At 52.7% G+C, this 60,948-nt stretch overlaps 1 protein-coding gene and 8 non-coding genes across 9 annotated transcripts; 5 read left to right on the top strand and 4 right to left on the bottom strand.

The window, feature by feature from the left end:
• Positions 1-1,775: 1,775 nt before the first annotated feature.
• Positions 1,776-7,539, bottom strand: LOC142005139 (C-signal-like). The gene is made up of 6 exons (XM_074982827.1): positions 7,393-7,539; positions 6,511-6,562; positions 5,629-5,816; positions 3,762-3,920; positions 2,741-2,860; positions 1,776-1,889 (listed from the first exon to the last, which is right to left on the bottom strand). The coding sequence occupies exons 1-6, from the start codon at positions 7,537-7,539 to the stop codon at positions 1,776-1,778; spliced, it is 780 nt and encodes a 259-aa protein (XP_074838928.1).
• Positions 7,540-19,159: 11,620 nt separating this feature from the next.
• Positions 19,160-19,233, top strand: TRNAT-AGU (transfer RNA threonine (anticodon AGU)). The gene has a single exon. It is a non-coding gene; the product is annotated as a tRNA-Thr (tRNA).
• Positions 19,234-21,089: 1,856 nt separating this feature from the next.
• On the top strand, positions 21,090-21,161 carry TRNAQ-CUG (transfer RNA glutamine (anticodon CUG)). Its single transcript has one exon. It is a non-coding gene; the product is annotated as a tRNA-Gln (tRNA).
• Positions 21,162-29,250: 8,089 nt separating this feature from the next.
• On the top strand, positions 29,251-29,323 carry TRNAK-CUU (transfer RNA lysine (anticodon CUU)). Its single transcript has one exon. It is a non-coding gene; the product is annotated as a tRNA-Lys (tRNA).
• Positions 29,324-36,852: 7,529 nt separating this feature from the next.
• On the top strand, positions 36,853-36,924 carry TRNAG-UCC (transfer RNA glycine (anticodon UCC)). The gene has a single exon. It is a non-coding gene; the product is annotated as a tRNA-Gly (tRNA).
• Positions 36,925-42,625: 5,701 nt separating this feature from the next.
• Positions 42,626-42,707, bottom strand: TRNAS-UGA (transfer RNA serine (anticodon UGA)). The gene has a single exon. It is a non-coding gene; the product is annotated as a tRNA-Ser (tRNA).
• A 2,549-nt stretch (positions 42,708-45,256) lies between these two features.
• On the top strand, positions 45,257-45,329 carry TRNAV-AAC (transfer RNA valine (anticodon AAC)). Its single transcript has one exon. It is a non-coding gene; the product is annotated as a tRNA-Val (tRNA).
• A 3,136-nt stretch (positions 45,330-48,465) lies between these two features.
• On the bottom strand, positions 48,466-48,538 carry TRNAK-CUU (transfer RNA lysine (anticodon CUU)). The gene has a single exon. It is a non-coding gene; the product is annotated as a tRNA-Lys (tRNA).
• Positions 48,539-57,119: 8,581 nt separating this feature from the next.
• On the bottom strand, positions 57,120-57,192 carry TRNAA-AGC (transfer RNA alanine (anticodon AGC)). Its single transcript has one exon. It is a non-coding gene; the product is annotated as a tRNA-Ala (tRNA).
• Between the last annotated feature and the right edge of the window lie 3,756 nt (positions 57,193-60,948).

Raw genomic sequence — 60,948 nt, 5'->3', positions numbered from 1 at the left:
TGCCAGGAGGGCAGAGGACTGGATTTAATGACCTCCTGAGGTCCCTTACACTTCCGTGACATGTGTATCCTCATACGTATATATATATATATATATATATATATATATATAAACTCTGTAGTGTCCACACACCCAAAATAATCCCACACTGTGACTGGTTGTAATCAGGAATTTGTCTTTACACATTGCCAGTTCACCACCGCTGTTATTCCCCAGGGCAGAGGTTTTCCAGGTTTGTCTGCACTACAGAGTTATTTCAGAACAGCTTATTTCAGAATTATTCCTCCCAAATAAGCCATTTGATAATAACGCCTTCACGCACCAAGGAAGGCCCAGAATAAACAAAACCTATTGGAAAACAGCACGTCCCCACACAAGACAGCCTAGTTCAGATTAGAGCCCTTGAAGCACACTGGCGCTATGGCGATACAGCAGCATTATTTCGGAATAAACTATTCTTTGAAAGAGCCCCAGTTATCTGTCCATACAGCCCCATTCTCTCTTTTGGAATAGGCACTATTCCTAGTAGAATGAGGTTTAAAGACCTCGAAAAAAGCCATCCACTATTTCTAAATTCGTTCAGTAACCTGCCCGGGTATCTCAGGCTGTGTCTGCACTGGCTCCCATCTTGGAAGGGAGCATGGGAAATAGGGTGTTGGGAGATTACTAATGAAGTGCTGTAATGCAAATGCAGCACTTCATTAAGCTAATTCTCTCTCCTCCCCGCACCCCCCCGCGCAACTTTGAAGCTACAAACTTGGAAGTGCCAGCTTGTCTGTCACAGTGAGTAACCCGCCGGTACTTCAAAGTGCCTGGGCTACTTCAAAGCAAAGGCAGGTTAGCCGTGGCTGCTCACAAGCTGCTAACAAGGTGCTGAGCCTGATTAAAGGTGGCCCAGCCCTGCCCCAGATCCAGGGCTGCTACACAGACTGTGTGTGCCCTGCCCTGCTGAAGGGGTTGAGCCTGACTAATCAACTGTGACCCTGCCCTGACCTAGGTCTGTGGCTTACACCTTGACTGCCTAAGTGGGATGTGGCCAATCCTGCCTCAGGGCCAGGGCCCATATTCTGCCCACCTGCAGCCCAGATAAGGAGGACTGGGCCCTATGGGGACTGCTGCCTGCCCAGAACAAGGCAGGGCTGAGAGTTGGGGAGGTCTTGTGGCCTGCTCCACCCCAGTTGGGGCACACCCTGGCCCACACCGGGACACACTGTGTTAGCAATTTGCCCTGGTTTGGCTTTCTCAGCTGTGCCCAGACAATCCTCCTGTATGACAGACTGATGAAGAGAGACACCCAGTGTATCCAGAGGCTCCTGGCCTCCCCCTCCCAGTGCCCCCTGCGCTGCCTCGGGGGCAGGGGCTCTTGGCCCAGGTTAGGTAGCATTGGCCAAGATAACTCAGGGTGGCTAATTCAATATACTGCACAAGTGCGGGAGAAGGGGTGTCATTGCCTGTCAGCTCTCCCTGGGCCTCTTCCCTGCAGCAGTGAGGTCCTGGGTGTTTTCCTCACTCTCAGCCACCCTCTCCCAGCTGGACACCCAAAGCTCCTGCCTCACAGACCAGCTCTGGGCTTTGGCTGTGGAGGGAGGTACCAGTGGTCACATGGCATCTCCACCCAGGTGCAGCTGGTGGCTTCCAGGACAGGAGAGACCAGGCCAGGCTCAATCAGGGCCCCTGCGTTAGCTCAGTGGGTTTATTGAGGCCAGAGGCACAGCTGACAGCACGGTCACTGGAAAAGCCTGGCCCAGGGCTCTTGGCGCAGGGCTGGGAGCATCTCACCAAGGAAGAACTTTCCCTTCCCAGTTCACAAAGCCTCCATTGTCCTTCTCGCAGAGCGTGGAGAGCACGTGCAGCATCCCTCTGACACTCGCCTCCACCGTCACTGGGGCCTGTGGGTGGGGGGAAGCAGAGTGAGGTGGGGGAGCTGACTTTGGGAGCATCCCAGGACCCCAGGGGCCCAGAGACAGGACGAAGTTGAGCCCTTGGCCCAGCTGGAGTTCCCTTGAATTGTCCCTCCCCTGAGTGGCATGAATTTTCTTGTGTGTCCCAAGGCAGAGGGGTGTGCAAAACACAGCTGTGTTGTGATGCATGACCTTCACCCTGGTGCACGTAACACAATTCATGCTGTGGGAGTGTGGTCAAGGGGTGTGAATGGGGGAGGGGCTCTGGGCTGGGACAGAGGGTTGGGGTGCAGCAGTGTGAGGGCTCTGCCTGGGAGTTTGGGCTTTAGGGAAAAGCTGGAAGTTAGGGATTTGGGCTGCAGGTGTGGAAGGTGCTCAGGACTGGAGGGTGGGTGTGAGGATGGGAGTCCAGGCTCTGGGCTGGGGAGCTGGAGTGGGTTTTAGCTCTTGGCTGGAGAGTGGGCAGTAGAAGTGGTCCAGGGTCCAGGCTAGGAGTTGGGCTTTGGGGTACATGAAGATACTGGGTGGAGAGCACAGACATGAGTGCATGCAAGTACCTGTGAGCTGGTGCCCATAAAAACCCCACAGCAAAAGCAGCAGCAGCTCTGCTCACCTTCACTCGGGGATGCCAGCAGCTTGAGGAACCAAGCAAGCGGCAGCAGGAGGTTGGAAGCCCAGAGCACAGCATGGAATCCCTGAGGGCATCTGAGTGGGACACGATCCCTCCACGCAGGGCGGAGGTGGAGAGAAGGACGGGTTCCAGCACAGCCATTACCCCTACAATGAACATCTGCTCCTAACACTTGGCTACCACTGGCCTCTCCCAGCGAGGCACCTACCTGGATGGAGCCGGAACTCCCCATGTCTGTCTGCACCCAGCCAGGATGGACAGCGACACTCAGGATCCCATCTCCACCATGCCCTAAGGCCTGGCACTTGGGGAGCATGTTGAGAGCAGCCTGCAGGTGAGATGCCATGAGCAGAGACAGCAGAATGTGGGGGAGGAAGTGAGCCCTCTAAGAAATGACCCACCCTCCCACAGGTGTTCAAGGGTCTGAGAGCAGCGTTCCTTTTAATTTCATCTTTCCATGTGCAGAATAAATTGTATGTACACCAAGGCATGTGCGTGTGGGCACCACCAGTAAAAACATACCCTGCCAGCTGCGGGTGCGCTGCTAATCAGCTGGGCTGCATTTGAATTTCTCCTGGATGGCCCCCCAAGCACTCAGCTTCTAGAAAACACCTGTGAAAAGAAAACAATAGTGTGAGCTGCAATCTCTCAAGAAGGGCAGCAAGACACAGAGATGCAGAGGTAGCTGCACTTTGACGAGCCACTGATGCTGAGAGGCTTCCAGTGGGCTGTGAGAGGTGAACACACCTGAGAGCCGTGCTGAGGCAATTCTTGGTTATGCAGGATCAGGGTGGGTAGGGGAACGTGGAAATGTGACATCGATTCTCCTTTGGATTCCGTTTTACTAGGCCCCCTTGAGTTGAACTGGGGATGGTCTCGAAATGGGGTAAGTCCAACCCTGGGAGGGGTAGAATTAACAGCTCTGCAGTGGCCCTTCCCTGTGCCAAGACTGGCTAGACCGGGGCTGAGCCATCCCTGGCCCATCTCTACATGGGGAGTTCTCTGCCAGGATACAGGCACAACAGAAACTTTCTCACCAGATGGGAACTCTGATGGGAAGCTGACTGGAATTGCAGGCAGCTGAAGAAGAGCTGGACCCAGCAAACACAGTGCTGGAGGCTGGAGTGGTGGGAGTACGATGGGGAACATGGGGAATGCACCGAGTGAGATGAATTTCTGGAAGGAGCAAACCCAAGCAGCAGTCAGGCCCTGCTGGGTGTGCCCTGTACCTTGCTGCAGCGATAGGAGATGATTTGGACCTTATGCCAGTCGCAGACATTCTGGATGGAGCCAGCCTCGCTGGAGATGTTGACGATGGCCGCCTTGCTGCAGCTCAGCCCTGTCTGGGGGCTTCCCTGGGCAGCCTGCTTCAGCAAGGGCAGGAAGGCCTGGGCAGTGGGGACAGCAGAGTAGCAATGCAGTCATGAGGCAGGTCACCAGAATGGGGTGCGTCTCCGCTCTTCCCCCGACACCCAGCCCCGAGGCAGACCAGAAGCAGGAGCCCCAGGCAGGCAGGTGTGTGGAGCTGCAGACCCTCCTCATGCCCATGCAGGAGCCAACAATGATCCCTAGCTCATGTCCCTGCCTTCATGTCCCTACGGTTCCCCACGCCTGCCCACATGGCTCAGCTGCAGCTCTTCAGCTATGAGGCTTTACCCAGGCCAGGCTGAAAGCCAGAGAAAGGGCAGGGTAAGAGTCATGTGGATACCTGTGGAGACCACCCTGTGTCCTGGCCAGGAGCCCCGAGGCTCAGGGACTCAGGCTGTGTGCTGCTCCCACACCTGCCTCCCCTGGGCAGGGCAAAGCGTCTGAGTTGCCCATCCAGCTCCAGCATCTGGCTCAGCCAGGAGCCGGGGTGTGGGGGGAGAGGCACAGAACCTCCCCACATCTCTTGCCCCTGTTCTGAGGCACCTCCTCACCACCTGCCCTTGGCGTGAAGCTGACTTACCTGTGCCAGCTGCAGAGCAGATGCCTGAGCCCCCCGGCCCCTGGCCACACAAGCCCTGTCTCCCCGGCCTACGCCAGCCTTGCTCTCTGCACGCAGGCCAGTGACGGACCTACCCAGCCTGGAGCCCTCCGAGCCTGTCCTGCCCCCCAGCCCCTTGTGCACCACCATTCTCAGGTTCACCAGGGCTCGGCAGCCACAGTGAGCCTACTTGGGGGGCATCACTGCTGAGCACCCGGCGCTGAGGAGGGTTTGGAGTGAACCCAGGGGAAAGCTCATTCTTCAGGCTGTCGATTTAGCGCCAGCTCCTCGTGCAAGTGACTCACAAATTCCCTCAGGGTGGGGATGCAGCGGGAGTGGGGGTGCAGGGTGGGTCGGGCATCAGGGGAAGGGGCTGAGCGGGGGCAGGGCGTGGGTCGAGCAGGCACCAGCGGCCTCTCGCGCACCCAGGCAGCTGCCGGTGTTCGGACCCAGCCCTCCGCTCGTGGGTATCACAAGCTGCCCAGGGGGTTCGGGGGCTTTAGGCAGATGCTCGCCAGCACTCGGTGCCTTTGTTCAAGGAGGGAACCAGCCCTGATAGCCCCTTCCTGCTGCTCACCCCACCGGGGACTATTTGTCAAGGAGAAAGGACACGTTTCTGTCCTCACGGTTCCCAGGCCCCCCAGTTCCTGGCTGTGGCCCTGTGTCCATGAGACTCAGCCCGGGCAGCCATAGACCATCTCACAGATGCACTCTGCAGCCACACTCAGACCCAGGGGAGACAGACGCCCCTCTGCTGGCAGGGCCCCAGCTGGGGGGCATGGAGAGAGGCCACTTAACACTACACACAATGGCAGGGTTGGGGAGACAGAGGTTTCTCATGAAAGGTAGCTGGGGCCTCGTGCATTGCACTGTCCTTGCACTGACGCTCTGGGTGTGAAAAGTGAGGGATTGAAGCTCTGTGCGCTGCAGAGCCAGGGCCATGCAGGGATCTGGGGTGAGTCTTCATTTCTGAGAGGTTCAAGTCCTATAATCCACCTGAAGCCTGTGGTACTACCAGCCAAGGCCCCACATTGATCCAGTGACCCAGTCCCAGGGAAGGGAGGACGCCTGGCCCAAGCACTGTCAAACCCTGGTGCATTTGTCCATGTGCTCTGTGTCAGGGCCCTTACCTGGCTCACCAGCAAGGGCCCCGTCACGTTGGTCGCGTACACCAGGGCCATGTCCTCTGGTGTCTCTGACTCCAGCGTGTTCAACTTCACTATCCCAGCGTTGTTTATCAGCAGATTGAGCCCCGAGCCTTTCAGGTGTGTCTCAACTCTGGCTGCCGCCGCCTTGATGCTGGCTGGGTCTGTGACATCTGCAGCGACAGAGCAGGGGGTCAAGAGCATGATTCCCCCTCTCCGATGTCACCCCCACCAGAGCACGGCCCCCTGGGCCAGAGGGCTTCTTCCATTGGGCTCAGAGGTGGGAGAGGGGTTGGGGAAAGGAGGTGGGGGTTGGGGACTGCTGCTGGGTCCAGGCACGGGGAGCTGTGCTGGAGCAACAAGAGGAAAGGCCAGTTCAGAGAGACAATTATGATCAGTTCCTTGGACAATCTGAGTAGCCTAGAAAATGTGAGTGTGCTGGAGTCGGTGATTAGTTCGTTCGTGTGGCGTTGCTCTTACATAGACAAAGGAAGTGGATGATTTAGAATTGCTTGTGATGCATTGGAGGTGAGAGAATTCCCCAGCTGGACAGGTGGGGATCCATCCCAGAGGTGGCAATGCTGGACAGAGCTGCCCATGTGTGATTCTCACAGGAGAGTCCTGCCACGTGGTGGCTCTGGGGCTTTCCAGCCTCTGGAGCTCCAACCCACGCTCCAGACTATCCATTCGTACATTCCTCCTTTGGAGCTCGGTCAGGTGTCATTGGGCTCTCAGCGATTATTGTCTCTGGTCCTGTTCTCCCCACGGGGATCAGGAGGGCTTGGGAAGGGGGATGTGTAATGAAAGAGGGAGAACGTGTAGCAGGGAGAGGGGAGGGGAGCTCTGGGCCTGGGGCTGGACACCCACCGAGTGCAACTGTCACCAGGTTTGGATGTTTGGCCTCCAGGTTCTGCAACTCCTGAGAAAGAATAAAGCTAATGGTTATGGACATTGGGCCCACGCCCAGGGCCAGGCTGGGCAGAGTCCAGATCCCCACTGCCCCTTGGCACCAAGTTCAGGCCTTACTGCTTTCCTCTGCAAAGCCTCCTCATAGTGTCCTGCCCTGGGGTTCTGAGGCTGCAGGAGGCTCCTAATTTCCCCTGAGCATTTCCAATGCCATCATCTAACTCAGTGCGATGGAGTCATGGACACAAATCACTTCCCCATCAGCAGCCCAGCTGTGTTCCCTCGGTGCCCTCTGCAAATGTGTGTCCCACAGCGAGGCCAGACACAGTGACTGTGCGAAGCGGCTGAGCCTTTGGGAATGGGGATGCTGGGGAGGAGCAGGGCATGGGGGAGCAGCAGGCGTGTCTAGGAGTTGGACAGGAGGGAGACCAATGGAGAGTGGGAGGAAGGTGGTGGGGGGCAGTTCCCCCACGGGTGGTAAGGGGAGTCCCCTCCCAGCAGATGAAGGCTGGCAGTGTCACAAGCTCTCATGAGCTGCTTGTGAGTGGGGATTTTGTCAGCTGCAGAAGGAGCTGGTGCTGTGACCTAGAAGCTCCTCTGAGCCTGAAGTTTCCCAGGCCGGGTGTGGGAGCAGAGGTGAGAAGAGAGAGGGCCTGAGGCAGTGGCAGACAAGGGAGGGGTTGGACTAACTATTTGGGCAGCTCTGCACCTTCCAGCCGGAGCAGCATCTGCAGTCACTGCCTGCTCTGCTGTGTGGGTCTCTGCACCAAGTGCTCAGAGACTGGAAGTCCTTTGGGTAGTTTCTCCTTCCCCTTCCAGCCATGCCCCTCACCCCATTCTCACCTGCATTCGCTCTCCCATCGGGTCCCGGCAGGTGGCAAAGACCCACTCCGGTGGGTTGGAGTTCCCCAGAAGCTGCTTGACGAGTTCCAGACCGATTCCTCGATTGGCCCCGGTCACCAGAACACTGCGGAGATTCAAGCCAGCCATGGTCCCTCGCCTGCCTGTGCTGGGTGAGAGCTGCACTAGTTAGAGCCCTGACTTCCCTGCGCACCCACAGCTGGGGTTGTCGAACGATACCTCCAGGGAAATAACTCTGCTGCTATCATGTGACTAGACAGGAAGAGCTGGAATGGTTTTCGTCTATTTGTTCCCCCTCCTCCCTGGGTCGGGGGGTCGGTTGGTTTGGTTACTACTTACTGACGTTTTGGTTCACCCCTGTTGTGTGTATATCACCAGCCCATGTAGATGAGAGAAACTCTGAGCCCAGGTAGGTGACACAGCCATTGGAACCTGGTCAGAGGCCACCAGGCAGTGCAAAGCCAGGCTGCCAGGCACCAGCAGCCCCAGGCAGCGGCATTGTGATGCAGGCAGGGATTCCCACACAGCCCTCCCACAAGGCTGGACTTGCACAGCTCCCCGTGCGAGCTGGAACTTCCCCATCCACAGCAGCCAAGCCACTTCGTCAAGAGGCCCCAAGGGCTCCCCTAGATCTTGAAACCGTCACCGTGACGTTATTATCAGGACTGTCAAAACCGCTCAGCCAGCCAGCTGATTGGAACTGGTTTTACAAGTGTCATCTTAGGAAAGGAGTCAGGGGAGCTGCAGGGACATATGGACTCAACAATGAGGTGGCTGGGGCAGAACATCTCCTTATCCAGACGGGAATTAGCTCAAATAAACTCTTCATGTGTTTTGTTGCTCTCAGTGTTTGTTCTGGATCAAGGTTCTTTTTTGTGGCCAATCTGAGCAGCAGAGGGACATGCGAGGCTGGTGTTCCAGGTAAGAAACCCCTCCTTCTCTGCACTCTGGCCTCTGTGGGAGCCCCAGCAAATGATAAATGACTCATAAATGAGTCTTTTGGGGCAGGAGTCACTCCATGGACTGCTCATTCTTTCATTCTCAAGGCAATTTCCTGACCCCTGGCTGTTGGGATGGGGTTAACCTGGCTCATTCATGTCTTGCTTTGGGTGTTCTAGGCCAATGCATGGTGCTCTGCAGCTGGGAACTGTCAGGGGCTTTTCTCTGCTGTGTTGGTCCTTTCTTCAGCCACCACTTGTGTGTTTGATGGGAACAGAAACCTGAGCCTTGCAGGATGGGAACTGATCTCAGCTGAGGGACAAATTTCCTCAGTGCTGGGACATTTGCAGAGGAAAATTTTAAGAGTTGAAGTCCATTTCAGACATCCAGGGCAAACCCCGAATGTACTGGAGATGGAGATGAAAATATATTTTCCTCAAGAAAACCACCTGAAATGGAGCACCTATTCAGATGAAGTCAAATGCTCCACCCCTGAGCTCTGCCCCTCTTTACCACTTTAAGATGGTGAGAGTTTTGTTTCTCTGTAAAGGCAACTCAACCTTTCTCAGACGGAAAGTGCACATGAGAATCTGGCTCGTCAAGGAGTGCAGGGCGCCAAACTATCAAGAGTCACAGGTGCCCAGAAAAGATTCAAATGGCAGGTCTCAGGGTGTGATGGACAGCTATCTATCCCTCTATTTATCTACATTTAGAACTCTGAATATTCCTATCTCAGTTCACATCAATGTGAGACCTCCTGGTATCACAGAGGTTTGCTGGAAATCTCTTTGTCCAGGGTTTTGGTTTCCTTATCCACAGGTGCACCTGAGTGAGCGCTTTTTCCTCCTGCTTTATAAGTGAGGCCCACCAGAATGCCTCCTCCAGTATGCACCTTTTGGGGAACTTTCCAGTAATTGGCCTGCATCCCCCATTGGTTCAAAGCCCTCCCCTTTCATGAAGGCAAAGGGGCCTTGCTGTTGTGTTCACCTGAGTTGCTCTAAGGGAGACCACTGCCATGGCTGAAACCCTCCTCCCATCTCCTCCCATTGAGCTCGCCACTGTTTTACTCGGGGGACGGGGCCCCTCTGAAGCTCCACCATCTTCCCCCACCAGCAGCGTGACAAACCTGCACTGGGCTTTGTTGGCTGGAAAAGTATAAAGCTATAAGGAATAGAGCTTTCAGGCCAACAGAACTGGGGAGGAAATGGAGAGCAAAGAAAATCACTGGAACTGCTGTGGAGGGCAGGTTCCACTTGGGGTGGTGCTCCTGCTGCCTCTTCATGTGGGAGGTGTGTGGTGCAGTGCGAGCTTCTGGGAGGCTGGCTTTGTGCTTTGTGCTTTGGGAGGCTGGGTCCAGGCAAGCCCCAGCCTCACCTGATCCAGACCCACTAGGAAGCAGAGCCAGCTTCTCCGCAGCTCTGTCACTGCTCCCGCTTATGGGACTCAGTGTGGCAGTGGGGCAGGAGATGTGGCGTCAAGAGGTTTCTCCCCTTCTAGTGAGAAGCAGAGAAACCCCCAGAGCTCCAAAGGGGCAATTAAATCTGCTGCCTCCCGCACAAGGACAAGCACCATTTGGAAGAGGGAAACTGCTCCACACACAAACCTGTATTGCCCCACCTCTTCTTTGGCAAGTCCAGAAAGGTAATGGCTCAGTGGGAGCAGCCAGGGCTCATGCCTGACCAGCAACTGCTTCCCAGAGTCCAGTTGGAGCCAAACCATTGCTCAGAGCAGCCAAGGAGAAGGTTGCAGTCTGTGGGCAAAGGCTGCAAAGAGCGAGTAGGACCATATCAGCACTTGAACTATCAATGGCCTCATCCGAAGTCCAACACTGAATCCAATTGGCCACACAGAAAAGCTGTGCTGAACCCTCCTTTCCGGGAGGCAGATGTTGTGCTTCTTATGCCATTTTGCAATGAGCAGAGACTCTCTGGGCTCCCATCAGTAAGTGGTGGGGATAGAGTCTTGGCATTAGAGGAACCTCCCAGAAATCAGCCTGCATCCCCCACTGGTACAAAGCCCTCCCATGGACCAAACCGAAAGGGGCCTTGCTGTTGTGTTCACCTCAGCTGCTCTGAGGGAGGCCACTGCTGTGGCCCAAACCTTCCTGCCCTCACACCCCACTTTGCCAGACCCTGAAAGTCACATCTGACCTGGTATCAGAGTGGACAGGCTGTGTTAATAAAGTGGGGGAGGTCCTTCTAATCTGTGCTACCTTCCCACACCAGCAGCCCCCAACTCTGGCATTGCACCAAGTGGGATGAAAAATTTAGTCAACTATGAACCTCCTTGTCACCCCAATATTTTCCACTGGGCCTGGCCTGCCCTTTCCTCAGCCACTCACTGGCCTGGCCCACACCCCTCCCCATCCAGCAGCTTGAACTCCCATCTCCACAGACAGCTGTGACCAGAAGACACCATCTTAGACAGTTCAGCCAACTACATCCCAGCTTTTACCCTGTTCACCCCACAACCCCCACTGTCCACTTTGCACCTGCCTCTCCCTGCTGTCAGGCTCTCCCCTAGAGGTTCCTCTGCCCCACTTCAGGCTCCCCCCAGCCCTAAACTGTCAGTGGGGCTACTCGGGCCATGGGACAGGCCCTTGCCACTATTTCCTGCCTGAGGAGAGCAGGAGGTGGCCCCGGGGGAGAAGGTGGGGCAGGGACGGGTGGAGGCAGACACCAGCAGACACTGGGGGATGAAGCAGACGGGTGCAGGCAGAGACAGAGCACAGCAGGACAGCATTGCAGAAGCAGAGCAGAGCAGGGCATGGGAGAGACGCCTACTTGTCTGGAGCTTTGCTCACAGCAGGTGGCAGCAGCCAGCTTGTGTCTGGAGAAGTAACCACATCACAACTGTGGCATTTCTCCCCCGAAACAGCCAGCCTTTGTGAAACAGGATAAGGGACCCAGCCTCTTGCATTTGCCACGCGCACAGAGTGTGCCAGGCTGAATTGCCCTGGGTGGGGGTAAAAGGCTTTGCTGTGAGCAGGATTTGAACCTGCACAGGCAAACCCTACTGGATTTCAAATGCAGCACCTTAACCACTCACTCATCACAGCTCTACGTTCTTCAGTGTTTTGTTATCATGGATACTGGACAATAATCAGACAATGTCATTGGCAATACAGAATTCAAACAGCAACCTGGCTCCCAGCATTGAGGGGATTTGGGGATCTCTGTGCTCAGCCATGTGCAATGGCACAAGAGAGCACCTTGACCATCTCCCCTCCCCTGGGAGGGAACGGGAACAGCTCTGACCTGGAGGCTGGATTTGTGAGGAAGTCAGGACCATGGACAAAGCACATGGCTGGGATGCAGCGCTCAGGATCCCTTCCCCAATAACACATATCTACTCCCCATCTGAGACTGTGTTCTGCTTAAGCTGCCCGGCTCCCTCCAGCATGGGCTGAGCTCAGGGACATGTAGTTAACCTGCCCTACAGATGTGAGGTCATCAGCTCCCTCCCACCAGTTGGCTCCCGCACTCAGTGTATCCCAGGCAGTGAGCCCTTGTGGCCTGGAGTGACCCAAAGCAGGTCTGGGCTGGGTGGGATTCTGTGTCTCTGGCTGTGTTCCCTGTCACATGCTGGAGTCACTTTCCATCAGAGCTTTAGTTTGCTCCCTACAAGCCTTTTGGTCTGTTTCTCTTTGGGCCTCTCTGTCCGTTGCAGCCAGTGAAGAGAGCACAGTCTATCTGGCCAAGGCTGTTGGCTGATGTTTTTGGTTCATTAATTACAAAACTGCTCCCTCTCTTGTGGAAAGGTATTGCAGGTTCTCACTTTCAGGAACTCATAGGAGCAGGGAATGCTCAGTCACAGACTAATCATAGAAGCAGATATCCCTGCCAGGATAGAAATGAGTTGCTGTGTTTCTTGCTGAGTTCAATGGGGGGACTTCTGTGATATCCAGTGCCCCACAGAATCTCAGCTGGATTCTTCTTCCTCTCTCCTGAAATGCCATCCCCTGGGTGGCACTTGTCATAACACGTGGGTGGGTTGAACTGGCTACAGGAGCGGGCAGAGGGGTAAGTGCTGCATTTCAATAGCTCAGCTGGTAGAAAGGAGGACAATAGGGAGTCTTCAGCAAGTTCTCCTCAGTTGTCTACTTCATGTCCGGTGCAAGTGGGCTCTTCTTTTTCCTCCCCTTGCTGAGGAAGACAAAGAAAAGGAAGGATCAGGATGCTGCCACCTAGACACCATGCACAGGCTGACAACGTTCTTCTCAGGAGCATTCAACAGTGTCAGAGAAAGCAGGGATGGTGTGTAATAGGACAGAAGCCATGGGCACATGTAGAGAAACCAGCCCAGGGGACCTTTGCTCAGAACCCAGGCCACTAACAACCCCAAGCTGGGATTTCCTTCTTTCTAAGGGAAATCCCAACAGCCACTCTTCCACCCCCACTGGCCAGCCAGAACTCCCACCAGCAAACCCACAGACTTGTCAGCTGCTATTCCACCTCAGACCAACAACCCCAAATTCAGGTGATTTGTTGGAAGAAAGGCAAACGTGAAACCACACACACCCAAGTGTTGTCTGGCAACACACAGGGCCCTTGAAGAAATGGCTTTAGTAGTGTTAGAAGCACCCTCTAACCAACTGTGCTCGGTAGCTTATGGGACATAAGCAAACAAGGGATCCTTCTGGACAATAAAAAGGCAGTTGCTGGACTGTTGTGATCTCTGGAATAGGATTGCTGCACCTCCCCTACCACCCTGCACCCCAGTCTGGCCTCCCCTCAGACTGTCACTCTCTCCTCATTGTCCTGTGCCCAGCCAGGAGTCCCCTCACACCCTGCTGTCCTGTGCCCACTCTCTTGGGCTCCTGCCTGCTGGCCCCTCAGATCCTACCACTTTTTTCTAGATGACCTACGCCACTCAGAGCAGAAGGGTTTAAGTCAAATGAAGTCACAGCCGAGAAGGAGGTGCTGGCGGGCACAGCCTGGGTGGTGCACTTGACTGTATGCTGGTAATCTTACCTGTGGTTATTATGTGGCCCCCAGGCATTCCAATATTGGGAGATCAAATGCCACCAGTACAGGCACCGACTCCTCTAGCTCTGCCCTGCTGCTGCTGAAATAATGGAACAATATTTAACAGGTTTAAAGGTGAGAAGGGCCTGACTCCAGAACAAGGCCCCCAGAAGTGTCAAAATTCAGATGGGGTAACGTGGCTGGGTGCCCCCGAGGAGCACGTCCAGTGGTTCTTAATAGCAGCAGGTCTTTGGGGATCACCTGGACTGACGGTTGGCTTCCTGGACTTATTTCTATGGACTAAGGGGATTTCAAAGATGGCGGGGTGCTTTTGAAAAGGACCCCCCTCTGGAGGTGCCACGTGGGAGCAGGAACTGGCAATTGCAAAGTGCTGCAGCCGACAGCTTGTTAATGGGGTGCTGAATATACATTTCAGTGCCTCAGAAGTAATCTTCCAAATGGCCATTAGCACGGCAATTTCAAAGATTTCTCCAAGTGTAGGCGTAGCCCTTCTGAAAGAGTGGGCTGGGTCAGTCTTTCATCTGTACTCCTAAAGAAGAAAGTGTTTCCTTCCCATTCCCCTGGAGATACCATCACGGTTTCAGCTTAGGGACTTGTCCCACTGCGTGTTTTCCCCAGATGGAATAGTTTATAAGCGCAGAAAAGCCCAAAGGTTTGAGTCACACTGGTAGAATTTTGGTCTGGCTGTGGTCTGAAGAAGTGGGTCTGTGCCACGAAAGCTAACCTAATAAACTATTTTGCTAGTCTTTAAAGTGCTACTTGACTGCTTTTTGTTTTGGTAGAATTTAAAACTACAAGGAAGCCCCAGAGCATCTCCTCTAAACCCCTGCACATCCCAGGCCGCCGCACCTCACCGCATGTCTGTTCTCGTGTTCTTTCTCCGCCCTGGCTGGGAAGGTAAAGGGGATTTCTCTGGGGTGTAGAGGGTAAGGAGAGTAGCCTGTCTCAGGAGTGTGGAGCTGCATTACCCTGGTTAGGGGTGTGGCTAAAGGACACACCTCGCTGTGAGCAGGATTTGAATGTGCACAAGGAAACCCTATGGGATTTTTAGTGCAATGCCTAAACCATTCAGCTATCACAGCTGGGGAAAGAGTACATCTACACAGGCCAGAGATCACAGGGTCTCGGCCTGATATCATGTGAAATAAAGAATTCCAACAGCTCCATTTCTTCCAGCGCACAGGAGGGTTTGGGGGTGTACAAGAGTCCCTTGAAATGTGTGAGTAACATTAATGTGAGTTAAGCACAACTCCAAATCCCCCTCCCCTGGTACGGGATCACCACCCCCAGCCTGGTGCAGTCCCAGTTCAAACCTTTTCATGGCCCTGGCTCACCACCCACTGTGCAGCTCTGACTCACCCCAGCCATGTGCAGCTCCAGCTCAGTCCCCTGGAGGGCTGCACAGCCCTGGCTCATCTATACCATCAGCAGCTCTAACCCAGCCCGGCTTCACCAAGCTGCTACCCTGTCACGGCCCCAGCTGCCCCCACAACCCCAGGACTTACCTTTCAAAAGGAGCTCCAGGAGCTCAGATGCTCCTGCTGCTTCCCGGCTGCAGAACGGGCCTTCTTGTGGGAGAAAAGCCGACTCCTGACTTATGCAAAATTCAAGTTATGTGATCGTGGTGGGAACACAATTCTGGCAGAGCTTGAGAGACGGCTGTACTTGCTTAGCCATGTGATTAAACCACAAACCAGCTTCCTGCTATGGGGGTCCATGATTGTGACCCCCATACACCCTTCCAAGGACCGATCCATTACGGGCCTTGCTGTCTTGATTCTGTCCATAAGGCTACGCTGCCCTGCAGAGAGCATTTGGAGTATTGACTGTGGCCGCTAGTTTACACTGCCCTGAGAAACACAAAGGGGTTCTGAATACACCACCCCGACAAGACCATGAAGATGAAAACACTATTTACTCCTTACAACATGAGAACTAGCATCACTGAATGAAATTAGTAGGCAACAGATCTACCAGAACCAAAAGGAAGCATTTTTTACACAACTCACACTCAACCAATGAAACTCCTCACCAGAGGATGTTCTCAAGGTCAAGATTAGTCCAGGACTGAGAAGCGAAGTGGATAAATTCATGCGCACACTCTCAGTCATTGCTTTTCTCACCGCTTCACCTCATGCCCACAAGTTTGGCCCTTGCACTTCCACTCTGCTTTGTCCTTTGTTTCCCTGGTGCTAAATGCAAAAGCAGCTCAGGCCAGGCTGACAAGTCAGGTGAAAGCAGGAGGGAGGAGGAGTCGCAGGCTTCAGCCCAGCACAGCTCCCCTCCTGGGGACACCTGCAGCAGGGGGCAGCTAATGCGGACAACTCCATGTGGAGGCTTAAAAAACACAGAATTGCAAAGGTGAGGAGAGCCCAGGCTTGCAGACAGCCACAAACAACCTCCCAACCACCATGCCCCTGACCCCACCAGCATCTGGGTGGCTGGTGATGCTTAGGGACCAGCCTGAAGTAATGCAATGACTACTCAGCAACAGACTTGAATCTAGGAACCCTGGAGCTCTGGAGAGGAGACAGGAGAACTGAGGAGTCGGCAGCTCTGTAACAAATCCCTGTCAGCATCATGGAAACCAAAAAAACACACATTGTGGGTCATATCTAACATCCACATGACCCAATGTCCTATCTGCTGAGATTGGCAAACACCAGTGCCCCAAAAGCCCCACAGCCAGGTACCACTGGGAGTTGAACCAAGGGTGTCATTTTTACAAGGCACCTGTTTTAAGAAGCTAAGCCATGGCACCTGCCTCTGGTTAAGGTTTGCTATCTGTCCAGGCCTGACTCCTGTCAGCTCCACCTGGGCCTGCTTAGCTCAGCTGGAATTTAGGTCCTGTGAGGCAGAGAAGCCTATGGAGTTTAATTCCCAAGGGGGCTGACTCTTTGGACAGGTCTGGGCTAGAAAATTAGGTGGTGTCACTCCATGACACAAGGGTATAAAAACCATTGTACTGGGGAGGCTGTGGTCAGGACTGGCAGTGCCCTAGAAATGAGGAAACAGTGACATCTGAAACATTAAGTAATCATAGCACATGCCCCAGGTTAACCTGTGTTTTAAACAGCGATATGTAAGGACAAGGAGGCTGGTGTCCAGCAGCTTTCTAACCCAAATGGGCTTCTCTTTTTACAGGGGGCTGTCGGGTAGGAAGAAGAAGTGGACACTAGAGAAGGTTAGCTTCTCATCTGACCCTGCCTTGGAAAAGAAACACAAGTGCTTGTGGAGAAGGGGGCATTGATCCCGCTTTTTCCTGCTTATAAAGCAAGCGCTCTACCATTTGAGCAAATCCCTCTGCGGAAGGAATATTTTCTTATCCACCAATCTCATTTCAGAGGCCACAACATCCCCATGACTGCTCATGGCTCTTGCTAAGGGACCTTAAGGCTTTGTCTGCACAGCGGCTTTACTCCTGAATAAGCGATTGCAGACGAGGTATTCCACAGTAGCTGATTCCAATATAGCTCAGTAACACACAACGTGGATTTGGAAATACTGCTCTGCTATTTTGACTTTCATGATCTATAAACAATGGAGCCTGTTCCGAAGCCCCTGCTTCAAAATAGCGATTTGAACTAGCTGGAATCATGATGCAAAGAGATGCCCAGTGAAGGCTCTGCTCTCTCTCTCTCTTTCTCTCTTTCTCCTTTGAACTCCTGGCCTTAGGCAGGAAAAGTGTCTTCTTGTCCTCAGCTCTAGAGAGGAGTAATTCAAATTTCTATCACCCTCAGAGTGTGTCTACTCTAGCTGGCTACTTCAAAGTAACTGGCAAAACATCAAAATAGTGTGTTGTGATTCTACGCACCGTCTGTTATTTCGACGTTGAAATGGAAGTTAGGTGGCGAGACGTCGAAATTGCTATTCTCATCCAAAGATGGGAATCGCGCCCTACTTCAATGTTGAACGTCAAAGTCGGGCATCTGTAGACGATCCACATCCTGCTACTTCGAAATAGCAGGGTCCTCCATGGCAGCAATCAGCTGAGGGGTTGAGATGTGCTGTCCAGCCCCTGTGCAGCTCTATGATTACTGCGCGCAGCAGCCCTTAAAGCACCACGGACCCGGATTTCCTGTGGCAGGAAGCTGAGAGCATGCAGGCAGCAGCACACGCACATGCTAGCCCTGCAAGCCCTCCACCGACCTCGACCCAACCACCCAGCACCATGGCATTGAGCCAGCCCCCTGAGTGCCCCCAGGCTGCCCCCCCGAGGGGACCCAGGGACCCCTAGCAGCCAAACGGGGGACAAAAAGAGGTGGGACACCTCCTGGTTGGAGGTCGAGCTCTGAGACCTGTTGGGGCTCTGGGGTGAGGAGGACGTGCTCCATGTGATGGGGAGCATGGAGCGGAAAGCAGAAGCATTCACCTGACTGGCCGAGGGCCTGGCCACCTGGAGTCATCCTGCCTGCATGCCGGATCATGTCCATAGCAAGGTGAAGCAGTTGTGGAAGGGTTATGCTTGGACCCGGGACTTGGCCAGCCAGTCTGGGGCTGCCCCCACCGCTTACCCCTGTTCCAGGGAGCTCAGGGCCATCCTGGGCCCCAAGACACCTGCTCCCCCCAGGGTACATTGGAAACAGCAGCAGAGGAATCCCAGCAGGTCTTGGAGCTGGAGTCCATCCTGGAGGCCAGCCCAGCACCCCAGGGCCCACCCGAGGAGCCAGCCCTAAGGACGGCAGAGGAGGGGTCCAGCAACAAGGCAGGGGGAATCCTCTTAGACCTCCATTCCTGGAGCACCAGCCGGGTGTCCACCCTCCTGTCTCCTGTGCACAAGCCCTTGTGCACCCCCACTCCTGCACCATCAGACTGAGGTGACACCCAAGCACCAGGCGGGTGGGGAAGGGGCAGATATCGCCTCTCCTCGGGGTGAAGGACACTGAAAGACTTGGCCTGAGGGCACTTTCGAGCTGGGCTCCCAATGCCAGTTTTATCTACACAGCTCCACACTGCCTGCAGGTGAGGGACTGTCGTGTGGAGGGTCCAAAGGGCAGCTGGTCCCTGTAAGAGGAGTCTGGGACCGGGCTGTAGGTGGGATCTCCTGGAAAAGCCAAGAGCCCAAGGGAGACCATTGATTGGCTGCCAAACCCCTGGCCCTGCTCAAAGGTTTCACACAGGGAAAGCTGGGAAGTCAGCCCCACCCCCAGGGCACAATGATTTGCACTGGGCTGGTAATAAACCAAAGGGGTTGTGTGGAGGGTCACAAGTGGGACTGAAGGGCAGGAGACAGAAAGGCAAAATCTTATTCTTCTAGTTACACCGCACCAAACGCTCACCCTGAATAGCTCCAGCTGGGGCAGCGCAGCCCATCCCCCACTCCGTGAGAGACAGGAGAAAACTCTGCCCCACAGCTGGGCCCTCCTCGCCCCACCCCTGGGGTGTGAACAGGGAGAAAGGAGGGTGTGGGGAGCACAGAGTGAAAGTGAGGGGGGGAGTCAGGCTGAGGGAGCAAAGGAGGGGCAGGACTCCAGGCTCTGCTGGTGGGACCCTGGCACTGGGGCAGGTGGGGAGAGAGGAGGGCAGATTGGTGGAGTCCGACCCACACACGGCAGAGGGGACAGTAAGTGAAAGGGGCCTTTTTGTTCCCTCATCCTCACTGTCCTCTCGGTGCAACTCCAGCTTCCGTCGGGCACAATGTCTGTGCTGGGCATTGGGAAGGGGTTGCTGTGGGCATCCATCACAGTGTTTCAGCTGCATGAAAGTTCATCACTTGATAAATTAGGTTGGCAACCTTCAAAGTGCTGCAGGGCTGCTTTTTGGTTGAAGACACAGACTAACACAGATACCTCTCTGTCAGGAACCACATTACAAACAAGGGGGGCACTGTGGCTTAGCTGGCTAAAGCACCTGTCTAGTAAACAGGAGATCCTGGGTTCAACTCCCAGTGGTGCCTTATGGAAAGCCTTTGACAACATTTTCCCACATGTGTCTGGGGAACTGAAGAGCCCTCCCCTGGCAATCCCAGCCATTGCTGGGGAAGGTGAAGGCTGATGGTAGAGGAGCCATGGAAAGAAACCAGGTACAGAGCAGCGCTCAGGAAAACACAACTGTAACTGGTGTGGGGAAGGTGGTGCCTCTGCCTGCAAGAACAGAATCTGATTCTTCCAGCTCTGGGGCTGTCTGTGCACAGAGGGTGACGGTGCAACCTCTCCAGGTGGGGCAGGGCAGGAGAGGGAGAGTTACTCTCTTCTCACATCCCTTTGTTTGACACTGACAAAACCCAAACGAGTTAGGAGAAAAGTCCCAGAGAGGCTCTTCTGGCTCCCCTGGCCATGGACCTCCCAGGTACATGGGGATTAGGAAAGCAGCAGCCAGTGGTGCCTGGCCAAATATTTCTGGCTGCCTCTCACCTGCTTTGCAGCCCCACTGGGCTGTGCTGGAGAGTTCAGAGAGCTGCAGGAGGCAGCTGCCATCCTTCTGGAGGAAGAAGTAACAGACACTGACAGGTTCAAGAAGTTGCAGTTAATGTTAACTCTTAATGCTAACATTATCTTGTTTGGCAGATTTTCCCAGAGGCTTGCTCCTGGTTCATTAGATAAGGGGTTGGGGGGGTGCAGGCTTTACCACCCCTAAACTTTCATGAACAAAGTTGATGATCAGATGATCAGTTGATCACTGCAGTATTTAAGTCCAAACTCTTAATGGACTAATGGGTTACATTTCACTGGAACTCTCCTGGGGACTATCCAACAGGTCACAGCACCCTCCTTCTGAAAACAGATTTACATTGTCACTAGGTCTGACATTTTAGCACAGTAGAAGCTCCTTTATTCAGCAACCCCAAGCAAGCTGCAGGATCATCAAAAGTGCCAGATACAGAAGTTACTGCCACTGATTGCAAACCCAGCCGCATCTGATTGATTGGTGGGTGTCCTTCAGCAGGTTCTTTTTGTAATCATTGATGATGCTCCAAGCAGATGAGAGAGAGCTGCCCCACACATGCTGGTAATCTGTCTCTCTAAGTGGCTGTAGCTCTGTTAGTGGGAGAAGCCACAGAAGCAGGGGATGAGCTGTAGCATGTGCATGGACAGACAAAGTTTAATCAAACCCCATTTGTAAAACCACTGTGAGCTGGGGAAGGGACAGAAGCTGGGGGAAACAGTGTTTGCCCTGCAGGGGGCTGAAGATGAAGATGAAGGAATCCAAGGGGCACTCTTTGTGTGGTGGTACAGTTCAGTGGTAGACTGTGTAAATACAGTTTAAGAGATTTTTGTTCAAATCTAAAGACCTCCCTTTCCCATCACATTCTGCATTTCTATTCTATGTGTGTTTGTCATATGGAGATGAACCCTCAACATGTGCTACTGCCAATGCACATAACCCTAGCAAGCCCTTCCCTCAGCTGACATTAGAGAGTGATGTGAACAAAGAGGTGCTCACTGGGAGTCTATAAAATGTATCACATTCAGTCAGATGTATCTGCGCACTTTTAAATGTGTGTGAATTCAGAGCCAGGCTTATTGTATCCTCCCTCACCCAGATATTCCTCGACAATCACCACCAGCCTTTCTAGTCTCTGCTTCTCCGTTAGTTCTCTCCAGGCTGGTTACTTTAAAAGAATAATGAACCTGTCTAGTCTCTCTGGAATTAGCAGAAAGAAGGGCAGGGATTGATGTCTGGGGGAGGACAGCAGCAGAGATGGGGCAGGAAGCAGTGTCCTGAGTGGTGAAACAGCTGGAGGGTGGCAAGCACTGCAGGGTGCCAGCCTAAAAAGAGTTACAAGAGCTGAGGAATAAAAAAAAAATGGCAGGTCCTATGGTGTAATGGGCAGCACTTTGGACTCTGAATCCTGTGATCTGAGTTCAAATCTCAGTGGGGCCTTCTGGTTGTTGGCTGGAAATCTCTTCCTGATCTGTAAATCAAGGGGGATTCTTTATGCATGTGAGTGAGGACGACTTCCTCTTGGTTGATGAATGAGGTCCCCTGGAGCTACATCTCTTCTTGGGCTGGTTCACTAATATACTTGCAAAAAGTTGGGTCTCTGGAACACAGCAGCCCTTTTAGGAATTCAGGACCTGTGGCCAGTGCTGCAAATAGATGGATTGCTGTCAAGGGCAGAGAGAGGGGAGTGCCACATTCATTTCCCCAGGGCAAATGTCTGCCCCTTTCCCAGCTCTGCACAGCCCAGCCCAGCCCAGCCCAGCAGCTGGGAGAAACCAGAGCCCCTGAGTCAGCCTTGGGGAAAGGGCCTTTCCTCCCAGGCAGATTCCTATGCCCCTGTCTGCAGCTGAGTCACAGCTGTCCTTTCCCCTCTGCCTGGCTGAGACATCACACTCCCCAGGTGTGTTTGGGGCCCTGCTTAGCAGGGGGGAGTGTGGCACTTTTGAGCTGACATCAGAGATAGGTTGGGCCCTGCCATGGAAAATTAAAGCATCCCCCTCCAGCCTCATGCAGTTACCTTGTGCTTGGAGTCTGCCCAGCAGAGGAGCTGGAACCCAGCAGGGTCAGGGATGGGGTGTGCACAAAGCAGGAGCCACAGAAGAGACGTCAGTAGGAAAGGAAGCAGAGAGGCCGAACAATAATGGGATTTGAATGCAGTGTGCAGAGTACAACACATTCGCAATCCTTTTCCTTTTCCCCTCAGCCACCTCACCTGAGTGGTGCCTGGGCTTTTGAAACATCCCAAGGTGAGCACTGCCAGGAACCTTTCTGCCACTCCTTGGCTGGCTGGGGACACCCGAGGGGCAGGTGTGGCTGTTTAAAGAGGCCCCCTGTGCTATTGTGCACTTGTTTTCTCCTCCCCTGGGCTCACCTTGTCCCGTAGAAACACACTCAGTGGGCACCTGTGCTGAGCTAATGTCCCTGCAGCTGCCTGGCCTGGGCCTCTGCCTCGGGTGCTGTAGGGCAGCCGACTACAGGGAGAGAGAATTGGCCTCATCTGGGCTCTGGCCTGTGCAGCTCCACTGTCCCTCTACAACCATTTACACTAATATCATTGACACCCCAGACTCCAATCCTGTCCCTGAGCGCGCACACACCACATGGCAGTGAGTGTGCCGGGGAAGCTGGGCTTGCATTGGCTGCATGCATTGGCCCAGAGCCCCCTAAATCAAGCCATGAGTGAGGCAGGCTAACACCAGCACCACTGCCATGGGTCAGAAGGAGGTCCGGAGAGTAAAGGGATGAGACATTCACAGAGTGACACTGGAGTGGCTGAGGGTTCAGAGCCAGTCCAGCCAAGTGAAGGGGGAGGCGTAGGAAGCAGTCCAGGGAGGAGCAGTGAGAGCTGGGAGGGGAAAGCCCAGTTCTGCTGCGTGTAGGGTCCCTCCTGGGCTGGAAGCAGAGGGAGAATGGGCCTAGGTTCCCCCAGCTGCCACTGAGGTCATGGTAACAGCAACGAAGGGTCCTGTGGCACCTTATGGACTAACAGAAAAGTTTTGAGCATGAGCTTTCGTGAGCGCAGACTCACTTCATCAGATGCTGGTCTTGGAAATCTGCAGGGCCAGGTATAAATAAGCCAGAGCAAGGCTGGGGATAACAAGGTTCGCTCAGTCAGGAAGGATGAGGCTTACTACCAGCAGTTGATCTGGAGGTGTGAACACCAAGGGAGGGGAAGCTGCTTCTGTATTTAGCCAGCCATTCCCAGTCTTTGTTTAAGCCAGACCTGAGGGTGTCGAATTTGCAGATGAATTGTAGCTCAGAAATTTCTGATGGCATCAAGGGAAAGGCTGTGAGCTTTGCACAGAAGGAACACTTCTGGGTAACTTGTGATTCCCCCTGGCACCTAATGCATTGACTATGCCCATCGGAGGCCGGCATAGCTTCGCGGCAGGATTCACACTTTTTGACTCCTGAACAGGACATCGCGGTGAATCTTTCAAGTTGTTAATAGGGTACTTAGCACTGTCTCTGTGTCTGTTCCCCTCTCACGGACCCCACCCTGCCGCGGCAGGAGGCCTACTGGCCTTCATGTCCCCTCGTTGTCTCCGCTCCTCCCTCTCTTTTACTAATCTTTCTACTTATATTATTTTTATTGTTATTTTTTTTTTGCAAGAAAAGAAACCAACAATCTAACTAAAAACTCGAAGTACGCTGACTCTGGCCACAGCCTGGGCGGATTCCGTCTGCAGCCGATGGCGGTTAAGAAGGAACTGGCAGGGACCGGATCGCGCACGTGGCCGGGGGTGCGCAAGGGAGCGGCGCGCGCCGGCGCATGCGCGGTCCAGCAGAAACTGCTGGAAAGTTTCCTATCTGCGGCTCTGGGGCGAGCCCGACACCTATCGTGGAGCACCCACAGGGACACTCGAGGAAGAATCATAGAACCCTAGGTCTTGGAGGGACTTCAGGAGGTCATCCAGTCCAGCTCCCAGCCTAAAGCAGGACCAACCCCAACTAAATCATCCCAGCCAGGGCCTGTTCAAGCGAGGACTGGAAAACTTCTAGGGATGAAGATTGCACCACCTCTCTAGGTAAAGCATTGCAGTATTTTACCAGCCTCCTGGTGAAATAAAAGCAGCACGACCCAAACACTGGACTGTTACTGTTGTGACTTGGATTTGAAACCAGGTTGCTGCAGCCGCAATGCAGAGTATGAACCTCTGTATGATCACAGCAAGCTAGAGAGGCCAGTCTTGTGCTTTTTTACTTTCTCAGGTTTCACCTGACAGTCCGGGACGCAGCACATGGCCCCAGGCATGGGCAGGGTTCTTGGGTTCCTGATGCACAAGGCAAGGTGAATGCAGCTTTCCCAGCCTGGGACTCAAACCCCAATGTGAACCCCTCCTCCCACAGACACTGACTGTCCATGATCTCCTCTGCAGCTGCTCTCAGAAATGACTCATCTGCCAAAGCACCACATGCTACAGACCTCTGCAGTTCACAGAGCCACCCCTGTTGCATGTACATCACCAGCCCATGTAGATGAGTGAAACTCTGAGCTCAGGGAGGTGACACAGCCAGTGGAACCTGCTCAGAGGCCACCAGGCAGTGCAAAGCCAGGCTGCCAGGCCCCAGCACCCCCCGGCAGTGGCATTGTGATGCAGGCAGGGATTCCCATAGAGCCCTCCCACAAGGCTGGACTTGCACAACTCCCCGTTCATGCTGGAACCTCCCCATCCGTAGCAGCCAGGCCACTTAGTCAAGGGGCCCCAAGGGCTCACCTAGATCTTGGAACTGTCACCGTGACGTTATTATCACCACTGTCGACACAGCTTGGCCAGCCAGCTGATTGGAACTGGTTTTACAAGTGTCATCTTAGGAAAGGAGTCAGGGGAGCTGCAGGGACATATGGACTCAACAATGAGGTGGCTGGGGCAGAACATCTCCTTATCCAGAGGGGAATAGGCTCAAATAAACTCTTCATGTGTTTTGTTGCTCTCAGTGTTTGTTCTGGATCTAGGTTCTTTTTTGTGGCCAATCTGAGCAGCAGAGGGACATGCCAGGCTGGTGTTCCAGGTAAGAAACCCCTCGTTCTCTGCACTCTGGCCTCTCTGGGAGCCCCAGCAAATGATAAATGACTCATAAATGAGTCTTTTGGGGCAGGAGTCACTGCATGGACTGCTCATTCTTTCATTCTCAAGGAAAGTTCCTGACCCCTGGCAGTCGGGCTGGGGTTAACCTGGCTCGCTCATGTCTTGCTTTGGGTGCTCTGGGCCAATGCATGCTGCTCTGCAGCTGGGAACTGTCAGGGACTTTTCTCTGCCGTGTTGATCCTTTCTTCAGCCACCACTTGTGTGTTTGATGGGAACAGAAACCTGAGCCTTGCAGGCTGGGAACTGATCTCAGCTGAGGGACAGATTTCCTCAGTGCTGGCACATTTGCAGTGGAAAATTTTATGAGCTGAAGTCCATTTCAGACATCCAGGGCAAACCCCGAAGGTACTGGATATGGAGATGAAAATATATTTTCCTCAAGAAAACCACCTGAAATGGAGCACCTATTCAGATGAAGTCAAATGCTCCACCCCTGAGCTCTGCCCCTCTTTACCAGTTTAAGATGGTGAGAGTTTTGTTTCTCTGTAGAGGCAACTCAACCTTTCTCAGAAGGAATGTGCACATGAGAATCTGGCTAGTCAAGGAGTGCAGGGTACCAAACTTTCAAGAGTCACAGGTGTCAAGAAAAGATTCAAATGGCAGGTCTCAGGGTGTGATGGACAGCTATCTATCTATCTATCTATCTATCTATCTATCTATGTTCATTTAGAACTTTGAATTTTTCTATCTCAGTTCAAATCAATGTGGGTCCTCCAGGTAGCACAGAGGTTTGCTATAAATCTCTCTTTGTCCAGGGTTTTGTTTTCTTATCCACAGGTGCACCTGAGTGAGGGCTTTTTCCTCCTGCTGGATAAGTGAGGCCCACCAGAATGCCTCCTCCAGTATCCACCTTTTGGGGAAATTTCCAGCAATTGGCCTGCATCCCCCATTTGTTCAAAGCCCTCCCCTTCCATGAAGGCAAAGGGGCCTTGCTGTTGTGTTCACCTGAGTTGCTCTAAGGGAGACCACTGTCATGGCTGAAACCCTCTTACCATCTCCTCCCATTGAGCTAGCCACTCTTTTACTCGGGGGACAGGGCCCCGCTGAAGCTCCACCTTCTTCCCCCACCAGCAGCATGACAAACCTGCAGTGGGCTTTGTTGACTGGAAAAGAATAAAGGTATAAAGAATAGAGCTTTGAGGCCAGCAGAACTGGAGAGGAAATGGGGAGCAAAGAAAACCACTGGAACTGCTGTGGAGGGCAGGTGTCGCTTGGCAGGGTGCTCCTACTGCCTCTTCATGTGGGAGGTGTGTGGTGCAGTGGGAGCTTCTGGAGGGATGGCTTTGTGCTATGGGAGGATGGGTCCAGGAAGCCCCAACCTCACCTGGTCCAGACCCACTAGGAAGCCTGTCCCTTATGTACAGGTAATGACTATTAAGCCTTCCTCTGCCACATGGACTGGAGACCCTGTCCCTGGTGGGGTGTTTTTGGACGGCAAGAATTTTGGCGGTCAGGTCAACAGAGTGGGGACAGGACAAGAACCTTGTGATCAACATCATCTCCTGGGATGGGGATGGGGAAAGGCTGGCCAGGCTGGCTCCAGGGCTCAGGTTCTTCTCAGTCAGGTGAAGGAAGCGACCAAGCAAAGGGAGGGATGGAGTTGGCCAAAGCCCCTTCCCAACAGGCTGGTAAGCCTCACCACATGCTTTGCACCTCACCTGTGCATGCTGGTGTCTCCTCCCATCAGGGCTAGAGATTGCTCCCTGCCAGCAAAGTAAACGGTGGCACGGCCTTCCTTACCCATATGCTGACTGCACAGCTGCATAGGGCACCTCAGCATTTCCCAGTTCATTCCATTCATTGCAATGGGAGCTGGGCACCTGAGACCCCAATCCCAGCCCTGTGTTCCTTCCGTGCTGTGTGGGCCATGCTGCCAGGGAACAGAGAGGCCCTGGGGATGCCGAAACTGATCTACAGGCTCGGGGACTCTGCCTAGACAGTTCTGTGCCTCCAGCAAATCTTCCAGGGGCTGCAGGGCATTGGGTAGCAGCAGTATCCCTTGTGCAGCAGCGTAGATTGGGGGAATATCAATCTGTGGTGCAGCCGTGTGGTGGTGCAGTGGGGTAAAGCAGGTTCACCTCCCACTAGCCCTTCCCCACTCCTGAAAGTGGCCAGTGTAACCAGCAGCAGCTCCTGGGGGTGAGGGGCAAGTGGACCCATGCACTCTCTTCCATTTGCAGGCACCACCCACCACTTCGTATCCGCCGTGGTTCCCCCTTCCTGGCCAATGGGACGCGCAGGGGAGATTACTGCAGTCAAGGGCCGATGTGAGTTCCCCCTTCACTGCCTCCCACAGGGACTGCAGGGAACATGGCAGCCATTAAAGAGAATAGTTGAGACTCCAAGGCCAAGGAGCAGAGCGTAGACAATCCAAAGCCTGAAGAAGTGAAGCAGGGCCAGGGTCAGTGGGAGTCACAGACTCAGAGGGCTCAATAATTGGAAGGTACCTGAAATGCCCATCGAGTCTAGTCCCATTTCCTCATGGCAGGACCAAGCACCATCTCTAGTGGGGTGAGCAAACCTCAGGGGGCCTGAAATTCCATAAGGGGGGCACAGCCCAGTCAGCTGCTGGGTCTCAGGCTCACCCACCTCATTAAAAATGATGAAACCTCTTCCTGTTTCGAGGTCTGCGTCATCACATTTATACATCGATGAATAAAGTTTTTCCTTTCTTCAGAGTTCTTTTCTTACACACGCCCAAATGGGCTTTTTTATATATGAACATCACTGAAACTTCTGTCGGTTCTGACCACATTAGAGAGGTTGTGGGGTCATTGCTAATTTCAGGGAGGAAAAGTGGGGACCAATCTAAAAAGTTTCCTTATCCCTGATCTAGATCTTCACTGTTGGGTATTTATCCATCGTCTAAAATATCTCCAAAGATGGAGATTTTGCCCTTACCCGAGGAAATTTATTTCAGTGCTTAATTGCCCTGACAGGAAATATTTCCTAACGTCCAACCGAAATCTCCCTTGCTGAAATTAAACGGGAATTCAATTTAATTACATTAAAAGGAAAAAAAATTATGATTTCTAGATATATTCCCTGTTAGATAGATGGATAGATCGATGTCAGGTATCTATCTATTGGTCATTACTCTGGCAAGATCAGGGATTATAGAACTCACTGCTCAAAGAATTAAATTTAAGCTTGACAGAGAAATAAAATTGTGGAATGTGCAGACCTGAGCAAAGAGATATTCTGCATGTGAATTATGATACAGACCCAAAAGTGTGGATTTTGGGTCCTTTCCCTTCCAGTCACTGCATTAATGTCCTCCGAACACCCCCGGGGTGTGGGGATTTCTCTAGCCCTGGGCGCCTTCCAGTGCAGACCAAGTGCCTGTCTGGTGTGCGCTTTGGTGCCACACTCCCGACTGCAACATACAGGAGGCCTGTGATCTGCAGGGGCGTCAGATGAGATTATCTCTGCAAAGAGCCTGTGGCACAGACCAGCCTGTGGTGTTCCCATGAGCAGCCGGCTAGAGCCCCAGAATGTCCCTGAGAGAGTGGGGGTGACACAGGGGTAGCAGCTCAGCCATGCAAAGGGGCTGCCAGGGGCAGGACATGAGCCCTGCTGGCCAGGGGCAGGTGTGGGAGTGACATCACAAGGGCCTTTTACAGCACCTCAGCCGATTGGTTAAAAGAAGTTGGAAGGTGATGACCTCATAGAGAGTCCCTGACACCAGCCATGTGGGACAGGCTGCAGGGCTGGGGCCATCTCAGACCCCCCCGGGGCTTCCCCACAGGGAATCTCCTTCCTCAGCTCTGCCCATGAGGCTGGAGAGGAACCAGGGTGAGGAAAATGAGCATGAGAAGGAGCCTCTTTGTCCCGTTCTCCTTCCCTCTTGACTAACTGCGCTGGACGACCGACGTTCACCTGGGGCAGGTCAGAGCCTGACCCAGCTGATGATGAGCAAATTGAAGGCAGGGAAAACACTCGGTTAAGGTGCTGCCCTCCCCAGTGGAACTGAAGAGTGAATGAATCAGGGTCCTGCTTTCTCGTCCCATCGCCCATTGTTGTGAAGTACAACAGTCTGTGAGCCACGAATGCCCCTTTCTCTGGAGAGTCACTAACAGGCAATTTCCCACAGAAAACTCTCTGCAAATGTGTGTTCAGTCTTTATGAAAAAGACACGTGTTCTCCTGACTGCACCGGCTCTGCGCTGAGATCAATGGTGTCAGCATTCATTTGTTGTGCAGAAATTGCCGTAGGTGTGTGAGGTGTTCGGGAGATGTAGCAGCACCAGTGAGAGGCTTGGCCAAGATTCACTCCAGCAGCCTGTTTTCTTTGCATCTCACCTCCTGCAGCCCAGATAACAAAGACTGGAGTCCGGCCCTTGTGAGCACTTTGCCCCACACGTTTGACTTTTGCCCAGCTGACAGTCACATTTGACTCTTTCTACTCTGTGATAGGCTGTATGGAGTGTCTTATTTGTGGCCCGGCTAGCTCAGTTGGCAGAGCATGAGACTCTTAATCTCAGGGTCATAGGTTCAAGCCCCATGCTGGGCGCTTCCTTTCTTGCACTGCTGTTCTCAGCCTAACAAACAGTTTTCACTGTTGTCCCAGCCTCTGGCAGGAAATGTGTGTTCTTCTCCTTGGCTCTAGTACAAACAAAGACAGAACAAGGAGGAGTTGTGTAGACATTCTGCAGCCCTCTGCTTGGAAGTAGTGGGGTCTGCCATGGCAGGAATCAGCTCTTAAAGCTGCAAGGACCTGGAAACCCTGAATCAGGAAGCTGAGACCATGCAGGCAGCAGCCATACCATGAGGTGCTCCTCCAGAGACCAGATGTCAGCCAGCCCCCTGAGTGCCCCCAGGGCTCCCCCACCAGGCCATCCCATGGCTCTCAGGCCTCCAGCCGTTGGAAGAGGAAGTGGGGCCCATCCTGCACTGAGTCTGAGCTCTGTGACCTCTGGAGTGAGGAGGAGGTGCTCCACGTAATGGGAAGCAAACAATGGAATGCAGAAGTGTTCAACCAGCTGGCCAAGGGCCTGACCACCTGGGGTCAACCTTTCCCGCCCACCTCACCATATCAGGAGTAAGGTCAAGGAGTTGCAGCAGGGTTGTGCCCGGGTGCAGGACTCAGCCATCTGGTCTGGGGGTTGTCCCCAACACTTGCCCTTATTACCGGGAGCTCAAAGCCATCCTAGGCCCCAGGGACACCTACTCTTTCCTGGTCTTCCTTGACACCATGGCCGAGGAGCCCCAGCAGAAAGTGAAGCCTGAGTCAGGACCAGAGCCCAGCTCCAAACCCCCAGGGCCAGAGCAAGGACCATCCGGCCCAGCACCCAAGTGACCAAGCGAGGAGGTTGAGCTTTTGCTGGACGTCCCATCCCAAAGCTCCGGCCGGACATCTGCCCAATGGTCATTCCCAGACCATGGCAATGGACTGTCAGGCACGTACCCCACAGGGCACACGCCCCCAGGCCATGACCCCCACATGCCAGGGCCTGGGCACAACGCAGCCCATGGAGAAGTAAATAGTTAGTGTATATAGTTATCCCCCCATTGTACATAGTTAGTTCTGATGGTGGTTGTTATGTTCCATGCTCAGAGGTGAGCTTTTAGGTTGTTTAACAAGGAATCAGTTTAATTTTTCACCCCCACCCCCAGGTGTTATGTGTGGGGATGGTGAGCAGGTGGTGGGGGCAGTGAGTGAGTTGTGGGGGCAATTTGCAGGTCATGGTGGGAGTGTGCAGGGTGTGCACTAGGGTGGTCTGGGTTGTGCTCACTTGATCCCCCAATCAAAGTACTCCCATAGGGCCTCCCAGACATGGACCCACTCCTGGAACGCCTGATGGCTGCAGGCAGCAGCCCAGCTCACCTCTCCTCCTTTGGGCACCTGGAGGTGCAGCTGCTGGTACTGACACATCCATGGGATGGCTCTAATGCCACAGAGCACCTCAGCACAGCTTAGGAAGGAGGGAGGACCATGACGACATGTGGACAGAGGACTTCCATAAAGAGCCCCACCCCGCTCCCCCGCCTGGCTTCTCCCCTCCACCAAACCCACCCCCAAAGCAGCAGGCATGCTGAGGCCAACATCACAAGGTGGTAGAAAATTGAGTAATCCCCAAGTGGGGCCTCTTAACAGTGGGGCTCTTTTTACCTGTGGGGCAGGAGATATGCCCCAAAGGGGCATTCCCCAGCTTTTGAGAAGCACAGAAGAACTCAGGGCTCCCCAGGGTGGCACAGTTGAATGGAGACCTGCCTCAGGGCCTCTAGCTGGCGCTGTGGAAGAATCTATGGCAGCTGGGGCAGAGAAACATTAATTCCCCCTGGGCAAGTATCTGCTCTTTTCCCTGCTGTGCACTGCCCAGCCCAGGAACTGGGAGAGACCAGAGCCCCTGATTCAGCCTTGGGAACAGACCCTTCCTCATAGGCAGCTGCCCATGTCACTGGCTGCAGCTGAGCCAGGGCTGCCCCCACCTTGCCCCCATGTCTGGCTGGGGCACTGAACCACTGCACCCTGGCGACAGGGGACTGAGGTGAGTGTAGCACTGTTGGTCTGACACTGGAGACTGGCTGGCACCTGACTCCCACCAGCCCCAGCTTTGCTTTGCTCTGCTGGAGTTTCGATCCTGTCAGGCAGAGGAGCTGGGGAAGTTTAACTCCCAAGGGGCGGGTGACTCTTTGCACAGGTCTGTGCTCAAGAATTAGGTGGTGTCACTCAGGGGTGTAAAAAACTGTCCCCCACCTCCGGAAGAAAACAGACCTACTCCAGTGCTCACATTGTCATGGCAACCACAGGGCTTTCATGGTCCACATGGGTTGGGGAAGGTCCTTGGCCAGTGAAGACCCAGAGGACAGGTGTCCTGTGACTGCTGTACTGGGGAGACTGTGGTCAGTGCTGGAAGCTCCCTAGAAATGGGAAACTGGTGACACCTGAAAGATTAGGCAATCATAGCCCATGACGCAGGTTAACCTTTGTTTTAAACGGAAATGTTTAAGGCCAAGGAGGCCGGGGTCCAGCAGCTTTCGTACCCAAATGGGCTGTTTCTTTGCAGGGGGCAAAATGTAGGAAATTGAAGGGGGCACTGGAGAAGCTTAGCTCCTGGCCTGACACTGCCTTGGAAAAGAAGGAAAAAAGACCCCACTTCTGTTGGAGAACGTGGGCATTTATCCCAAAGCCTCTCGCATGCTTAGTGAGCGCTCTACCAATTCAGCAAATTCGCCTGTGTCTGAGCATAATTTCTGACTCACCGATCTTATTCCAGAGGCCAAAACATCCCTGTGGCCGCCCATGGCTACGGCAAAGGGTCGCAAAAGCTGTGTTTGCACAGCAGTGTTGTTCCTGAATAAGGGGTTCCAGAAGAGGTATTCCAGAGTTGTTGATTCCGATGTAGCGCAGCTGCACACAACGTGGAGTTTGAAATACTGCTCTGCTATTTTGACATTCAACATCTACAAAAAATGGAGCCGGTTTTGAAGCTCCTGTTTCAAAATAGCTATTTGAACTTGCTCCAATCATGGTCCCAGGAGATGCCCAGCCAAGACTCTGCTCTCTCTCGCTCTCTGTCTCCTTTGAGCTCCTGGCCTTAGGCAGGAAAACTCTGTTCTTGTCCTCAGTTCTAGAGGGGAAAAATTGATATTTCTATCACCCTCAGAGAGCACAAGAGGATTTTCTTCTCTTCAGTTCGATCCCCACATGCCCCAAGAGCGCAGAAAACAACCCTTCGCCAGCTCACTGTCCTCCTCAGCACTCTGTCGTTTTATGTCTTTCCAAATCAGCTCCATTTGTGCCCTAGACCTATAAATGATCTTCACATAGCCAGGAAAGGAGGAGCTCTGAATTTGATTTATTCACTTACACAAGGATAAAGGTTTGAGCATTCTGCCACTTGAGCTCACTCCTCTGCCTGGGAGCAACTCTTAACCCACTCACCCTGTTCCTGAGCCCATAATGGGCCTTTCTCTGCCCCTGAATCGGTTCTGAAAGGGCCACTTCTAAAGCATTTTTCAGGTGGCCTGGCTAGCTTAGCTGTTTGGATCCTTGTAGTAATAACACCAAGTTGGTGGGTTTAAGTCTGCTTGGGACACTTGGTAGACTGAGTCCAATGTTCTCACTTAGCTCACAGGTGTAAGCGGGCAACAGAAGCTGGTGGGAATGTCCATTTCAAAGATTTGTGGAAGTGTAGACTCGGCCAATCAGAGCTCCCATCAACCACCTATTTAGTAAATATGTGCACAGCAGAATTTCAGCCCTCAGTTCTGCAAGCCGGCGGTTCCCACTTCGTCCAAATGACAAAGCACCTCCCAACGTTAGGTGAGGGAGATTGTGTATAACAACAAGTTCTGCTGGAGAACACCAGTTTGGTGCTGAAAAAGATGCTCTCCTGTGGTCTGCCTGAGCAACTCATCAAACATTAAAGAGAACTGGGACTGACAGTTCCCCTTTCTCACCACTGTCAGGCTGCCCAGGTGCTCTGTGACTCCAAACTCAAGGTACTGTCTGTCCCTTCTTTTGGTCTTCTGGTCTCCAAAGGGGGGTGTGGGTTGAAATCCCACTCTTAACATCAGTTCTATTCTCTGCATGCTCAGCTGGCCTCATTTCAATGTCTCTGCTAACATTGCACCAGCCCTCGCTATGGGTTTCTGTTAGACGAGTGGCACGAATGAGGCACAATTCAGACACGAACTTCATCGAAAAGTGATGGGGATCCTCTCATTTCTGCACTGCAGGCACCCAGTCATGTAGCCGGCACCTGTACTGGGCACCTATTTTCTGCTCTGAGAACTACACTAATGCCAGGTTTGTAATACACCAAAGGAGATTTCACCACTGTGGGTCACTTCCCCACCTTGCAGTTGTGCCCTGGGATTGCTGTTTGGTCTTCGCCTGCGGCCAGAACAATTCTACTCAAGGGGGAGGGAGCCACATACCTGTCTGTGGTGCTTGTGGTACCCGAGTGGGAGAAAGGGAAAGATGCTCAGTCCTGCCCCACACCGCTCACACAGGGGACGGGAACCCATGAGCTCATGGGAATAAGGGGACTTCGAAGTAGGCGGGGCCCTTTCAAAAAGGAGCCCCATCTGGACGCGCCGCGCGGCGGCAAGGCGCATCAATTTCGAAGCGCCGCTGCCGCCCGCATGCTAATGAAGCACTGAATATGCATTTCAGTGCTTCATTAGTAAACTTCAAAATGGTCATTTGCATGGCCATTTCAAAGTTTGGGGCACGTGTAGAAACGGCCCCCTAAGGCAGAACCCTGTGTTTTCAGCTCTGCATGGCCTGAGCTACTCCCCTGCAATTTCAGCTCTTGGTACCTTTTCCATGGAGCTTCACAAACACCCTAGTACACAACTCTATCTTTTAACTGCTGTGGAGAATTAGTCAAGCCAGACTTACAGCCATATGGCCACAGTATAAGCAGGGCCATGGCACTCAGGAAGCTGCACTAACCAATGCCCCTCTCCTCCTATCTTACAAAGCTTTAAACCAGGGAGCCCTGTTTAATCAATTTCTTATGTAGCCACGGCGACTGCCTTGTCCCCCACAACAACCCAGAGCATTGGTGAGATCTCACAACTCCCGCATTAAGTGTCAGCTTAAATTGTGATTTTACAACCACTTGTTTACAATAGACCAAATCTCATGGCTGACTTGCTACCCATTAGGCTTTGCCTGAAAAGGTATCACACATGCACACCTTTGCATTCTCATGCAAATGATCTGTGGGAGACACATTCCTCCCAGCCTCAGTATCACTCCTGCCACCCTTTGCATTCTCATGCAGATGACCTCTGGGAGACACATTCCTCCCAGCCTTCAGCAGCACTGCGTTCTCCTTCTGCCCCATTCCCTACATCCTCCTCCCCGCTGAGAATTTGACATCCCGGCAAAACACTGTTTCAATTATAACATCCACATGAATTCCCCTCTAATGGCCTGAGAAAGCTCACTATGGCTTCCACAAGCCTCTTGACCAGGAGGGAAAAATGGTGCTCTGCCCTGCACAGTAATAGCTCCATCTACAGCCCAAGTCACAGGGCATGAGGCAGGTCTCCATTCAACTGTGCCACCCTGTGCAGACCCTGAGTTCTTCTGTGCTTCTCAGCAGATGGGGAAAAACCTCTTTGGGACTTATCTCCTGAACACAGCTGAAAGGAGCCCCACAGTTAAGAGGCCCCTTTTGGGGAGTGGCTGATTTTCTATCCCATTTTGATGCTGGCTGCAGAGCACATGCTGCTTTGCGGGTGGGAACAGCCAGGTTCTGTGATCTTTAGGGAAGTCCTCTGGCCAATGCAGTCATGGCCCTCCCCTCCTCTTGTGCTGGCCTTGGGTGCTCTGGAGCATTAGAGCATCCCATGGAGGTGTCAGAACTAGCAGCCCCTGCTCCAAGGGCCCAGAGGGGGACAGATGAGTTGGGCTCTAGCCTGGAACTCTTCCTCTCACCTGCTGTCCCCTGACTTTCTTAGCCTGCTCTGGATGGTCCTTCCTTTAAATGCCGCGTGTGCAATAGGAATAGCCTGGCAGCTCCAGGTGCTGGCAACAATTGTGTGGCAATCAGGAGAAGCTGTGAAAAACACAACCTCACTCCTCAGGTATCTCTTCACAGACTGGTAAGTTGCAGGGCCTCGACCTATTGCAGCCATGTTGGTGACTCAGCCCAGCCAGAGTCCTATCTAGCTCCATTGGGCCTCACTCATCCAGCAGGAGGAAAAAAAAACTTCCTCAGGTGCACCAGTGAATAAAGAAGCCCAAGCTTTGGAGAGACAAAGATTTACAGCAACAACACAACCAACCAGCAACCCACTGAGATTTGAACTCAGATTGTAGAGATCAGACTCCTGAGTACTGCTTTTTACACCCCAGGACCAACCAAATGTTACTGCTGGGGGCACCTCTGACTCTTGACAGGCTGGCACCCTGCACTCCATGCCACCCTCCAGCTGTTTCACCTCTCAGGACACTCCTTCCTGCCCCATTTCTACCACTCTTCTCCCCTAGACATTGAGCCCAGCCCATCTTCCTGCCACCTCCACCTGGCTGTAAGGCAACATTTCTTAGAAGCCCCCAAAAGGTGAAAAGGGTTAATTTTTCTTTTACAATAAACAGCCTGCAGGGAATTAACAGAAATGCAGAGACTGGGGAGCTTGGTGGTGCGCGTGTATGAATATCTAGCTGAGGGAGGACATAAAGGCCTTGGATGTGAATTCCCAGAATAAATGACATCCTCTCGACACACACATTTACAAAGTGTGCAGAGACCTTTCCTGCTGGAAGTGATGTATTTGATAGACTCTGAATGAGCACCTCTTTATGGAAATAAGACCCAAAATTCTTCATGTCAGTCTCAACTGTCAGTTTCGCTGTGTAGCCAGATTTCAACAAAGGGAGGGGTTTGCTAGGTTTATCTGCGTTGGCACTGACAAATGTTAAGGGTTCATTTCCATTTTCAGGATCCCCATACTATAGAAATCCAGAGCATGTTGGGAAAGGTGATACAACTATTGTCATACAAGTGGCTGCCTTTGAAAAGGGGAGCATGGATTAGAAAGAAGATCACTTTACCTGAAATCAAACACTCTATCCCTGGCTGACATCCATATTTCACTCTTGCTTGAATCGCTAATCGTCAGGTCCCTGTAAGACAAACTCTTCTTCCCCAGGCTCCTTTTTCTGTCCCAGCCCAGAGTAGTTTTTCAAATGGGTGTTGATTAAACTTTCTCTCCTCAGGCGCACACCACATCTTCCCCACTGACCTACCTTCTCCCACTCACATAGCTACCATCACTCAGGGAGGCAGATTTCCTTTGTGTGTGGGACAGTGTTCTTCTATCTGCTTGGAGACTGTTTAGTAGAAATCAGAGAAAATGCACTGAAGGACATGAGCCGATCTGTGAGGTGTGGCTGGGTTTGCATTCAGGGTAGGTAAGTCTTCTATCTGGCACATTTGATTATCTAGCTCCCCTGGTGCCCTGTGAGTGATAGAGAATAGAGCTTCTACAATATCAATATATCAAAGCAAAACCTGGGGTTGAAGACACATGCTCTGTCCTTCATATGCCTGATTTTAGCACAGGGCCTTCAAGGAGGTGTTGGTGGTGTAGTGGTGAGCATGGCTGCCTTCCAAGCAGTCGGTCTGGGTTCAATTCCCAGTCAACACAGGTTAACTTCCTGCTTTTAATTTCTCTGTTGGAAGCGGAGAGAGGACATGTCCTGCTCCTTGGTGAAATGGGAAGTGTCTTGGCTTTTTAAGCTATCATGCTTGGTGTGAGCCAAGTTCTGTCAGCTAAAGGTTGTGGATAGCTTCTGTGCAACCCGCCCCACTGCCTTGTGGGTTATCCTGGTAAGGTGCAAGGCTGAGGGAGTAAACCCAGACAGAAAGTCCGGAGGGGAGTCCTTAGGCAGTTCTGTGCCAACTTCTGGCATTGACCTGGCAGTCTCTGCAGCTGAGCTGGTACCAGACGGAGAGGTTATCCTCTCCTTTGGCTGATGTCAGTAAAGTCGAGAGGGGGACACTGGAGTCTGGGAAGCCCAGGGTCCCACAAAATTGCCCAGGCTCGTGCCTGGAGAGGTACTCCAGCATCTGCAGTAGCTTTGTTGATTTTCAAAAGGCATTTGACAGGATAGATCAGAAAGTGACTTGGGTGCTGTTGGAGTCACAGGGAGTGAATAGAAGACTGATCGGTTGTTGACAGGTATCAACAACAATGCTCAGGCAGTGGTAAGAATGTGTGGAGGGATGGGCATTTGGTTATAACAAGTATCTTCATCATGCATCTTGACAAGATGGAGGAAAAAGTAGACGGAGTAGCTGCTCGGGATGATAATCTACAAGCTGAGGTTTGTGGATAATATAGTTCTCATTGAAGATGATGAAAAGAAGGAAACAAGAATGGTGCAGGTGCTAAATGAGGAAGGGAAGTGGTAAAGATGGATTATGAATATTGTTATACAAAAACAACGATATATGTAGATTAGAAAATTAGAAGGGAGATCAGTGCAGATGGGATCGAAGTAGAGAAGATCACATATGTGGGAAGCAACATCATATATGCTCTGGGCTGTGAGAAGGAAATAGTGACTTGAATTGTGAAAGCAAGTGCGTGTCTGAAGGCAATGGATGAGAACTGAAGAAACAAAGCAATTATGTTAGGAGCAAAGCTGAGTGTCTCGAACACGTGTGTATTCAGCAGCATGATGTGCGGTTGTGAGACATGGGTGATCAGGAAAGATTCAAAGAGAAGGATATTGGCATTTGAGAGGAGCTGTTATAAAAAGATTCGGATAATGGGATAGATGCTGAAGCTCACCTATGAGGAATTCTACATAAAGAAGCAACTGAAAGAAAACCTACCGCAGCAGGTTATGCAATGGAAGTTACAGGAATTTGAGTCTATCTGCAGAATGCAGGAGGAAAAAAAAATCAAGACCCTGGTATTTAACATTATGAATGGTTCAAACAGGAAAGGCAGAGCCCACAGAGAATGGGGAGATGGTGCACTAGATGGGTGTGGAGTTTGTCTACAGAAACTAAGCTGTTCCACACTGAACAGGGAAAGAATGAAGGAAATTGGGAGTCATTGGCCACCAGTGAGCACTGAGCCACTGGTCCTTGAGGGTCTGTGGATTAGCTGGTTGAAGCGCGTGTCTTAGAAGCAGAGGAGCCTGGGTCCCATTCCCAGTAGTGCCTGGGTTTTAGCAATGGCATTGGGCTCTGTGGCTTAGCTGATGAATGCATGACCTGGCATCCACCCACCCTCAGGCTCTGTCTCCCATTCCCCACAGCCCTGAGCCCTGGCTAGGAATTACTTCAGACCCTGCTGCCCCTCACCCGTTGCGCTAGGCCCCTGCCGGGTGTCCCCTCAAACCCTGCCTGTCCCCTCTCTCTGCTGCCCTGAGCACAACATTAACATGGCCCATGTTCCCTGACAGAGGGTAACACCATCACCACCTGCTGCAACGTGCTTCCAGCGGAGGGAGCCCAGTCTGCTGCCTGCTCTTGAGCTCAGCTGCTCCCAGCTCACCCACAGCACATGGCCTTGGAGCAGCTGCTCTCCTGCCTGCTCTCCTACCCACAGACACAGAGCCCGCAGGAGCAGACCCCACAGCTGTCACCCCAACTCCAGAACCTTCTGCGAATGCAGCACTAAACCTGCCCACCAAAATGACCCACATGCAACTCACTCCTACCCGCTCCAAGTGTATTACCATATTAGGTACACGGCTCACATGTGCATCAGCACTTTCTCTCACCTGAGGTAGTCCATGGTCCTGACTTCCTCTTTCAAATATTGCCTCCAGAGCAAACGTGTGTGAGTTCCCAGCAGGTGGGAGAGGAGATGTTCAAAAAGCTCTCTTGCACCCTTGCACACAGCTAAGCGCAGACGGCCCCAAATCCTGCCTCCACATTGAGAGGTTTGGTGGGGGGAACCCAGCTGTAAGAGGAAGGGGCTCTGGTCTCACTTTGCGTTGGAAGAAAAGGCTGGAGAATGCAATTCTTATTGGAGAACGTGGGCATCGATCCCACTGCCTGTTGCATGCAAAGCAATGCAATTAGCTCTACCTTTTGAGCTAATTCCCCAGGGTATGAGATAAAGCCCTGCCAAAGCCGCCTCACTGTTCAGTCCATATGTCCCTGCAGCTCCCCGGCTCCTTTCCTAAGACGACACTTGTAAGACCCGTTCCTACCAGCTGGCTGGCTGAGCTGTTCAGACAGTGCTGCTAATAACGCCGAAATGACAGTTTCCAGTTCAAGGTGAGCCCTTGGGGCATCTTGACTAAGTGGCCTGGCTGCTCTGGACAGGGAGGTTCCTGTGGCTTTGCAGTGCCTGATGTCCTCTGAACAGGTTCTACTGGCTGCGTCAACTCCCTGGACTCAGCTTCATTAAGCGCCATGGGCAGGTGATATCCATGTAACAGGGGTGGCTCTGTGAACTGCAGAGGTCTGTAGCATGCGGTGCTTAGGCAGATACTTCATTTCTGAGAGCAGCTGCGGTGGAGATTGTGGAGAGTTAGTGGTCTGTGGGAGGAGATGTTTCCATTGGGGCTCTGGGGTGGATTTTTATGTTTCACTGAATGGCCATGTCTGTGATTTATTTATAGGGCCATTTTCAGAGTGCTCCATCTGGGTGTGTTTAACAGCTTGAGCTGTAAGAAAGGGTGATCAAATAGAGGTACTGAAATGGGGCATTAATATTCTTTTTAATATGACGTCACATGAAATAACCGTGAGAAGCATTGCACCTTGTGAGTTATCCCCCGGTTAGATGTGTTTGTCTTCCGTACCTTTGATTTGTTCCAAACATGTATTTATAGGTAAGGATGTTTATCTGTACCCATGATGCAAATCTGCACATGACCCCAGCATTGGTGTTGCCCCTAAAAAATTCATCCCTCCTCAAAGGAAATTCCACCAGGCCGAGGATGGGCAATGTCAGAGGGACCACGGATGTGGCCTTTGTCCTCTGGTGGCTGAAAGAGGACGGTGTGAGGGCTGCAACTGGTGAACCTCGTGGGCTGCTGCCCTCCCACAATGGTCAGACCACTGGAAGGATGCAGAGCAGAAGCTATAATTCTGGATAGTTTTGCAGAAAATGTTTCCTCCCGGCCCTGGAATTGAGTGGGGCTGAGGGAGGTGCGGACTCTTCCATGTTACACCACTGAGGGGACAATGCTACTCCTTTTGCTTGACACCTCTCAGATTAGGCATCTGATTTTTCTGGCCATATTTGGGAAACTGATTCATTCTGTCTGGTGCACTCCCCTGTGGGAACAAGAGCCACAAGAATGCAGGTAGCAGTGTCTGGGAGTGGATATATTGCTTGGCATTTAGCCACCAAGGTCATGAGGTGCAGTGCCTCAGTTTCCCCTTCCCCACCGCAATGCAGGCTTGTTACCCCTTTCCTGCTCTACCCAGTTGTAAGCCTGTCTAAAGGTCGTGGCTTACAAGCTGCCTCCTTCTGGGACTGCTCTGCTCCTGTCCCAGCATGTGCACAATCTTTCTCCCAAAATCACGTGTGTCACACACTGTTAAAGGATTCACCATCATACCTGGCCCACAGACAGCCACAGACACCCCCAGCCAGGCTGCTCCCCACCCCCTGGAAGGCTCAACACTGACCAAAGGCCTCTCACAGATCAGCCTGAGGCCAGATTGGCAAAGATACCCCCAGCCAGGCTGTTCCCTTGACTCTGGCAGGCCACACAGTGACTGAAAGCCTCCCCTCAACCAGCATGGGGCCAGCTGCGGACAGTCCGCTCCCAGTGTCAGGAGAGCACAGAAAGCAGAGCCAGCTCCTCAGCAGCTCTGTCACCGCTCCCGCTTATGGGTCTCAGTTTGGCAGTGGGGCAGGAGATGTGGCCTCAAGAGGTTTCTCCCCTTCTAGTGAGAAGCAGAGAAACCCCTAGGGCTGCAAAGAGGCAATTAAATCAGCCCCCTCCCACACAAGGACAGGCGCCATTTGGAAGAGGGAAACTGCTCCACACACAAACCTGATTTACCCCCCACCTCTTCTTTGGCAAGTCCAGAAAGGTCATGGCTCAGTGGGAGCAGCCAGGGCTCATCCCTAACCAGCAACTGCTTCCCAGAGTCCAGTTGGAGCCAGACCCTTTCTCAGAGCAGCCAAGGAGAAGGTTGCAGTCTGTGGGCAAAGGCTGCACAGAGCGAGTAGGACCATATCAGAACTTGAACTATCTATGGTCTCATCCGAAGTCCAACACTGTATCCAACTGGCCACACAGAAAAGCGGCGCCTGAGCCCTCCTTTCCGGCAGGCAGATGTTCTGCTTCTTATGCCGTTTTGCAATGAGCAGAGACTCTCTGGGCTCCCATCAGTAAGTGGTGGGGACAGAGTCTCGGCGTTAGAGGAACCTCCCAGAAATCAGCCTGTATCCCCCACTGGTCCAAAGCCCTCCCCATGGACCAAACCCAAAGGGGCCTTGCTGTTGTGTTCACCTCAGCTGCTCTGAGGGAGGCCACTGCTGTGGCTCAAACCTTCCTGCCCTCACATCCCACCGAGCCAGACCCGGAACGGCCTGTCTGACCTGGCATGGGAGTGGAGAGGCTGTTTCAATAAAGGGGAGGGGGTCCTCCAAATCTGTGCTACGTTCCCCCACTTGCAGTTCCCCCAACCCTGGCTCTGCACTACGTGGGACTGAAAAATGTAGTCAGCTGTGAACCTCCTTGTTACCCCAATGTTTTTCACTGGGCCTGGCCTGCCCCTGCCTCAGTTGCTCACTGGCCTGGCCCACACCCCTCCCCATCCAGCAGTTTAGATTCCCATCGCTAGAGAAGATTGTGACCAGAATACACCACTGAAGACAGTTCAGCCAACCACATCCCAGCTTTTACCCTGTTCACCCCACAACCCCCTCTGTCCACTTTGCACCTGCCACTCCCTGCTGTCAGGCTCTCCCCTAGAGGTTCCTCTGCCCCCCTTCAGGCTCCCCCCAGCCCTACGATGTCAGTGGAGCTACTCGGGCCATGGGCCAGGCACTTGCCACTATTTCCTGTCTGAGTGCAGCAGGAGGTGACCCCGGGGGAGAAGGTGGGGCAGGGACTGGTGGAGGCAGACACCAGCAGACACTGGGGGATGAAGCAGAAGGGTGCAGGCAGAGACAGAGCAGAGCAGGACAGCATTGCAGAAGCAGAGCAGAGTGGGGCATGGGAGGGACGCCTACTTCCCCGGAGCTTTGCTCCCAGCAGGTAGCAGCAGCCAGCTTCTGTCTGGAGCACTGACCACATCACAACTGCTGCATTTCTCCCCGGAAACAGCCAGGCGTTGTGAAACAGGATTAGGGACCCAACCTCTTGCATGTGCCACACCAGTGTGTCTTGCCCTGGGTGGGGGTAAAACGCAGACTTTGCTGTGAGCAGGATTTGAACCTGTGCAGGGAAACCCTATTGGATTTCAAGTCCAACACCTTAACCACTCGGTCATCACAGCTCTGAGTTTTTTAGTGTTTTGTTATCATGGATACTGGACAATAATGAGACAATGTCATTGGCAATAAAGAATTCAAACAGTAACCTGGCTCCCAGCATTGAGGGGATTTGGGGATCTCTGTGCTCAGCCAGGTGCGATGGCACAAGAGAGCACCTTGAGCATCTCCCCTCCCCCTGGAAGGAACGGGAACAGCTCTGACCTGGAGGCTGGATTTGTGAGGAAGTCAGGACCATGGACAAAGCACATGGCTGGGATGCAGCGCTCAGGATCCCTTCCCCAATAACACGTATCTACTCCCATCTGACACTGTGTTCTGCTTAAGCTGCCCAGCTGCCTCCAGCATGGGCCGAGCTCAGGGACATCTAGTTAACCTGCCCTGCAGATGTGAGGTCATCAGCTCCCTCCCACCATTTGGCTCCCGCACTCAGTGAGTCAATAGGGAGTCTTCAGCAAGTTCTCCTCAGTTGTTTACTTCATGTCCGGTGCAAGTGGGCTCTTCGTTTTCCTCCCCTTGCTGAGGAAGACAAAGAGAAGAAAGGAGCAGGATGCTGCCACCTAGACACCATGCACAGGCTGACTACGTTCTTCTCAGGAGCATTCAACAGTGTCGGAGAAAGCAGGGATGGTGTGTAATAGGACAGGAGCCATGGGCACATGTAGAGAAACCAGCCCAGGCAACCTTTGCTCAAAACCCAGGCCACTTACAACCCCAGGCTGGGATTTCCTTCTTTCTAAGGGAAATCCCAACAACCACTCTTCCACCCCCACTGGCCAGCCAGATCTCCCACCAGCAAACCCACAGACTTGTCAGCTGCTATTCCACCCCAGACCAAAAACCCCAAATTCAGGTGATTTGGGGGAAGAAAGGCAAAGGTGAAACCACACACACCCAAGTGTTGTCTGGCAGTACACTGGGCCCTTGAACACATGGCTTGAGTAGTGTTAGAACCACCTGCAAACCAAGTGTGCTAACCAGCCAACAGGAAAGTAGCAAACAAAGGATCCTTCTGGACAAAACCAAAGGCAACTGTGGGCTGTTGTGGTCTCTGGAATGGGACTGCTGCATGTATGCACCCCTCGGAGGACAAGGGTTTAAGTCAAGTCACTGTTGACAAGGAGGTGATGGCAGGCAGAGCCTGTGTGGTGCACTGGAATGAATGCTGATCATCTTACTTGTGGTTATTATATGGCCCCCAGGCATTTAAATGCCACCAATATAGGCACCGACTCCTGCAGCTCCGCCATGCTGCTGCTGAAATAATGGAACAATATTTAACAGGTTTAAAGGTGAGAAGGGCCAGACTCCAGAACAAGGCCCCCAGACCTGTCAGAATTCAGATGGGGCAACGTGGTTGGGTGCCCCCAAGGAGCATGTGCCCTGGTTCATAATAGCAGCAGGTCTTTGGAAATCACTTGGACTGCTGATTCACTTCCCAGATTTTTTCCTATGTTATAATGGGATTTCAAAGTTGGTGGGGTCCTTTCAAAAAGGATCCCCGTCTGGACGAGCCACGCAGGAGCAAAACGAGGAAATTTCAAAGCGCTGCATCTGGAGGCATGCAAATGAGGCGCTGAATATGCATTTCAGTGCCTCATTCGTATTCTTCTGAATGGCCATTTGCCAGGCTATTTCAAAGATTTCTCTCAGTGTAGACGTAGCCCTTCTGAAAGAGTGGGCTGGGTCAGTCTTTCATCTGTGTTCCTAAAGAAGCAAGTGTTTCCTTCCCATTCCCCTGGAGATACCATCATGGTTTCAGCTTAGGGACTTGTCCCACTCGGTGTTTTCCCCAGACGGAATAGTTTATAAGAGCAGAAGAGCACGAAGGTTTGAGTCACACTGGTAGCATTTAAAACTACAAGGCAGCCCCAGAACATCTCCTCTAAACCCCTGCACATCCCAGGCCACCGCACCCCACCCAGTTACCCCTGCAAAGAGCCCAGGCACTTGGATTAGACCACCTGGCAACTCCCCTCTTGTACCGTGTCTACACGTGCCCCAAACTTCAAAATGGCCATGCAAATAAGACTTATTAAACATTTGTATGTTCTGTAGTTGTTAAAGAAATTCTAGTCTTCGGTTATGCACACACACATTTCTTTGTTATAAGCTGTTGCAAATGTTCAGGCTGGAGCCTGGGTCTGCTCTTCTACTTTTTCCCCACAGCTATGTCTGCACTGGAGAGCTCTTTTTTCAAAAAAGCCACAGCTCTTTCAAAAAGTCCTGTTGAGCATCTACACAGGAAGGCTGTGGCTCCACTGCCCAGCCCTTTTGGAAGTGGCATGGAAATGTGGCCAATAAGAAATGCAAATGAGTTGCAGACTTAAATATTGCATGTGTCATTTGCATAACCACTTGGGACCTCAATTCTGGAAGAGCTGCTATTGAAAGTCCCAGTTGTGAGTGCAGCTGCTTCCCTCTCCTCCAGCAGCTGAGCCAGTAAAGGACTCCCCTCAGTTTCTCTTGGGTCCCCCATCCACATATGGAGGGGAAGCAGTGGCTTGAGGATGCAATTTACGGGAGGGCAAGATACAGTTCCTAGGCAAGTTGAGCTTCTGTAGTGTAGTGGTTATCACATTTGCCTAACACGCAAAAGGTCCCTGGTTCAAAACCAGGCAGAAGCACGAGCATCTCTGTTTGTCTCACTTTCTCTTATGCCCCTGAGGGCTCATCTCTTTCTCCTGTAGCCTCTCTCTCTGACAAGCCCAACTCCCATGTGACAGAAGAAGCTGAACCAGACCCTGTTGTCCAGGAGGGGAGCCCAGCAGATGCATTGCTGCTGTTGCACAGAAGCTCTCTCCTGGCATGTACTTGAAGGGTTTTCCCTCACTGATTTCACTGGCTGGGAACCACAGAGCTATCTTTGCCCCTCCTCTAACAGAAGCTGTGCCAGGCAAGTGCCCCTGCCCTATCCCACGTGTTCCCTCCCAGCCACAGCCTGCTCCTGAACCTGCCTCCCATCAGCTCCCTACCTCACAGACAGGCCTGGCAGAGAAGGGGGCAATAAAGCCGGAGCTGCTGTGCTAACAGAGCAGCTGGAAAGGAGCAGAGCATGTCAGGAGGAGACACAAAGGCTGCAGACCCTGCCCATGGCCCTGGTCTGTACCCACCCAGCAGGGACACATGCACAGAGCTGGGGCAGGGCCCAGCCCCAGAGTAGAGAATGGTCATGGCCGGGCTGTGCTGCTCCCAGGCCAGGGCACCACAGGGCCCTGCTCACCCCAGGAAGCAGCACTGCAGGGGACAGGAGTGAGCGTAGCCCTGTTGGGCCAAACCTGCCCATCCCGTGTCCCCGGCCAGACTTCCTGGCAGGGCTGAAGTTGGGACATATGAAAAAGTTCCAGGCACGTTGGGTGAGGTGGCCGAGTGGTGAAGGTGATGGACGGCTAATCCATTGTGCTCCGCAGGGTTTGAATCCCATCCTCACTGAGCCTTTATAGGCACCATCCTGCTGAGCTTTGTTGAGTTCCAGTCCTCTTGTGTGATGCTACTTCTAGCACAGCTGAGCCGGCTGCCTCCCAGCTCCCGCGCTGGGCAGACTCCAAGCACAGGCCAACTCTGTGAGACCGAGCTGAGCTCTGGCTGCCAGAGGTGGTGGGGTGGGATGATTTCATTTGCCTGACAGGGCCCAGCCCATCTCCAGTGTCAGAACAACAGTGCTACACTCACCTCAGTCCCCAGCAGCCAGGGTGCAGTGGTGCAGTGCCCTAGCCAGACATGGGGACAAGGTGGGGGCAGCCCTGTCTCAGCTGCAGCCAGTGTCATGGGCAGCTGCCTCTGAGGAAGGGCCTGTTCCCAAGGCTGAATCAGGGGCTCTGGTCCCTCCCAGCTCCTGGGCTGGGCAGTGCACAGCTGGGAAAAGAGCAGATACTTGCCCATGGGGAATGAATCTTTCAATGCCCCGACTGCAATAGGTTCTTCCACAGCAACAGGCCCTGAGGCAGGTCTCTATTCAACTGTGCCACCCTGGGCAAGCCCTAAGTTCTTCTGTGCTTCTGAGCAGCTGGGGAATGCCTCTTTGGGACATATCTCCTGTCCCCCAGGTAAAAGGAGCCCCACTGTTAAGAGGCCCCCACTTGGGGATTGCCCAATTTTCTTCCACCATGTGATGCTGGCCTCAGCATGCCTGCTGCTTTGGGGGGTGGGTTTGGTGGAGGGAAGAAGCCAGGCTGGGGGCGGGGGGGGCTCTTTATGGAAGTCCTCTGGCGACATGTACTCATGGTCCTCCCATCTTCTTAAGCTGTGCTGAGGTGCTCTGTGGCATTAGAGCCATCCCATGGATGTGTCAGTACCAGCAGCTGCACCTCCAGGTGCCCAAAGGAGGACAGGTGAGCTGGGCTGCTGCCCGGAGCCATCAGGCCCCTCCACAAGAGTGGGTCCATGTCTGGGAGGCCCTATGGGAGTAGTTTGATTGGGGGATCAAGTGAGCACCACTCAGGTGCCCCACCCGCACAATCCCACCACCACCTGCAACCCGCTCCCACCACTCACTCACTGCCTCCATCACCCGCACACCAGCCCGACCACACACCCATTGCCCCCACCACCGGCTCTCCACCCCCAGACGTAACACATGGCGGGGTGTGTGAGAAACAAATCTGATTCCTTGTTAAACAACCAAAAAGCTCGCCTCTGACCACGGAACATAACAAACACCATCAGAACTAACTATGTGCAATGGGGGGATAACTATATACACTACACTAACTATTTACATGGGGGGGTGACATGGGGCACATGGGGCTGTCTGAGGGTGAGGGAGCTGATGGGTGCTGGTGGCCATGGCCTTATCTGTGGGGCTGTGGTTTGCCCAGGCCCTGGCATGTGGGGGTCATGCCCTGGGGGCGTGTGCCCTGTGGGGGACGTGGGGGACGTGCCTTACAGTCCACCGCCAAGGTCTGGGAAGGACCATTGGGCAGATGTCTGGCTGGAGCTGTAGGAGGGGACGTCCACCATCAAGCTCAACCTCCTCACTGGATCACTTGGATGGTGGGGCCGATGGTCCCTGCTCTGGCCCTGGGGGTTTGTGGCTGTGGCTGGGCTCTGGTCCTGACTCAGGCTTCACGTCCTGCTGGGGCTCCTCGGCCATGGTGTCAAGGAAGGCAAGGGGAGAGGAGGTGTCCTTGGGGCACAGGGTGGCTTTGAGCTCCCTGTAATAGGGGCAAGTTGTGGGGACAGCTCCTGGGCCAGAGGGCCAAGTCCTGAACCCAGGCCTAACCCTGCTGCAACTCCTTGACCTTACTGCTGATATGGGGAGGCATGTGGGCAGGGTGACAGCAGGGTGACCCCAGGGGGTCAGGCCCTTGCCCAGCTGGGTGAACACTTCTGCATTCCATTGCTTCCTTCCTTCCCATTACATGGAGCACCTCCCTCCTCACTCCAGAGGTCACAAATCTCAGAGTCAGAGCAGGAAGGGCCCCACTTCCTGGAGGACTGAGAGCCCTGGGGGTACTCAGGGGGCTGGCTGACATCTGGTCTCTGGAGGAGCACCTCATGGTATGGCTGCTGCCTGCATGGTCTCAGCTTCCTGATTCAGGGTTTCCAGGTCCTTGCAGCTTTAAGAGCTGATTCCTGCCATGGCAGACCCCACTACTTCCAAGTAGAGGGCTGCAGAATGTCTACACAACTCCTCCTTGTACTGTCTCAGTTTGTACCAAAGCCGAGGACAAGAACACACTTTTCTTGCCTCAGGCCCAGACATCAGTGAAAACTGTTTGAGAATTGTTCAGTAGGCTGAGAACATCAAGGCAAGGAAGGAAGCACCCAGCATAGGGCTTGAACCCATGACTCTGAGATTAAGAGTCTCACACTCTACCAACTGAGCTAGACAGGCCACAGAGCTCTTCGTTGCCTGACGCAGAGAAGAAAGAGTCAAATGTGCCTGTCAGCTGGGTAAATGTCAAATGTGAGTGGCAAAGTGCTCACAAGGGCCGGACTCCAGTCTTTGTTATCTGGGCTGCAGGAGGTGAGATGCAAAGAAAACAGGCTGTTGGAGTGAATCTTGGCCAAGCCTCTCACTGGTGCTGCTACATCTCCCGAACACCTCACACACCTACGGCAATTTCTGCACAACAAATGAATGCTGACACCATTGATCTCAGCGCAGAGCCGGTGCAGTCAGGAGAACACGTTTCTCTTTCATAAAGACTGAACACGCATTTGCAGAGAGTTTTCTGTGGTAAATTGCCTGTTAGTGACTCTCCAGAGAAAGGGGCATTCATGGCTCACAGACTGTTGTGCTTCACAACAATGGGCGATGGGACGAGAAAGCAGGACCCTGATTCATTCACTCTTCAGTTCCACTGGGGAGGGCAGCACCTTAACCGAGTGTTTTCCCTGCCTTCAATTTGCTCAGCATCAGCTGGATCAGGCTCTGACCTGCCCCAGGTGAACGTTGGTCGTCCAGCGCAGTTAGTCAAGAGGGAAGGAGAATGGGACAAAGAGGCTCCTTCTCATGCTCATTTTCCTCACCCTGGTTCCTCTCCAGCCTCATGGGCAGAGCGGAGGAAGGAGACTCCCTGTGGGGAAGCCCCGGGGGTGTCTGAGATGGCCCCAGCCCTGCAGCCTGTCCCACATGGCTGGTGTCAGGGACTCTCTATGAGGTCATCACCTTCCAACTTCTTTTAACCAATCAGCTGAGGTGCTGTAAAAGGCCCTTGTGATGTCACTTCCACACCTCCCCCTGGCCAGCTGGGCTCATGTCCTGCCCCTGGCAGCCCCTTCGCATGGCTGAGCTGCTACCCCTGCGTCACCCCCACTCTCTCAGGGACATTCTGGGGCTCTAGCCGGCTGCACATGGGAACAGCAGAGGCTGCTCTGTGCCACAGGCTCTTTGCAGAGATCATCTCATCTGACGCCCCTGCAGATCACAGGCCTCCTGTATGGTGCAGTCGGGAGTGTGGCACCAAAGCGCACACCAGACAGGCACTTGGTCTGCACTGGAAGGCGCCCAGGGCTAGAGAAATCCCCACACCCCGGGGGTGTTTGGAGGACATTAATGCAGTGACAGGAAGGGAAAGGACCCAAAGTTCACACTTGTGGGTTTGTATCATAATTCACGTGCAGAACATCTCTGTGCTCAGGTCTGCACATTTCACAATTTTATTTCTCTCTCAAGTTTAAATTTAATTCTTTGAGCAGTGAGTTCTATAATCCCTGATCTGGCCAGAGTAATGACCAATAGATAGATAGATAGATAGGTACCAAACATCAATCAATCAATCTATCGAATTGGGAATACAGCTACAAATCATAAAATTCCTTCCCTTTAATTTTAGTTAAATTGAATTCCCCTTTAATTGCAGCAAGGGAGGTTGGAGATTAGGAGATATTTCCTGTCAGGGCAGTTAAGCACTGGAATAAATTGCCTCGGGTAAGGGCAAAATCTCCATCTTTGGAGATATTTTAGAATTTGGATAAATATAAAGAAGGAAACTTTTTACATTGGTCCCCACTTTTCATCCCTGAAATTAGCAGCTCCCCCAGAACCTGTCTCATGTGATCGGAACCTACAGAAATTTCAGTGATGTTCATATATATAAAAATCCCATTTGGGCGCGTGTAAGAAAATAAGTCTGCAGAAAGGAAAAACTGAGAAGCAGTAACAGATTTCATCATTTTTAATGAGGTGGATGAGCCTGTGACCCAGCAGCTGACTGGGCTGTGCCCCCCTTAGGGAATTTCATAAGACTTAAGACTTTGGATCTTCTGTGCCCTGCTTCTTGGCCTGGGAGTCTCAACTCTTCTCTTTAGTGGCCAACACTTCCCCTGCAGGCCCTGGGGGAGGTAGGGAAGGGGGAAATCACATATGCAGGAATCGCCCCTGTGTTTCCCATTGGCCAGGAAGGGGGAACCACAGCCAATAGGAAGTGGTGGGTTGTGTGTTCAAAATGTCACGATGTGCTTGGAGCCACTTTCCCCTCGCCCCCAGGAGCTGCTGATAGTGGGAGCTGAAACTGCTTTACCCCACTGCACCACCCCATGGCTGCACCAGAGTTTGATATGCCCCCAATCTACGCTGCTGCACAAGGGATACTGCTGCTACCCAATGCCCTGCAGCCCCTGGAGGATTTGCTGGAGTCACAGGACTGTCTAGGCTGAGTCTCTGAGCCTGCATATCAGGTCTGGCAACCCAGGGCCTCTCTGTTCCCTGGCAGCATGGCCCACACAGCACAGAAGGAACACAGGGCTGGGACTGGGGACTGATGTGTCCAGCTCCCATTGCAATGAATGAAATGAATTGGGAAATGCTGAGGTGCCATATGCAGCTGTGCAGTCAGCATTTGGGTAAGGATGGCCCTGCCACCGTGTACTTTGCTGGCAGGGAGCAATCTAGAGCCCTGATGGGGGGAGATTCCAGCATGCACATGTGGTGAGGCTGGCCAGCCTGTTGGGAAGGGGCTTTGGCCATCTCCATCCCTCTTCTCGCTTGGCTACTTCCTTCACCTGACTGAGAAGGACTTGGGCCCTGGACACAGCCTGGCCAGCCTTTCCCCATCCCAGGAGATTACGTTCATCACAAGGTTCTTGTCCTGTCCCCACTCTGTTGACCTGACCGCCAAAATTCTTGCTGTCCAAAAACACCCTACAAGAGCCCGGCTCTCCAGACCATGTGGCAGAGGAAGCCTTTATGGTCACTACCTCTACATAAGGGACAGGCTTCCAAGTGGGTCTGGACCAGGTGAGGCTGAGCGTTGCCCGGACCCAGCCGCCCAAAGCACAAAGCCAGCCCCCCAGAAGCTCGCACTGCACCACACACTTCCCAAAGGAAGGGCAGTAGGATCACCCTGCCAAGTGGCACCTGCCCTCCACAGCAGCTCCAGTGGTTTCCTTTAATCTCCATTTCCTCCCCAGTTCTGCTGGACTCAAAGCTCTAGGAATGAGGGAAGTGAGAAACACAGGAGACCACTGCCCCAGCCAATCATGGTCCCCAGCACTTCTGCAGAGGTTGTTGTGGAACTCTGCAAATCCTCTTCAGTGACATTCAAGTGTCTAAGTGTCTGGCTGTTCTACACAAGTGGTTCAGAGACGTTCAGGGTGGTGGGACTTCATTCTCCTGCTGGTGTGGGTTGATCAGCAGTAAGTACAAATCTTGTGAATGTCTTTGGGTTGCAACCTTTCCTCAAGAAGTGAGACTGAGTCTCCCCCCCCCCGACACTCCCTTCCTTCCCTTGGAGGTGGTGGGATTAGAAGCCCTCCAGGGCTCTGCTTTCTGAGTTTTCAGCTCTAAGCTACTGGATGAGGAAGAGAGCGGCCAGGCCGGTGGGTTGCTGAACCAGGGGACAGGACAGACCAGCAGGAACTGGTGGAGTGACAAGAAAGTCCACAACTAGCTTAACTGTTTTCCTTCCAACAAAGCCCAGTGCAGGTTTGTCATGCCACTGGTGGGGGACGATGGTGGAGCTTCGGAGGGGCCCCGTCCCCCTAGTAAAACAGTGGCTGGCTCAATGGGAGGAGAAGACAGGAGGGTTTCAGCCACAGCAGTGGCCTCCCTTAGAGCAAATCAGGTGAACATAGAAGCAATGCCCCTTTGGCTTCATGAAAGGGGAGGGCTTTGGATCAGTGGGGGATGCAGGCCAATTACTGGGAGGGTCCCTAAAAAGTGAGATAATGGAGGAGGCATTCTGGTGGGACTGATTTATCCAGCATGAGGAAAAAGCCCTCACTCAGGTGCACCTGCGGAAAAGAAAACCAAGACCCTGGAGAAAGAGAGATTTCCAGCAAACCTCTGTGCTACCAGGAGGTCCCACATTGACTTGAACTGAGATAGAAAGATTCAGAGTTCTAAATGCTGTCCACTTCACCCTGAGACCTGACATTTGAATCTTTTCTGGGCACCTGTGACTCTTCATTGACTGGTACCGTGCACTCCTTAGCTAGCCATATTGTCATGTGCTCATTCTTTCTGAGAAAAATAGAGTTGCCTTCACAGAGTAACAAATCTCTCAGAGGTGGAGCGTTTGACTTCAGCTGAAGAGGTGCCACATTTCAGGTGGTTTTCTTCAGGAAAATATATTTTCACCTCCATCTCCAGAACATTCAGGTTTTGCCATGGATGTCTGAAATGGACTTCAATTCTTAAAATTTTCCTCTGCAAATGTACCAGCACTGAGGAAATCTGTCCCTCAGCTGAGATCAGTTCCCAGCCTGCAAGGCTCAGGTTTCTGTTCCATCGAACACACAAGTGGTGGCTGAAGAAAGGACCAACACAGCAGAGAAAAGGCCCTGACAGATCCCAGCTGCAGAGCACCATGCATTGGCCCAGAGCCTCCAAAGCAAGACATGAATGAGCCAGGTTAACCCCAGACCCACAGCCAGGGGTCAGGAACTTTCCTTGAGAATGAAAGAATGAGCAGTCCATGCAGTGACTCCTGCCCCAAAAGACTCATTTATGAGTAAACCCCGGGGTTCCCACAGAGGCCAGAGTGTAGAGGGAGAGGGGTTTCTAACCTGGAACAGCTGCCTGGCATGTCCCCTGCTGCTCAGATAGACCACAAAATAGAACCTAGATCAAGAACAAACACTGAGAGCAAAAAACCACATGAAGAGACCACAAAAACTTTCAGTCCTCAGAATGCACCAAACCAATCCTCCCAACACAGGCTTGCAAGGATGAAGGTGGCCAGCGAGGCTGAATCACTGCCCAGGCTGCACCTGCAGGAAGAGGCTGGGAGCAGAGATTGTCAGCAGGAGCAGAAGGGGCTATAAGTCAGGGATGGAAGCTGGTAACATGAAGGCTGCAGGTAAAGGGCAGCCCCTTGCAGGGCTGAGTGTTCATAGCCAGCACAGCTAAGTGAAGGGGAGTTGTAGGAAGCAGTCCAGGAAAGGAGAAGGGAAAGCTGAGAAGGGAAAGCCCAGAAGTGCCAGATGTGGAGTCCATGCTGAGCTGCAACCAGAAGGAGGGATTCCTCCAACAGTCACAGAGGTGTGGCATAGATCTGGCTTGTGGCAGGGAACAAGAGGACTACCTGGGTCACTGTGGGAGTGACAGTGAATTAAAGGACTGTAGCCCAGAAAGGGGGAAATACCAAGTCATCCAGAAAAAGGCAGAGGCAGAAGCTGGACGTTTGTGGCTTCTGCCAGCAGGTTGTGCTGTCCCAATGACCAGGAGGGACATAGATGTTGGGAGCACATCTTGACAGAGTAATGCCTGAGCTGAGCCATCCAGTAGCAAAAGGCTGCTTCATCATCCTGAGCAAATGAACAGAGGGAAAACATGCAAAGAGACATCAGTCCCCCCAAATGTCTGGGTAAGATATCAGAGAAAGGCAGAAGAAGGGCTTGAGCCCAGGAGCTCTCCCACCCCTAGAACAACAAGCCACCAACAGCCAGTGCTCTGATAAGTACTGCACCTAACTTCACCTTTCCAAGGTCATTTCCAAGCTTTCTTCACAGCCCTGAAGCAAGAAACCAACTTCCCACTCGGAACAGGTCACAAACCACTCTGTCAAAACAAAAGTCAGTCAAGTAGCACTTTAAGGAATTGCAAAATAATTCCTGAGGTGAGCTTTCATGGGACAGACCCACTTCTTCAGACCACAGCCAAACCAGAAGAGACTCGATATGTCAGGCAAACAGAACCAAAAACAGTAGTCAAGGAGGACAAATCAGAAAAACATGTTCAAGGTGAGCAAATCAGAGAGTAGAAGAGTATGGGGGGGCAGGGAGGTCAAGAATTAGATTAAGCCAAGTATGCAAACGAGCCCCTTTAGTGACTCAGAAAATATCCATCCCGGTTCAAACCACGTGTTAATGGGCCAAATTCGAATATTAAAGACAACTCAGCTGTTTCCTTTTGAATAGAGGTGCGAAAATTTTTTTTCAGTAACATGCATACTCTTAAGTCATTAATAGAATGGTCCACCACATTAAAAGGTTGACGAACTGGTTTGTGGATCCGGAGTGTTTTGATCTTTGTTTTGTGCCCATTAACCCTTTGTCTAAGGGACTTAGAAGTCTGTCCAATATACAAAGCATCTGAGCATTGTTGGCGCATGTTGGTAAGAGAAACGCAGGGAACACAAAGTCAGGGAGAGCAGCAAACACACTCTGTGGCGGGAGCATCAGGGAGTTCAGCTCAAGACTTCTTGCTCCCTGAGCAACACTCGGCCTTGCAAAACTCATCTTTGGAGGAAAAGCAAACATCACATATCACAGTATTAGACAAAAACAAAACCAACCAACCCCCGCCACACAAACGCCAGCTGCACTTGACTTCTCCTTGCCAAAGCCTTCCCCACCCTTCCTCCTGCCTGGAGGGAGATTCAGTTGGTGCTGCTGGGCTCAGTCATTCACAGCTCTGCCTGGTCTGCGTGACCCCACTCAGCACAAGCTGAGCTTCCTTCTTATAAGGAGATCCTTCCTTATTAGATCCAAATGCCACCAAAGCTGGGCAGCCCAAAGTGTTGGGGCTGGCAGGGAGTCAGGTGTGGGCACATAGCAGAGCTTTATCTGATATTTTGAGGAAAGAAGTAGAAAGAGTAGTGGTACGACTATAGAAAAACAAATTCTCGAGAAATAAGATCGTGCGAGAGATGATCAAATACAGCACAGAAAGTACGTGTCAGGAAATACACCGACTATGTGAGATTGCATGGAAGGAAGGAAAGTCCACTGAGGAATGGACAACAACCGCGCTGGCGACAATACACAAGAAAGGCAGTGCACAGAAGGTTTGCCCTAACAAGTCATCTAGGCAAGCTACTGCTGATGATACTGATGGAGAGATTGAGATCAAAAAGAAAAGAACATCTAACAGGCAAGCAGGTGGGATTTGGGAAAGATAAAAGGACCATACAGCAAATATAGATGCTAAGATTAATAGCAGAGAAACCTCGCTGAAAGAACATCTGCAACTGCTTCATTGATTGGGAAGGAGGCTCTTGAAGAGTTCCACCAGAATTTCAAGTTTCTACCCGACCATCAACCTTAGTCTGGACCAGTCCACAAAAGTGATCCACTTCCTGCACACTACTACAACTGTGCAGATAAGCGATGGTCACTTAAATACCACCCTATACTGAAAACCCACAGACCTCTTTGCTTATCTATACGCCTCCAGATTCCATCCAGAGGAGACTACATGATCCATTGTATACAGCCAGGCACTAAGGCACAACCATATTTGCTCTGAGCCATCAGAGACAAACATCTACAAGACCTTTACCAAGCTTTCCTCAAACTACAATATCCACCAAAGGAAGTGAGGAAACAGATTGAGAGAGCCAGACGGGTACCCAGAAGCCACCTGCTGCAAGTGGTCTCACAAGGAAAACAAGAGAACACCACTGGCCATCTCACATACAGCCACTACTTTAGACCTCTCCAACGCATCATCCATGATCTGCAAACCATCCTGGACAATGACTCTTCACTCTCACAGCCCTTGAGAGGCAGGCCTGTCCTCGCCTACAGACAGCCTGCCAAACTAAAACAACTCCTCACCACCAACTAAAGATCACAACATAGTAACTCTAAACCGGGAACCAAGCCCTGCAAGAAACCTTGCTGCCAGTTCTTCTCGCATATCTACACCACGAATATCCTCACAGGACCTAACAGCAACCACACCATCAGGGGCTCCTTTACCTGCACATCTACTAATATAATAGATACCATCGGGCACCAGAAATACCCCACTGCAATTTACATTGGCCAAACTGGACAGTCTCTATCTGAAAAACTAAATGGACATAAACCAGACATCAGAAAGGGTAATGGAAACAAATCTGTGGGAGAGCACTTCAATCTCCCTGGACACTCAGGAACAGATTTAAAAGTTGCAGTCCTACAACAAAGACATTTTAAAAATTAAATGGAGAGAGAAATCTCTGAGCTGCAATTTATTTGCAAATTTAACTCCATCAACCAAGGATTAAACAGAGACTGGGACTTCCTGGCTCCTTCCAAAAGCAGCTTCTCTGCCCTGGGTGTTAACAGCTCCACATTAGACTCTGAAAATGGGCCACATCCCCCTGTGTGATCTGACTTACTTTTTCCTCTTTTGATCCAAACTATTGATCATGGGCCATTTCCACCTGGACAGAATAGACCTTGTCAGCTCTGGCCCTCCCTTTTACTGGGACCCCACTCTTGGTGTTAGGAGAATCATACCCACACCAACTGAGCGAGCCAGCCTGCACAGTGACAGCTCACAAGGGCCCTTTCAGAAAGGAGCAAGAGGCAGCTGCAGGGTCCCTGGGGGCTCTGGAATTAGCTTGTTACCCCTCCTCCACAGCTCAGAATCCCCACAGCAGGTGGGAGAGAAGATGGTCCAAGTGCTCTTTTGTGCCCTTGCACACAGCTGAGCACAGGCACCTCCAAATGGCCCCTCTCCATGGAGAGCTTCCTGGAGAGCAGCCAAGAAGAAGGAAGTGGGGAGGGGTCTCCTGTTGCCTTGTGGGGAAAGTCTGCACTGGAGAATGTGGGTATCGATCCCACTACCTCTTGCATGCTAAGCAAGCGCTCTACCATTTGAGCTAATTCCCCTCTGGGTAAGAAAATGCTCTGCCCCAGCCACCTTATTGTTGAGTCCATATGTCCCTGCAGCTCCCCTGACTCCTTTCCTAAGATGACACTTGTAAAACCAGTTCCAACCAGCTGGCTGAGCGGTTTTGACATTGGTGATAATAACGTCATGGTGATGGCTTCAAGCTCCAGGTGAGCCTTTGGGGCATCTTGACTAAGTGGCCTGGCTACTATGGATGGGGAGGTTCCAGCACGCACAGGGAGTTGTGCAGGTCCAGCCTTGTGGGAGGGCTCTATGGGAATCCCTGCCTGCATCACAATGCCACTGCCGGGGGGTGCTGGTGGGTACTTTCTAACAGCTCTGGCTCGTAAACACACCAAGATGGGGCACTCCAAAAACAGCTCTAGAAATAAATCACACACGTGGCCAGTAATTAAAAGCATAAAAATATGCCCCAGAGCCCCAATGTGAACCCCTCCTCCCACAGACACTGACTGTCCTTGATCTCCTCTGCAGCTACTCTCAGAAATAAAGCATCTGCCAAAGCACCACATGTTACAGACCTCTGCAGTTCACAGGGCCACCCCTGTTGCATGTATATCACCTGCCCATGTAGATCTGAGAAACTCTGAGCTCAGGGAGGTGACACAGGCAGTGGAACCTGGTCAGAGGCCACCAGGCACTGCAAAGCCAGGCTGCCAGGCACCAGCAGCCCCAGGCAGTGGCATTGTGATGCAGGCAGGGATTCCCATAGAGCCCTCCCACAAGGCTGGCACTGCACAGATCCCTGTGTGTGCTGGAACCTCCCCATCCACAGTAGCCAGGCCACTTAGTCAAGAGGCCCCAAGGGCTCACATAGAGCTTGAAACCGTCACCATGGCATAATTAGCAGCTGTGTCTAAAGAGCTCAGCCAGCCAGCTGGTAGGAACTGGGCTAACAAGGGTCATCTTTGGACAGGAGCCGGGGAGCTGCAGGGACGTATGGAGTCAGCAATGAGGTGACTGGGGCAGAACATCCCATTTTCTAGAGGGTGTTCGCTCAAATAGTAGAGCGCTTGCTCAGCCTGCACAAAGTAGTGGGATCAATACCCGCATTCTCCCATAAAACTGCTGTCCTTGTAACTTCCTGCCCAAGGAATCAAGGGGAGCTGCTTTTGCGGCCCACCCGCCGGAAGCTCACAATGTACAGGGGGTTTGGGTCTGTCTGTGTTGAGCGATGTGCACTGGCACAAGAGAGCACTATCATCATCTTGTCTCCCAGCTGGTGGGAAGAGGAAGTGCTCTCACGTGCAGGCTGGATTTGAAAGAGGAAGTCAGGGCCATGGGCTGCCTCAGGTGAGAGAAAGTGGTGATGCACAGGTGAGCCATGTACTGATGAGGGAGATACCCCTGGAGCAGGTAGGAACAAGTTGCAGGTGGGTCATTTTGGAGGGCAGGTTTAGCACTGCACATGCAGAAGGTTCTGGAGTTGGGGTGACAGCTGTGGGGTCTGCTCCTGTGGGCTCTGTGTCTGTGGTAGGAGAGCAGCCAGGGCAGCTGCTGCTCCAAGGCCATGTGCTCTGGGTGAGCTGGGAGCAGCTGAGCTCAGGAGCAGGCAGCAGACTGGGGTCCCTCCAAAGGAAGCACATTGCAGCAGGGGCTGATGTTGTTACCCCTCTGCCAGGGAACATGGGCCATGTTAATGTCGTGCTCAGGGGAAGAGAGGGAGGGGACAGGCAGGGTCCGAGGGGAAACCTGGCAGGGGCCTAGGACAGCGGGTGAGGGGCAGCAGGGTCTGAGGGAATTCCTAGCCAGGCCTCAGGGCTGTGGGGAAAGGGAGACGCAGCCTGAGGGGGAGATTCCAGGTTGGGGTTCAGGGTGGTGGGGGAGGGGCTGAGGGGATGCCTGGGTGGGATGCTGAGCAGTGGGGGAGGGACAACAATCTCACTCCAGGAACCACACTGCACCTACAGCTGCCTGTTGCTCCTTTCTGAAAGGGCCCTTGTGAGCTGTTTCTCTGTAGCTTGGATAGTTTACGTGGGTAGCACATGGTGCTCATAAAACCAAGGGGTCGAGCCCTTGCTAGCCAGTAGACAAGTGCAGGGTGTTCCTCTGTTACCCTTTGCTGGACTGCTATAGGCAGCAATGTCCAAAGACATGAAGGAAGTTGAGTGGCTTCTGGAGACCTGACCAGAGTCTTGCTCAGGAGGCTTCACTCTGCTTTGCAGGGAGGAGCCCTGACCTTTATTCCCTTCACTCCATTATCCTTCCTAATGCCCCTTCACTGGGGTGCTAATGAGTGACAACCTGACCTGCAGGGCTTGTTATCTTCTGAGCAGCTGCTGCTGTGCCTGTCACAGCCCTGGATTTATAAGGGGGTTCTACACAACAAAGTTATTTCAAAAAAACTATCCCAGCCTCTGCACAAGGCAACCGCTGCTTTGAAATAATTCAGAAATAAATAGGGGACGGCTTATTTTGAAATGGGTAAACCTCCTTGTACAAGTACAAGTACAAGTACAAGTAATAGCAGCTATGTGGAAACGGGCTGCGCAGACAGGGGTAAAACCAATTTTGAAATAAGCCATAGTGTGTCCACTGGCTGCATCTGAAATTAGCTTCCTGTGTGTAGATGCAGTATTAGGAAATCTTGGTCTTGCCACTCACTGATGCTGCAGTTCTCCCAAACACTTAAAGCAACCAGAGTACTATTACCTAGAGTAAACCTCCTTTAACCAATCGTCTGGATCGGACTCTGACCCTCCCCACACAGACGCTGCCGTCCAGCGCAGTTAGTCGTGGGAAAGGAGAATGGGCCAAAGAGGATCCTCCTTGCGCTCACGTTCCTCACCGTGAATTCTCTCCCCAGCCGCCGGGGCAGAGCTCTCAAGAAGGAGACTCCCTGAGGCAAAGCCCTGGGGGGTCTCTGAGATGACCCCGGCCCTGCAGCCTGTCCCACCTGGCCATTGTGCTGGACTGTCTGTGAGGTCACCACCTCCCCACCTCCTTTAACCAATCATCTGAGGTTCTTCCAAAGGCCCTTGTGATGTCACAGACACACCCACCAGTGCCCTGCAGGGCTCATGTCCTGCCCCTGGCAGCCCCCTCTGCAAACGCACCCCAAGGGTCTGCAACAAAAAAGGCACATAAAAAATAGAAAAACCCCTAACTCCTCCCATCCTCAGTGTCCTGTGGGATCCTGTACTGGGGCAGGTGGGGAGAGAGGAGGGGAGACTGGTGGATTCTGACCTGTACTCTGCAGAGGGCACAATAAGTGAAAGGAACATTTTAACTCCTCCCGTCCTCAATGTCCTCTGGGCAGCAACTCCAGCTTCCCTCTGGCACAATGTCTGTGCTGGGGAATGGGAAGGTGTTGTTGTGGACAGTCCAGCCGTGTGCGTTGGCCCCACAAAGACACATTTCTTTAAAGTGCAACAAGACCATTTTTTTGGTTTAAGATACAGACTGACACCGTTACCTCCCTATCAGCAAGCAGTGACATAATAAGGTGGCTTAGCTGGCTAACGTACCTGACTAATAAACAGGAGATCATGGATTCAGCTCCCGGTGGTGCTTTGTTGTAGGTCTTTCTTAATGTTTCCCTACGTCTGGCTGGGGAGCAGAGAAGACCTCCCTTGGCAATCTCTCTCCCTGCTGGGGAAGGTAAAGGCTGATGGAAAAGGAGCGTTGGAAAGAATCTAGTCACAGCCTGGAGCTCGGGAAAAGGCAGTTGTGATGGGTGTGGGGAAGGTGCTGCTGTGGCTGCCAGAAGAGAGTCTGTGCCTCACAGCTTTGTG

The sequence above is a fragment of the Carettochelys insculpta genome, chromosome 33 (genome assembly GCF_033958435.1).
Source record: "Carettochelys insculpta isolate YL-2023 chromosome 33, ASM3395843v1, whole genome shotgun sequence".
NCBI classification, from domain to species: Eukaryota; Metazoa; Chordata; order Testudines; family Carettochelyidae; genus Carettochelys; species Carettochelys insculpta.
The sequence above is the reverse complement of the archived record's forward strand: the minus strand, read 5'-3'. Positions and strand labels throughout refer to the sequence as shown.

Excerpts from the sequence above, each read along its gene's own strand:
- LOC142005139 (XM_074982827.1), bottom strand. The coding sequence starts at position 7,539 with ATGGCTGGCTTGAATCTCCGCAGTGTTCTGGTGACCGGGGCCAATCGA. Across the intron at positions 2,861-3,761 it reads TCTCCTATCGCTGCAGCAAG|GCTGCTCTCAACATGCTCCC; the intron begins GTACAGGGCACA and ends TCTCACCTGCAG. Across the intron at positions 1,890-2,740 it reads GGAGTTCCGGCTCCATCCAG|GCCCCAGTGACGGTGGAGGC; the intron begins GTAGGTGCCTCG and ends CCCCACCCACAG.